General features: G+C 40.2%; 3 protein-coding genes and 4 long non-coding RNA genes across 11 annotated transcripts in view; 4 read left to right on the forward strand and 3 right to left on the reverse strand.

Moving 5' to 3' along the window:
- The first annotated feature begins 1,528 nt into the window (after positions 1 to 1,528).
- On the forward strand, positions 1,529 to 4,924 carry pla2g1b (phospholipase A2, group IB (pancreas)). The gene is made up of 4 exons (XM_039803999.1): positions 1,529 to 2,375; positions 2,480 to 2,621; positions 3,339 to 3,472; positions 4,628 to 4,924. The coding sequence occupies exons 1-4, from the start codon at positions 2,327 to 2,329 to the stop codon at positions 4,744 to 4,746; spliced, it is 444 nt and encodes a 147-aa protein (XP_039659933.1). The 5' UTR covers positions 1,529 to 2,326; the 3' UTR covers positions 4,747 to 4,924.
- On the reverse strand, positions 4,766 to 6,990 carry asgrl1 (asialoglycoprotein receptor-like 1). Of its 2 annotated transcripts, none has more exons than XM_039803998.1 (7): positions 6,924 to 6,990; positions 6,334 to 6,414; positions 6,164 to 6,247; positions 5,920 to 6,075; positions 5,689 to 5,828; positions 5,405 to 5,520; positions 4,766 to 5,179 (listed from the first exon to the last, which is right to left on the reverse strand). In XM_039803998.1, exons 1-7 carry the CDS (start codon positions 6,973 to 6,975, stop codon positions 5,026 to 5,028), a joined length of 783 nt encoding a protein of 260 aa, XP_039659932.1. In that variant the 5' UTR covers positions 6,976 to 6,990; the 3' UTR covers positions 4,766 to 5,025. The 2 variants fall into 2 exon arrangements, with proteins under 2 accessions (XP_039659932.1, XP_039659931.1); XM_039803997.1 differs by having other exon boundaries at positions 6,164 to 6,256.
- A 4,613-nt stretch (positions 6,991 to 11,603) lies between these two features.
- On the reverse strand, positions 11,604 to 17,032 carry LOC120561033. Its single transcript, XR_005639560.1, has 3 exons — positions 16,888 to 17,032; positions 14,488 to 14,693; positions 11,604 to 12,415 (listed from the first exon to the last, which is right to left on the reverse strand). It is a non-coding gene; the product is annotated as an uncharacterized LOC120561033 (long non-coding RNA).
- On the forward strand, positions 15,681 to 16,403 carry LOC120561034. The gene is made up of 2 exons (XR_005639561.1): positions 15,681 to 15,996; positions 16,195 to 16,403. It is a non-coding gene; the product is annotated as an uncharacterized LOC120561034 (long non-coding RNA).
- Positions 17,033 to 19,874: 2,842 nt separating the features above from the next.
- LOC120561032 lies at positions 19,875 to 22,867 on the forward strand. The gene is made up of 3 exons (XR_005639559.1): positions 19,875 to 20,003; positions 20,224 to 20,429; positions 22,056 to 22,867. It is a non-coding gene; the product is annotated as an uncharacterized LOC120561032 (long non-coding RNA).
- Positions 22,868 to 48,458: 25,591 nt separating this feature from the next.
- LOC120560938 lies at positions 48,459 to 49,735 on the forward strand. Of its 3 annotated transcripts, none has more exons than XR_005639539.1 (3): positions 48,459 to 48,505; positions 48,597 to 48,684; positions 48,835 to 49,735. It is a non-coding gene; the product is annotated as an uncharacterized LOC120560938 (long non-coding RNA). The 3 variants fall into 3 exon arrangements; XR_005639538.1 differs by having other exon boundaries at positions 48,476 to 48,505; positions 48,580 to 48,684; XR_005639540.1 differs by lacking the exon at positions 48,459 to 48,505 and having other exon boundaries at positions 48,516 to 48,684; positions 48,835 to 48,937; positions 49,249 to 49,735.
- A 16,741-nt stretch (positions 49,736 to 66,476) lies between these two features.
- The window catches only part of LOC120559985 (nucleus accumbens-associated protein 2-like), a 16,961-nt gene continuing 11,348 nt past the window's right edge, over positions 66,477 to 72,089 (reverse strand). For both annotated transcript variants that reach the window (XM_039802064.1, XM_039802065.1), the window contains exons 6-8: positions 69,772 to 69,877; positions 67,731 to 67,828; positions 66,477 to 67,610 (exon numbers count right to left, since the gene is read on the reverse strand). In XM_039802064.1, coding sequence (XP_039657998.1) covers positions 66,982 to 67,610; positions 67,731 to 67,828; positions 69,772 to 69,877 — 833 coding nt within the window. In that variant the 3' untranslated portion in view covers positions 66,477 to 66,981. The remainder of the gene's footprint in view (positions 67,611 to 67,730; positions 67,829 to 69,771; positions 69,878 to 72,089) is intronic.

Genomic DNA, 72,089 nt, shown 5'->3' on the forward strand with positions numbered 1-72,089 from the left:
TTCATTGGCTATTTCAAACTTTTTTAACAAATAAAAAACTGAAAAAGTGGGCGTGCAAAATTATTCAGCCCCTTTACTTTCAGTGCAGCAAACTCTCTCCAGAAGTTCAGTGAGGATCTCTGAATGATCCAATGTTGACCTAAATGACTAATGATGATAAATAGAATCCAGCTGTGTGTAATCAAGTCTCCGTATAAATGCACCTGCTCTTGATAGTCTCAGAGGTCCGTTTAAAGCGGCAGAGAGCATCATGAAGAACAAGGAACACACCAGGCAGGTCCGAGATACTGGTGTGGAGAAGTTTAAAGCCGGATTTGGATACAAAAAGATTTCCCAAGCTTTAAACATCCCAAAGGAGCACTGTGCAACGATAATATTGAAATGGAAGGAGTATCAGACCACTACAAATCTACGAAGACCCGGCCGTCCCTCTAAACCTTCAGCTCATACAATAAGAAGACTGATCAGAGATGCAGCCAAGAGGCCCGCAATCACTCTGGATGAACTGCAGAGATCTACAGCTGAGGTGGGAGACTCTGTCCATAGGACAACAATCAGTCGTATACTGCACAAATCTGGCCTTTATGGAAGAGTGGCAAGAAGAAAGCCATTTCTTAAAGATATCCATAAAAAGTGTCGTTTTAAAGTTTGCCAAAAGCCACCTGGGAGACACACCAAACATGTGGAAGAAGGTGCTGTGGTCAGATGAAACCAAAATCGAACTTTTGGCAACAATGCAAAATGTTATGTTTGGCGTAAAAGCAACACAGCTCATCACCCTGAACACACCATCCCCACTGTCAAACATGGTGGTGGCAGCATCATGGTTTGGGCCTGCTTTTCTTCAGCAGGGACAGGGAAGATGGTTAAAATTGATGGGAAGATGGATGGAGCCAAATACAGGACCATTCTGGAAGAAAACCTGATGGAGTCTGCAAAAGACCTGAGACTGGGGCCGGAGATTTGTCTTCCAACAAGACAATGATCCAAAACATAAAGCAAAATCTACAATGGAATGGTTCACAAATAAACATATCCAGGTGTTAGAATGGCCAAGTCAAAGTCCAGACCTGAATCCAATCGAGAATCTGTGGAAAGAACTGAAAACTGCTGTTCACAAACGCTCTCCATCCAACCTCACTGAGCTCGAGCTGTTTTGCAAGGAGGAATGGGCAAAAATGTCAGTCTCTCGATGTGCAAAACTGATAGAGACATACCCCAAGCGACTTACAGCTGTAATCGCAGCAAAAGGTGGCGCTACAAAGTATTAACTTAAAGGGGCTGAATAATTTTGCCGCCCAATATTTCAGTTTTTTATTTGTTTAAAAGGTTTGAAATATCCAATAAATTTCGTTCCACTTCATGATTGTGTCCCACTTGTTGTTGATTCTTCACAAAAAATTACAGTTTTATATCTTTATGTTTGAGGCCTGAAATGTGGCAAAAGGTCGAAAAGTTCAAGGGGGCCGAATACTTTCGCAAGGCACTGTATATATGTATGTATGTATGTATATATGTATGTATATATGTATGTATATATATATATATATATGTGTGTCTGTGTATATATATACTCTTTGTATACTGTAGAACACAATCATACACGTTACAATGTGCAGTGAAAGTTGTTCTCTGCATTTTACCCATCCTAACTAATTAGGACCAACTCCAGTTGTAATGCCAGTACCTAAAGCAAGGGCAACGGCAGGAGTTACCTAGCACGCATGTCTTTATGGTGGGAGGAAACCCACGCAAACACGGGGAGAACAGCCTGGCTCCCAGACTGCAGAAAGAACAAATATAAACACTCATTTGTTCCTCTGTCAATATCTCCGCTGAATCAACCAAGGAGGGCAAAGAAGTGATACTTCCCCCACCCCCCCACACTTTCATCTATATATTTATGGCTATTTAAGACCACTCTTGCAGGACAGGGCCCCCCTCATATTAATTCATTATTTATTTATGTTATTACTGATGCCTATATGTTTTTAGCTTTTTGTCTTTAGGTTGTTGTGTTGTAATTGTTGGCGCTTGTATGGCAAGACAAACTTCCGTGTCTACCGACAATAAAGTGCTATCTATCTAACTATCTAACATGCAGACTCCACACAGAAAGTCCTGCCCGGACTGGGAATCGAACCAATCCTTACCGTGCTGCCACGTGTGTATCTACTACACGGGTGTAAACATGTTGCGTAATGTGTAGAGTAAGAGATCAGGTGGCTCTTGGCAATTGGCCAAAAGAAGAACCACCTCTCAATGCCAGGAGTCCATAAAAAGTCTGTAGCTTTCCTCTCCACATCATCACCTGTGAACCTGCAAGATGCGTCTGACTCAGTCCCTGTTCATCCTGGTCGTCAGCCTCCCGGCCCGTGAGTACTTTGAGAGTTATGCACGTCTGATGGATCAGCATCAGAGACATTTTGATTTCATGGTGGTTTTGCTTTGACTGAGATGTCTCCATTGTGTCTCGTAGTGCTGTGTTACAGAGCTGTGTGGCAGTTCAGGGCGATGATCCTCTGCACTGTACCTGACAGCTGGCCCGTGCTGGACTACGCTGACTATGGCTGCTACTGCGGCCTGGGAGGCTCCGGCACACCTGTTGATGAGCTTGACAGGTAACAGTGCGTGATGGTGTATGTGCTGTTCTGAAAGTCCCCAAACCCAATCCGACTTAAAAGGTCAAATCACAAATAAAAACAAACACATTGTCTGACTTATACCTCTAGTGATGTTGTGGCAATGCGAAGGTTTTCAGTTTTGTGTGCAAAATATGTTCCTCTGAGACTCCTGATGTCCCTCACTAGGACAATGGAGGTGTGTGGAATTTAGTTTGTGCTGCTCAAATCACTAAAACACATTGGGTTGTTTTCATAGGGAGAAAATAGCTCTGGTACCGCTGTGTTTGGATTAATTGACCCTTAGAGGGGTAAAAAAAGAAGAGTCGATTAATCAATAAACCTAGTCAACCAACACAAGTGTATTCACTGGATCCAGCTTCTTTAATGTGAATATTTGCTTTTTTATAGTATTTGTATATAGTATAGTAAATGGAATATCTTTGGGTTCTGGGAATGTTGTTCGGACCAAACAAGACATTTGAACATGTCACCTTGGACTCTAGAAAATTGCATTGGGCACGTTCAGTATTCTTTGACATTTTATAGACTGAACAATTAATCGATTAATTGAGTAATGAATCAGCAAAGTAACCTAAAAAATCTCCTCAAACTCAAGAAGTGATGAAGTTGAAGCGCAACAGTAGGAGATTTCCTTCATCTTGATAGATGGAAAGGAGGTGGACTGACGTCCTTCGTGCTTTGTGTGTGATGCAGGTGCTGTCAGATCCACGACCAGTGCTACAGTGATGCCATGCAGCTGGACGAATGCTGGCCCATCTTTGACAACCCCTACACCGAACTGTACAGCCACAGGTGTGACAAGGCCAGCAAGAGCGTCACCTGCCTGGGTGAGTGATCAGCAACGCTTCCAAACACCCTCAACTCTTTTTTTTTTGAGTTTTCAGTAATGACATAAAATTATAGGACAAATCCGGCGCAAAATGAACCAAGGGGTTAATAACACGTGTATAGAGTCAGCCGTTCTCTGGGATATGTTTTCACGAACGGCGTGCTTGATCTATGTTACTGGTTACTGGTTGCACTGCGTTCGTCGTTCGACTGGTCGTGACCGTTTTCCCAAGATGGCGCCTGCCTGTATACGTGATCGGTACTGTCTTTATAAACTCTCTTTTTAATAAACTGTCCCTGAAGGGACCCTCATGATGCTCCCGTGGAAGTGTGGTGCTATTTTGAGCCTTGTTGGTGGTATAGAAATAGCGATTTCTTTTTACTTTACCAGTGCCCCGCTATAAGCTAATTAGCGGTTTGCGCTAAAACTGGTCACATTCGATTAGCATGAAAACAAATCTCAGAGAACGGTCGACTCGGTACACGTGTTATTAACCCCTAGGTTCATTTTGCGCCGGATTTGTCCTTTATGCAGTCCCTCCAGAAAAACGTGATTATGCGATTGCATAATTGAATGCATAATCAGTCAAAGTCCGCATTTTTTCAATTACGCCACACTTTCGCCGCATAAATTGCTGAATATGCGGGGCTTGCATGATTTCATAATCCGCGCATTTTCGACGATTTCAAAAAAGTCACATATATCTTAACAGAAAGTGAAACATTTTGCGTTTACTTCAGACAATAGCAGCCATTTTCCCCTGTTGCCATGGGAACGTTATGAAGTGACGTAATTACACGACGTGAACGTCATCGAAAAGCAGGGTGTTGGGGGAATCACTTTTTTTTGTCTTTTTCATCAAAACGCAGTTTTTGCAAGTTCCCGCAATTTCATCGCATAAAATTGCATAAATATCCTGCATATTCCATCGCATTTTTTAAGAAAACGTGCCGCATAATCAAGGATTTTTGCCCGCAACAATCACTAAAAAACTATAAAACTGGAAGGACTGTTTATCTTACACGTTCTCTAACTGAAATTTTTGAAAACGATGATGGTGGATAATGGATAAAAAATGGTGCGTTATCTCTTCTCTGTCTCTTTCTCCTGTTCCCTCACTCTGCTGCTGCTCTCCTCCGCCTTTCTCATTTAGATGACAACAACCCCTGCGAGAGGTTCATCTGTGAGTGTGACAGGAAAGCAGCCATGTGTTTCGCCAAGGCAGATTATAATGAAAGAAACGCCAACCTTCCCAGCGAACGCTGCAAGTAGGCCGAGGGACTCGGAGAGAAACACGCAGAAGAGTGTGTCTTTATTCAAAATCAACAAGTGTCATTGTATTCATAGTTAGTGTTTTGTTGTCTCCAACAAATGCCACGCACACGTACTGTATATGCAACTTTTATCCCTTTTTGTGACTCTCAAAATTAATACATTGATATCAAAAACATCATTTCCTTCTGTCTTAATTTGAGCCATTATTTTCCAACATATCAGGCCTGTCATGTTGGTGAGGGTTCAGTGGCTCGGACAGGTTCACTGTCTCTCACATCACGCCTTGGTTTCACAGATGTATGGATACGCCAGGTTGCAGTCTGCATCATTCCACAGCTTGCGTTTGCGTATCGCAGAACTGTGAATCTGCCCACAGTCCTCTCCGTTCTCTCTGTAGTCCCAGTTGTCAGGCTGACCCTTATCCCAGAAACTGAATGCAAACAGAGGAAGGAAGAGATATACATACACACGTATCTTACATCTAGTGCAGATTCCAAAATCTCAAAAGATTATTATTGGGGGGTTTTCTTCTGGTAAGTAAAGCCAATCTAGCAGCCACTTGTATATTTTAACAGCAACCCTGATATAATGTAACATATCAAAACAAGCATTTTCCTTGTGCTTTGTCATTTTTATAACTCTTGTTTCCTCTTACGTTGGGGTGGAATTGAAGTCCGTTCCATCCACCCAGCTCCAGTGTCCCTCGTGTTCTCGCTCCACAAGTCCAATCCAATAGTTATATCTGATTTCAACTACTTTTGAAATGTAGTCCTAGAAAAGAAAATAGCAACAGCTTATTTAAGGCCTATATTGATTCTGAGAAACATTATGCTGTGTGTGTGCTGCTTATCAGAGCTCTGTATTTGCACATTCATTCAGTGGAACCTCACAGTAGCACAAAGACAGCTCCGCTTCAGATACATGGAAACCAAAGCTCACCAGTTCCTCCGCGTTGTTCAGAACCACCAGGTGTGCTCCGTGTGTTTGGCACCGCTCCTCTGCTTTGCTCCAGGTCACGGCGGTCCTGGATAGCAGGTAGCAGCTCCTCTGGAAAGACACCCATCCTTCCCTGCATGTTCCTGGTTTGATGAAGAGAGATGGTTTTTGGAGAACCCCCCCCCCCCACACTGAATTCTGATTGTATTGATATGTAAAGGATTCAGCGTTTACCTTGAACTGGGACAAGTTTCTGTAAGACGACCTCCTGCATAGTTGTTGCACCTGAAACCATTTCCTGACCTGAACTGGACGATGAAGTTGTCCTTCCATTGCTGATCCTCTCAAGGCTCAGTTTGACGTCAGTGATTCCCTTGTTTAACTGGGAGACTTTGAGATACAACAATTGTTATATGATAAGACAAAGACTGAAAGCTGTATTCATGAATCAGCTTCACTGGGGAGTTTAAAGTCGTACATCTTATCCCAGTGACCATCAGCAGAATTAACAGCAGCAGCAGCAGCACTCCATACAGGACATACACCACTATCCTCCTCAGACCTGCAGACACTGACAGACAGGTTTTGAAGTGTAAAGTGACATCTGAAATGGTTGAATCAAAATGACATGAAGTGTACATGTTTTACCCGTTTGGGCAGTCGTTTTGTGCTCTTCCTGGACAGAGCTGTTATCAGACGATGCAAACCGGTGATACTGAGCCTCCATTACTGAAAGAGAGCCACACATTCTTTTTTTTACTTTTTAATGCAGTTAATATAAACTAATATTTCTAACTAGTCTATATTGCTGTAATTGGTATAAAAGCTTATGGTTGATGTTAAAAGTATTCAGTCCATTGAGTCATTTTGAGAATCTCGGCAACTAAGAGGCCAGCTAAATCTCCCTTGTTTGTTTTCAAGCCCAATATGTTAACGATTAACGGCTCAATAAATACAGAATTGGAGAATTCTGCCATTAGATACTGTATAATACACAAACGTTCAAATATATATATATATATATATATATATATATATATATACATACATACAGATAATTTGACCCAATGCTTTGCTAAAATTCAAATCGTGATATAAAAACAAACGACTATTCAGTGTATAATTCATAATGTTGTTTGTACTTGCATGACACAGTGAATGATGCACATTTCTAAACAGTTGTGGATTTCTATAAATGTTGTAATGCAAAGTCATTACAAAAACTATTTATCACTTACCGTCATCAAGAATCAGAAGCTCTCTGAATCTCTCTGGTTGGACTCTGACCATGAGATCACACAAAGTCCTCCCCTTTAAAGAGAAACACTTTCAATGTTCAATTTCAATGATAGAAAACTTTTTATTTGTGTGAATAATGAATAATGTGTGAATAATGTGACTACAATTATTCAGTTATTATTTATCATTATCTGCTGTCCAATTATCAAACACTGGAAGTCATTGGCTGTTTTCCCTGTGATGTGTTAGATGTTTACCTGACATGTAGGAAATGATGGGGGGGAGGGGGGAGAGACTAGGAGAATTTAGGCAGTGGTGTAGTCTACGTGATACGCAGGTATACGCAGTATACCCACTAAGAAAGCTCCAGGATTTCCATATACCCACTTAAAAATGTGCAATGGCACGTAACAACATACTTTCCATTATAATTTTGATATATTTTGTATTCATTTATGTTATATTTTGTTATATATGTCATCTGTTGTTTTTTTCTCCACATAGGCTAAATAAAGGTATTTCCACCGTAAATTGGTGCATACAAGTAAGTCAGAATGCAGGAGATGAAGTCTTTGATGCTCAAAACTTCCCTGGGTGGCGGACACCCAGACCCCCCACTATGATATGGCCCCCCCAAAAGGCCCATTCTGGCCCATATATATAGGCCCATACATATGCAGTGCAGTATACCCACTACAGTACATTGGACTACACATAGCTGAATTTAGGTGATATTATATATATTAAATAACTGTGAACAGACACATTACAAAAATGAATGTCATTCTCGTTATCATTGTATATTTGAATTACCACTACGTATGTCTGTGAGTGAAAACCGGCTGCGCCACACCAGTGGTTTACATTCCTGCTTTGCTTGTGACTTAGACATAGAGTGCATTTCATTAAAGAGTGATTTTCTCTTCACAGACTTTGGATTGGTTTTAGAGGCCTGAAGGACCTATATTTAGAGGCCTATTTAGTGGCCTATTTTACAAGAAAAAATGAATAATCAACATCATTTTGTTTGGCAAATAATGTTTTTGTGACCACTACGCCCTTGTGTGGGACCTGACCCCCATGTTGGGAACTATTGCATTAGGATATGCAGTGGGAACTTCACATTTTGTTAGATACAGATGATTCAAACTGTATATTACAACTCCAGGACACATCCTATTCCCTGCATTTAAATATATATGAATACTGGGATTGCTATGGTAAAACAAGTGAAATCATTTTGCATCAGTGTATTTCGCTATTACTATCAGACAGTTCAATTACCACTGATGTGAGAGGACCAAAACAACTAGACTAAGTCAAACACATTGCCAACAGAAACAGGTTTGCACTGCTCTGCCTTGTATTAAAGCACACACTTCAGACACTATACTGCTGTCTGAGGACACTAGACACTTTGACCAAAACCATATCTCATTCCCTCGAGTGCCATTTTTGCATTCATATTTATTGCAACTACCTTGTCTCCTCTCTCTTTATTTGTGACTATTTTTCTTCTTTTCTTTTTAAATTATTTAGGCCTTTATTTTTATAGGACAGCTGAAGACATGAAAGAGGAGAGAGAGGGGGAATGACATGCAGTAAAGGGCCGCAGGTCGGAGTCAAATCCGCGGCCGCCACGTCGAGGAGTACACCTCCATATTTGGGCGTGCACGCTCTACCAGGTGAGCTACCAAGGCGCCCATTTGTGACTATTTTCTAAATACTTTTACTATTTATGTTTGTGTATCTAATATAGGCTACCTTTTATTAAAATTGTCCATGCTTCATTTGGTATAAAGTAGATGTTCATAATGCACGTTTTTTATGTTTTCAAAAGTGATCTTTTGTTGTACTTCTGCTGCTGCGACGCTGAAACCCCCTACGGTGGTTGAGACGGTTCAACACAAATACAAAAGCCACAACACAAACACACGAGCCACAACACAAACGCAAAAGCCACAACACAAATACAAAAGCCACAACACAAACACAAAAGCTACAACACAGCTGTTCTATATCTATGAAGTTACCTCTCTTTCTGAAACGCTCATCGCTTATGTATTTGTGTTGTGTCCTTTGTGTTTGTGTTGTGTCCTTTGCGTTTGTGTTGTAGCTTTTGCGTTTGTGTTGTGTCCTTTGCGTTTGTGTTGTAGCTTTTGCGTTTGTGTTGTAGCTTTTGCGTTTGTGTTGTGGCTTTTGCGTTTGTGTTGTGTCGTTTCGTTTGTGTTGTAGCTTTTGCGTTTGTGTTGTGTATTTTGCGTTGTGTTGTAGCTTTTGCGTTTGTGTTGTGGCTTTTGCGTTTGTGTTGTAGCTTTTGCATTTGTGTTGTGGCTTTTGTGTTTGTGTTGAACCGTCTTGGCCACCATATGAAACTCAACAGTGGCTGCAATTTAATCTTGACTTACATTTAAATTACATTAAAGTACACTACATTAACTTGTGGGGATGATTTTTCCTGATGAACCTATAGTAGGCTACTATAGGCAGAATGACAGCAAACTTGAATGTTTCTCACAGGTGTTCCTACCATACCATAGACAGTATATAGAGTATAGAAGGTTCCTAGCCTACTGAGTGTCTGTAGTTCACAGTCTCGCCCATTGACATATATAAAATCCTACCATACCATAGACCATCACTTCTCAAACTTTTTTCAATAATGTACCCCCTGTGAAATATTCTCTGTGCCAAGTACCCCCTGACCAGCGCAAAGCATTGTTTTGGGCAAAAAAAAGCCTGTATAAAGAGGTAGGCCTACATTACAGCGCTGCACCACCCTTGTCTGATTGACTTAACAACTTTGCAACTGAAAAACATTTAAATGCTACTTCAAATGTTTAAAATAATTACTAAATTAATTTACTATTATAGTATAATTTTTCAGGGAATTATGCATGACACACACAAACACAGACACACACACACACACACACACACACACACACACACACACACACACACACACACACACACACACACACACACACACACACAGGTATCACCTGCTGTTGGTGACAGATCAGACTAAAGAGACTTCACACACACACAGAGACACACACACACACACACACACACACACACACACACAGAGACACACACACACACACACACACACACACACACACACACACACACACACACACACACACACACACACACACTATTATAGTATAATTTTTCAGGGAATTATGCATGACTGATATTTTTAAATTAACATATTAAAAAAAATCTCACGTACCCCCTGCAGTGCTCCAAAGTACCCCTAGGGGTACGTGTACCCCCATTTGAGAAACACCGCCATAGACAGTATATACAGCATAGAAGGTTCCTAGCCTACTGAGTGACTGAGTGTCTGGTAGTTCACATAGACAGTATATAAGGTAGTTCACAGTCTCGCCGCTTGATGGACCAGTAGTATGGAATATGGAAAGCCAAAAGGGTCACAATTCGCACGGCGTTTTGAACGGCGTTTGTGGCGCCACCTGGCGGTTAATAAATGCCACTACACGTCTAATAAACGCCACTACACGTCTAATAAACGCCACCTGGCGGTTAATAAACGCCACCAGATGCTTATTAGACACCTGGTGGCGTTTTGATAATCAACTCCGCCCTGTGGCTTTCACAGCCAATAGATTTGAACTCTAATCACCCAATCAGTAAAGAAGGAGGTCAGGCAACACTAATCAAGCACGCATCTCCTTTGCAGCTTGTTTAAGTAGCCCAAAGAAAATGCACAACTTTGTAGTATGTCACTTTATATTGCCAGACATCAGTAGGCACTGGGTGCTCATACTTTATTTAATTAATCAATCCAAATCATCCTCCCAAAAATGTAATAAAAAGTAGTGAGGAGCTATTTTCATTATTACCTGCTTAAATTTAATAAGCGCTGTCACACTAAAAACTGACTAAACGCTGTCACACTAACAACCTAATGGCATCACGTCTGCCTTTTATTGTACATTTTGTCTGGGTCTATTGTTAAAAGGGTTTCAGATATGGTGATATTTAACCAAGAGAGGGGTTAACATGAAGAGTAAGCAGATTTTCAAAAATAACGGTACTCTTAATTCAACTACTAGGAACCAAAGAGTAGCTTACCAGAAAATCTGACAACTCTGAAAATCTTGACAAAAAGGATTAATAGTTTCTGTAAAGGGCATGCAGCAATCAAACCTAAATATTATAAATCTTATTTAATTACTAGAAAAAAGCTAGTTTGGGACAATTTGAGAATGTCTTGCATACAGTCAGTTAAATAAGAATTAGTTATATCTCAATAAAAACTAAATTAAAATTATAATGGCAGCATAGGGCACTATCACCATTTATTTTAATTCCAGTAACCGCAATTGACCTGAAGATGGCTAGATATATTAATTCTTTCCTCTACTTTCATATCTTTATGCAAAAAACACCCACCAGCACTCTATATAAAGCAACTAAATTAAACATACGTGTCATACTTCATTTGACCTTTCAGGAGACTTACCTTGACACAGGAACAGCAGGTGTCAGATCCCTCAACACATTCAAATACTATGGTTTATGATCTTGAGTCAATTGGACATTAAGTTGTAATGATAAATCATTATAAGCATTTTAATTTATTTTTATTCCATGCATTACTAAAAATGTAAAGCTGAAAAAATGTACTGACAAACACAAAAGCATGACAGATATAAAACATGACATTTATTAAATAACATCAAAAATTCAGCAGCACTAGGGTGCAAGTAGTCCTTTGTGCATAGTTTCTGGTATATATTTATAAGGACCACGTTACATCACATTGCTTTGCTGTCACCATTTTTGTGTCTGGTCAAAGCTAGGGGACCTATGTCATATCAACCACAACAGCTAGAGGAGACGGATACGTGATACACACAAGAGAATACGAGGAACAAATAGGTTTTGTCCGTAATGTTAACCAGCCATCAGCCCTTAACGAACAACTTGCTAGTTAACCTTACTTGTGTGATCAATCTATACTTAACCACCACAAAAATAACACTGTTGATAATTGATGACTTGCATGTCCTGTTATCACATACTCTACATTTGTTTTTATTCAACTGCCATATCTTGGTGTCATTTACCTCTCCTGCAACAGCGTATTGATGGGCATCTGTACTCATGAGATACTCCAGTGTATGAAGATGTATTACGTACAAGTTAAATGTGCCAGGAAAAGTAAGTAAGCAATTTCTATATACATTTTAGAGTATCGTTCAATATGTTTGATGTAGAGATGGAAACAAATGTGCAAGGTCCAGTGGAGGTGAGTTAAGCAGGAATGGTTCAGGAGGTTCTTTTATTGACTGCCATGCAGGGCTGCGATGGAGAGCTGACAGTCAAGTGACACCTTTCAAAACAATGGATGACCCCGCAGCCTCCCCGGGAAAAGTTGAACTGGATCAGCACTGTTTCGGAGAATGTGATCTCCCTTACAGGAAGTTGTAGATGGAGCGGATGAGGGGAGTCACTAGGGTACAGAGAGAAGATGACATTAGTGGAAGTGACAGACATTCAAAGTTCACTTCCGTACAAGCAACACAAAATATTGGTTATTCCATCCACTCAAACTTAGAAAATAGAGAAATCCCTGTTCTTTTGTTTCTGTTTCTGTCTGTATGGAGTATATAGTGGAGGACAGATCCCTGTGCCCCAGAGTACCTGTGACTGGCTGACTTTGAAACAAAGATAAATGATCATACGTGAAGAAAAATTATCTGTGCGTTTGTTTTCTTTGATCCTGTCACTGCCGTGCAGTCAATACACTGTCTAACATTTGGCGCTGTGTGGGCAACTTTCCATTATATCTTTCATAATTAAAACAATGCTCGGCTGGAAGTTTTCATTCTTTGATTTTCTTTTACTACCTATTTTGTGTAAACAGCTGGTAGCGCATTTGCTGCTCGTGTTACAACCCAACGTGGAGACTGCAATGCACACCTTTTTCTTAACTTAAGTCACACATTGTTTTGCAGTTATGTAATTGCACAGAGTGACGTCGCAATTAGATTAATCGTGCAGCCCTAATATATACAGTACACTATTTTGTGTCCACCTGTTTTATGCAGAGGACACTTATCTCTCCCCTGGTGATTGCATGCCAGACCAGAACTGCAAACTGGACTTTTGTTTTGAATCTCATTTCCGACACACCTGCTCATGATAATGCAAGTTAACAACATCCCACTGCAGGGTCATTAAAAAAACGTCCCTGGCTGCATTTGCTGTATATTTAGGATCATCCTCCTCCTGCATTGTCCTAACATTGGTAAGACTCCTTGGAAAAAAAGGCTCTACATTAGCTTCACTGTTCACCCAGTATGTATTTCAACACACTAACACTATTGAAACCGAGTCAGAACTTGGTTTTAGTCAGTTTGAGTTTATGTTTCATTCCAAATCATATATGCCATTCATAACAACCTAAATGTGTCACTGTCTGAGTGATGGACTCTACTCTCTAATGTTACTTACCAGCTGTTAGTTCCCCCTGGCTGTCCACAGGTTATTAGTAGAGATGGTCCGATACCACTTTTTTGCTTCCCGATACCGATTCAGATACCTGAACTTGCGTATCGGCCGATACCGAGTACCGATCCGATACCAGTGAGTCATATATTTCATTATGTTTTAACATCTGTATACTACTATCTCTGTATGGATGTGATATGATTTCTTTCTTTGTTGTCGGTCTGGCTCAGGTTAAACTCTTTGTGAAACATGAACAAACGCAAACAAGGAATGCCCCAGAACTTTCTTTTATAGTTATAATGAAAAAGAACATAAATAAACTACTTTAACGTAGATTTTCTTTAGGGCTTCATTACGTGGTATCGGATCGGTGCATAAACTCCAGTACTTCCCGATACCGATACCAGCGTTTTAGGCAGTATCGGAGCCGATACCGATACTGGTATCGGTATCGGAACATCTCTAGTTATTAGTGCAGTAATAGGGTGAGTTTATACATGGTGGACCCACCAGTCAAATAGGGACACACTACATTTATTATATTTGTAACACCTGTCTCATGTAGCTATATGTGTTTTTTGTCTTTACTGGTACTAACTAATGCTTGTTAGCAATCTATGTTTCTCAATATTATTAAAATAACTGGCGGTGCCTCCAATATGAATTAGGTAAGTTTTGTGTTAACCTTGATTACTCTTTTAAATTGTAACTCAGAACAAAACCTCATGTACAAAATCTAAGACCCAAAAATGATACTTTAAATACTATAAACCCAGATATTGGAATCTATTTAGTTAAAGAACAAAAATAATAAACATGTATGGTGTATTAGAAACATTAACACAAGTGACGCCAGTATAAATTACTCCCTATTTTTTATGACACCCAAAATAATATGTTACGTCAATACAGCTATCAGAGTATACTATAAATTGTTACCTCTGCTTAGGTTTCAATAAAATAAATGCAGAAATCCTTTTGACATGTAAACCTGAATAGTTATCTGTGGGCCCACACTCACACATTCATACTCAGCAATCAAAATACAAACAAAATATACTCAGTACTCACGAATCCCAGCCAAGGGGATATATGAAAAAGGCCAACTTGGCGATGGCAGCAGGCAGAGCACCGGGTAAACCACAGCAGGAAGATCAGCAGAACAGAAACCAGCAGCGACAGTCTACATCACACCAGCAGGATGGAAGATCGCTCTCTGTGTGGTCCAAAGGAGTTTCCCCGATCCTCTCTCTTTTACACTCACAGATGTCCGTCTCCTGAATCAAATAAATTAACTGAGCAAGCAGGTCCATCAACTATTTCACGGCGAATTATCGGTAGCTTGTCTCAATTATTTCACATGCAAAGCTAACAGTAGGCTACGAAAGCAATGCTAATGGCAATTGTGATATCGCTAACTGCTATTCACAGTTAGTGACACAATAGATACCCCAGACAGCAACCCAACATTGAATAAATATTGATTTTCCATCGGAATCATCATTATGGTTGATATTGAAATTTCAATGCAAAATAAATGTTGAATCACCATTACAATATCGATGAAACCTGACGTTATTAATGTTGATGGCAACAACATTGGAACAACATTGATCTGTAGTTATCTTTATGATTGATTAAGCATTGATATTTGGTTTACCAGGCGATATTGCCAATGTGTTGAAAAGTCATTGATTTAGAGTTGACCGGGAAACGACCTGTTGTTGAAAAGCCATCGAAATATAGTTGACCGGGAAATATGATTGAAAATGCATTGATATATAGTTGACCGGGAAATATGATTGAAAATGCATTGATATATAGTTGACCGGGAAATATGATTGAAAATGCATTGATATATAGTTGACCGGTATATATGATTGAAAATGCATTGATATATAGTTGACCGGGAAATATGATTGAAAATGCATTGATATATAGTTGACCGGAAATATGATTGAAAATGCATTGATAAAAAAAAAAAAAAAAAAAAAAATTAATTAATTTTTATAAAAAAAAAAAAAAAAAAAAAAAAATTTTTTTTTTTTGAGAAAAAAAAAATAATAAAAAAAAAAAAAAAAAAAAAAAAAATTGGAAAAAAAATTTTAAAATTTAATAAATAATTGTAAAAAAAAAAAATTGTACTAAATCAAATACTGTTACTCGTTAACATGATGGTTAGTGTCCATCATGCTTTTGGATTCTGCATCAGACAACTTTTAAAAACAGCTGTTAGCTAGCGTTAGCTAGCAGTAACAGTCTTAGAACATGGTACAGATGAAGTTGGAAATGTTTTGGCAAGGAAATTATTGGATATGACTGAATTTCCATTTGTAGTTGCATTATAGCTTTTGGGTTTTGCTGAGGACAACTTTTAGAATTCGGTCATGTTAACTAATGCTAGCTAACGTTAGCTAGCGCTAGCCTTAGCCTAAATATCCATTTTGAACTGATGTTTGGCAAGGATGTGACAGTATTTGTTGCTCTAATTGTGTTGTAATGTGTTTGTAGAGAGGAAAATGCCAGGCGGAGAGGGAAGAAAAGAGATCACCTGCCAGAGGGACTGAAGCAAGTAAAAAGGTAACCTTCAATTTTGAAAAGTGATTTGAATGTAGGGAAAACATGATAGGCTAGCCTACAACACTGGACAAATTGCCTTATATCCGATCATTGAAAAATAGTAGGACTAGTGAATTTGTTTCCAAGTGTGTATATGTGGGTGTTCTGTTTAACTTAAAGGCTAATTTTTTTGCATTGTGCTTGTATTTTCTGTTTTAGATGCTCTTACACAGCAGATGGGGACAGCCAGCGTCACCCAATTTACTTTTGCCCAGGCCGTGCAACAGTTCCTGCGCTATGTATCAGACCGGGCAGGATGGACTGGACGACAATCAGTCAGACGTCAGAGGACCATGAACTGTAACTATGCTAAAGAGGACAAATAATGAAATAAGAGGCTAATAAAATGAATTTGTTTTTACCTTAAACAGTGTGGTGTGGTCAGTGTTTTTAGGCTAGGCTATAGGTATACAAGCTTTCAAATGTTCCATCACTTTTTAACATCCTGGCTGTAGATAAAGCAGGATATTCATTATAGGCTATTTAATTTAGGGCATTACATTTTCGTATGCCTAGCAATACTTTTCTATGGCTTAATAATGATTGAAATTTCATTGAAATCACGTTGATCCTTAGTTCAGTTGAAATTTCAACATTGTTTCAATATTCCTGATCATTGAAATACCATTGAAATTCCGTTGATCTATGGACAGGATTTCAACGTTGTTTCAATATTAAAACAGGGTGCAAAATGATGTTGAATCAACATCAGAATTTGATGTTGTTTCAATGACTTAATGTTGACAACGCAATGTTGATTTAACATAGTTTCAATGACTGTTTGCTATCTGGGACTAGCTACACCACTTAATTACAGCATATATAATCACACACATGCACATGTATATTTACCTCTTGTCGATTCCAATACGCCAAAACACAGCAGAACTGGTTGTCAGCCTCAGTAATGGATAACAATGTCCTTCTACAACCTACTAAACCTCACAAAGTCCGTCTCTCTCTCTGACTGTATCTCTCAAAACGGGAATCTCTGCATGTTACCACTAAGCCCCGCCCCTCTACCTGGGATTGTAATTACATTGGCTGATAGGTCATGACCTTCCAACAGAAGTATAGAAAGACGATGATTGACATATTAGGCTGCTATCAAGATAAGCTGTGTGTCAGATTACCCTTACACGTGCTGAATCATGTACACTTCACTCAAACTACAATCAACTGCATCAACTTCAAACTGATCTTTTAAAAACTGTAAATGTAACTCTTACCTTTAAAACGTTTTATTCATGTTAACCATTTTAACATATGGCATTAACTTATATTTTCTTCCCCATATTTGTATATTTGTATTGCATTAAAATAATTTCAATAAATATCTAAATGAAATGTAGCCAGGGCTACATATTATTTAGAACACTTCTTTACTTTGCAGTCTGTATGCACAAACACTTTGATGGTAATATACATATTGTGAACACAAAAACCACACTAAAGCAAGTCAAAATGCCTCTACTCCTTACATATATGACTGATCAGGGAACAGTTAACTAACTTTGTAGAAAGTTCACACAGACTAGGAGCAAAATATCCAGAAGAGCTGCAAAACTAGTAGCCTAATAAAAAATAAATAAACAAGTTAGTGTAGCACTGTAGTTCCTCACTGCCAGCAGCTGCTAGTCCCAGAGTAGGTTTGAAGGAGATCTAGAACTAGGACTCAGGAATAACAGACCAAGGGGTGAATTTGAACTTATTTAAGAAGACAATAACTAGTATTAGACAATGTAAACACATCAATTTGGTACCAAACCAAACATTAATTTAAAATACACACACACACACACACACACACACACACACACACACATACACACATACACACACACACACATGCAGGAGGTGCACTGCAGACGGAGCAAAAGATACCTCGCCTTTGCAGTTTAACACTGCAATGCCAGTAAAGCACACACAAGTGTGGCTACAGTTTTCAAAAACGCAGACAGCGTTTGCTGCAATATAACTTAATGGCTAGATGACATGGCAGTCAATGTCACTTCCTAGACAGACAGGGACCACAGTGTTCTCTATGATCTAGGCACAAGACAAAAGCGTTCTGGTGACAGGCTGGAGGTGGAAGGTTAAGGCACCTTTATTTCTAGAGCACCTTTCAGGAACAAGGCAATATAAGTGCTTCAGATAAAACATTATAGAGCAAATGGTCATGAAAATAAAACGGCCTAAAAAGAATAAGATGCAAATTAATTTTACAGTGCCATGTAAGAAAATATTTTTTTGATTAATAGGTGGTAGGGACAGGTTTGGTAGGAGAGAGGGATGCAGCAGTTATTAGGATCTTTAGAGGTTAGTTATAGACATAAGAGAAGACATTTGAGTGTGTGGTAAAACTTTTCACAGTGCACATTTTTCATTTGGTGACTTTCCATTGAATAAAAGATTTTTTTGCAGTCATATTTCATCATTCAAGTTTTCTTGAACCCCAATCTTGTGTCTCATCTTGTGAGCTGAGTATCTTGTCACACTCCTCATATCCCTTTGAAAGGTTAGGGCATCACCGCTTGTAGGTTAAGTGGGACAAACCACACTCTGCATGACTTTTTGGGCTTGTTTTGGGAGCTGTTTCCGTTGCAGAAAGTGATGTTCAGGATACTCCATGATGCAGGAGTAATCAATGTTTACCATAACCTCTTCAGTTTTCTTGAGAGAGAGGGTATAGTGAACCCTGATAATGAAATGCATCCTTGGGCACTGCACTATGTATATTTACCAAGGATCAACAGGGACTTGAATGCCTTCACGAAACAGTGGAGCCACCATGGACTACTTATTGTCTTCTTAAATAAGTTCAAATTCACCCCTTGGTCTGTTATTCCTGAGTGCTAGTTCTAGATCTCCTTCAAACCTAGACTCTGGGCCCTTTCTGTCAGTGAGTGACTACAGTGCTACACTATCGTTTTTTTTTATTATTATTATTATTAGGGTACTTGTTTTGCAGCTCTTCTGGATATTTTGCTCCAAGTCTGTGTGAACTTTCTACAAAGTTAGTTAACTGGTGCCTCTTCAGTCATAAAGGAGTAGAGGCGTTTTGACTTGCTTTAGTGTGGTTTTTGTGTTCACAATATGTATATTACCATCAAAGTGTTTGTGCATACAGACGCAAAGTAAAGAAGTGTTCTAAATAATATGTAGCCCTGGATAAATTTCATTTAGATATTTATTGAAATTATTTTAATGCAATACAAATATATAAATATAGTGAAGAAAATATAAGTTAATGCCATATGTTAAAATGGTTAACATTAATAACACGTTTAAAAGGTAAGAGTTACATTTACAGTTTTTAAAAGATCAGAGTTTGAAGTTGATGCAGTTGACTGTAGTTTGAGTGAAGTGTACATGATTCAGCACGTGTAAGGGTAATCTGACACACAGTTTAACTTGATAGCAGCCTAATATGTCAATCATCGTCTTTCTGTACTTTTGTTGGAAGGTCATGACCTATCCCCACTAACACAGAACGTTTAGGGAACGTTGGGGAACGTTAGTTTTTGGTTCTCTAAAGGTTAGTTCGAACCAAACCAAAAACTAACGTTTAGGGAACGTTCCCTCATGGTTATAACGTTCCCTAAACGTTAGGGGAACCAACCAACGGGAACGTTCTTCTGTGGTTGCACTGTTACCTCCACACAACGTTCCCGTTTGGTAGTTTTTGGTTGTTCTGAGTGCGGTTTTGAAAATGTTTATTTTTACCAGCTCCATTTAAGTTTTTGAAGTAGCCTAGCAGTCACTTGATTTAGATTCAGCCAATGTAATTACAATCCCAGGTAGAGGGGCGGGGCTTAGCTGTAACCTGCAGAGATCTAGTCAGAGAGACAGAGACGCTAAGTGAACGGACTTTGTGAGGTTTAGTAGGTTGTAGAAGGACATTGTTATCCATTACTGAGGCTGACAACCAGTTCTGCTGTGTTTTGGCGTATTGGAATCGACAAGAGGTAAATATACATGTGCATGATTATATATGCTGTAATTAAGTGTTGTAGTATCTATTGTGTCACTAACTGTGAATAGCAGTTAGCGATATCACAATTGCCATTAGCATTGTTTTCGTAGCCTACTGTTAACTTTGCATGTGAAATAATTGAGACAAGCTACCGATAATTCGCCGTGAAATAGTTGATGGACCTGCTTGCTCAGTTAATTTATTTGATTCAGGAGACGGACATCTGTGAGTGTAAAAGAGAGAGGATCGGGGAAACTCCTTTGGACCACACAGAGAGCGATCTTCCATCCTGCTGGTGTGATGTAGACTGTCGCTGCTGGTTTCTGTTCTGCTGATCTTCCTGCTGTGGTTTACCCGGTGCTCTGCCTGCTGCCATCGCCAAGTTGGCCTTTTTCATATATCCCCTTGGCTGGGATTCGTGAGTACTGAGTATATTTTGATTGCTGAGTATGAATGTGTGAGTGTGGGCCCACAGATAACTATTCAGGTTTACATGTCAAAATGATTTCTGCATTTATTTTATTGAAACCTAAGCAGAGGTAACAATTTATAGTATACTCTGATAGCTGTATTGACGTAACATATTATTTTGGGTGTCATAAAAAATAGGGAGTAATTTATACTGGCGTCACTTGTGTTAATGTTTCTAATACACCATACATGTTTATTATTTTTGTTCTTTAACTAAATAGATTCCAATATCTGGGTTTATAGTATTTAAAGTATCATTTTTGGGTCTTAGATTTTGTACATGAGGTTTTGTTCTGAGTTACAATTTAAAAGAGTAATCAAGGTTAACACAAAACTTACCTAATTCATATTGGAGGCACCGCCAGTTATTTTAATAATATTGAGAAACATAGATTGCTAACAAGCATTAGTTAGTACCAGTAAAGACAAAAAACACATATAGCTACATGAGACAGGTGTTACAAATATAATAAATGTAGTGTGTCCCTATTTGACTGGTGGGTCCACCATGTATAAACTCACCCTATTACTGCACTAATAACCTGTGGACAGCCAGGGGGAACTAACAGCTGGTAAGTAACATTAGAGAGTAGAGTCCATCACTCAGACAGTGACACATTTAGGTTGTTATGAATGGCATATATGATTTGGAATGAAACATAAACTCAAACTGACTAAAACCAAGTTCTGACTCGGTTTCAATAGTGTTAGTGTGTTGAAATACATACTGGGTGAACAGTGAAGCCAATGTAGAGCCTTTTTTTCCAAGGAGTCTTACCAATGTTAGGACAATGCAGGAGGAGGATGATCCTAAATATACAGCAAATGCAGCCAGGGACGTTTTTTTAATGACCCTGCAGTGGGATGTTGTTAACTTGCATTATCATGAGCAGGTGTGTCGGAAATGAGATTCAAAACAAAAGTCCAGTTTGCAGTTCTGGTCTGGCATGCAATCACCAGGGGAGAGATAAGTGTCCTCTGCATAAAACAGGTGGACACAAAATAGTATACTGTATATAATAGGGCTGCACGATATTCCACTATGACGTCACTCTGTGCAATTACATAACTGCAAAACAATGTGTGACTTAAGTTAAGAAAAAGGTGTGCACTGCAGTCTCCACGTTGGGTTGTAACACGAGCAGCAAATGCGCTACCAGCTGTTTACACAAAATAGGTAGTAAAGAAAATCAAAGAATGAAAACTTCCAGCCGAGCATTGTTTTAATTATGAAAGATATAATGGAAAGTTGCCCACACAGCGCCAAATGTTAGACAGTGTATTGACTGCACGGCAGTGACAGGATCAAAGAAAACAAACGCACAGATAATTTTTCTTCACGTATGCTCATTTATCTTTGTTTCAAAGTCAGCCAGTCACAGGTACTCTGGGGCACAGGGATCTGTCCTCCACTATATACTCCATACAGACAGAAACAGAAACAAAAGAACAGGGATTTCTCTATTTTCTAAGTTTGAGTGGATGGAATAACCAATATTTTGTGTTGCTTGTACGGAAGTGAACTTTGAATGTCTGTCACTTCCACTAATGTCATCTTCTCTCTGTACCCTAGTGACTCCCCTCATCCGCTCCATCTACAACTTCCTGTAAGGGAGATCACATTCTCCGAAACAGTGCTGATCCAGTTCAACTTTTCCCAGGGAGGCTGCGGGGTCATCCATTGTTTTGAAAGGTGTCACTTGACTGTCAGCTCTCCATCGCAGCCCTGCATGGCAGTCAATAAAAGAACCTCCTGAACCATTCCTGCTTAACTCACCTCCACTGGACCTTGCACATTTGTTTCCATCTCTACATCAAACATATTGAACGATACTCTAAAATGTATATAGAAATTGCTTACTTACTTTTCCTGGCACATTTAACTTGTACGTAATACATCTTCATACACTGGAGTATCTCATGAGTACAGATGCCCATCAGTACGCTGTTGCAGGAGAGGTAAATGACACCAAGATATGGCAGTTGAAGAAAAACAAATGTAGAGTATGTGATAACAGGACATGCAAGTCATCAATTATCAACAGTGTTATTTTTGTGGTGGTTAAGTATAGATTGATCACGCAAGTAAGGTTAACTAGCAAGTTGTTTGTTAAGGGCTGATGGCTGGTTAACATTACGGACAAAAACTATTTGTTCCGCGTATTCTCTTGTGTGTATCACGTATCCGTCTCCTCTAGCTGTTGTGGTTGATATGACGTAGGTCCCCTAGCTTTGACCAGACACAAAAATGGTGACAGCAAAGCAATGTGATGTCACGTGGTCCTTATAAATATATACCAGAAACTATGCACAAAGGACTACTTGCACCCTAGTGCTGCTGAATTTTTGATGTTATTTAATAAATGTCATGTTTTATATCTGTCATGCTTTTGTGTTTGTCAGTACATTTTTCAGCTTTACATTTTTAGTAATGCATGGAATAAAAATAAATTAAAATGCTTATAATGATTTATCATTACAACTTAATGTCCAATTGACTCAAGATCATAAACCATAGTATTTGAATGTGTTGAGGGATCTGACACCTGCTGTTCCTGTGTCAAGGTAAGTCTCCTGAAAGGTCAAATGAAGTATAACATGTATGTTTAATTTAGTTGCTTTATATAGAGTGCTGGTGGGTGTTTTTTGCATAAAGATATGAAAGTAGAGGAAAGAATTAATATATCTAGCCATCTTCAGGTCAATTGCGGTTACTGGAATTAAAATAAATGGTGATAGTGCCCTATGCTGCCATTATAATTTTAATTTAGTTTTTATTGAGATATAACTAATTCTTATTTAACTGACTGTATGCAAGACATTCTCAAATTGTCCCAAACTAGCTTTTTTTCTAGTAATTAAATAAGATTTATAATATTTAGGTTTGATTGCTGCATGCCCTTTACAGAAACTATTAATCCTTTTTGTCAAGATTTTCAGAGTTGTCAGATTTTCTGGTAAGCTACTCTTTGGTTCCTAGTAGTTGAATTAAGAGTACCGTTATTTTTGAAAATCTGCTTACTCTTCATGTTAACCCCTCTCTTGGTTAAATATCACCATATCTGAAACCCTTTTAACAATAGACCCAGACAAAATGTACAATAAAAGGCAGACGTGATGCCATTAGGTTGTTAGTGTGACAGCGTTTAGTCAGTTTTTAGTGTGACAGCGCTTATTAAATTTAAGCAGGTAATAATGAAAATAGCTCCTCACTACTTTTTATTACATTTTTGGGAGGATGATTTGGATTGATTAATTAAATAAAGTATGAGCACCCAGTGCCTACTGATGTCTGGCAATATAAAGTGACATACTACAAAGTTGTGCATTTTCTTTGGGCTACTTAAACAAGCTGCAAAGGAGATGCGTGCTTGATTAGTGTTGCCTGACCTTCTTTACTGATTGGGTGATTAGAGTTCAAATCTATTGGCTGTGAAAGCCACAGGGCGGAGTTGATTATCAAAACGCCACCAGGTGTCTAATAAGCATCTGGTGGCGTTTATTAAACGCCTGGTGACGTCACACGCGTGGTGGCGTTTATTAACCGCCAGGTGGCGTTTATTAGACGTGTAGTGGCGTTTATTAACCGCCAGGTGGCGCCACAAACGCCGTTCAAAACGCCGTGCGAATTGTGACCCTTTTGGCTTTTCACTGTTCCGGTCACGGTTTCTGCCACTGATCTGGCAAAATATGGAAAAAAGGGGGAGTTCTCTGCGCTTCTGCAGACCACAACAATCCGGTGCAACCAAGGCAGGACACAACAGAATAAATAGCAAAAAATTCTTCTACTTGATGATTTTATTTCTTAAGGTGCATAACAATGACTAACGTTTCGATGCATAGTTACATCTTCGTCATTGTTATGCACCTTAAGAAATAAAATCATCAAGTAGAAGACATCCGTGTTGCACCGGCAATTTTTTGCTATTTATTCTGGCAAAATATGGCTTTTGGTCTAGACCGAGTCAATGTGTTTTTAGTATGTGTATAATAATATTGGGGTGAGGGAGTGAAAGGCAGCTTGGACGGGGATGCTGTTCGGCTTTTCACAAGTTTAAACAGCTAGCTAACGCTACGCCGACGTTTGCTAACGCAACAGCGTTAGCTTAGACTAGTAAGTAGCTAGTAGCTAGCTAGTTAAATACAGGTGTTACACCGTAAGCTGTGACCCATCAGGAAGTGTGACCGCAGAGGGCGCTGTTGCACATCGTCTGCTCGTGTGTGCTAGACAATGGAGGGCGAAGAAGAGCGCGTACGCAAACGGAGTAAACATTAATACATTACGTCCACGGATGCGAGCTGTATGATTGTATTGTAGTGTATGACCCCACTGTAACTGCTTAATAAAGGAGTTAAACTTAAAAATATTGTTTGGGGTAGTTATATCATGTCTTCACACTAATCTGGACCCATATTTTCTTATTTGGAGTCATCACAGAGCCAGTATCTCAGAGGTCACCATATATGACAAGTAGCAGCCGTCAGAATGTGTGACCCCACTGTAACTGCTGAATTAATGAGTCAAACTTCAAAATATTGTTTGGGGTTGTTATATCATGTCTTCACATTACTCTGGACACATATTTTCTTATTTGGAGTCATCACAGAGCCAGTATCTCAGAGGTCACCATATATGACAAGTAGCAGCCGTCAGAATGTGTGACCCCACTGTAACTGCTGAATTAATGAGTCAAACTTCAAAATATTGTTTGGGGTTGTTATCTCATGTCTTCACACTACTCTGGACACATATTTTCTTATTTGGAGTCATCACAGAGCCAGTATCTCAGAGGTCATAGACGGCTGCTACTTGTCATATATGGTGACCTCTGAGATATTGGCTCTGTGATGACTCCAAATAAGAAAACATGGGTCCAGATTAGTGTGAAGACATGACATAACAATACCAGAAAATATTATGAAGTTTGACTCCTTAATTAAGCAGTTACAGTGAGGTCACACATTCTGACAGCTGCTACTTGTCAATATGGTATAGGGACCTGCGATGCTGGCGCCTGTGTTGACTCCAAATATGAAAACTGGTCCAGATTAGTGTGAAGACATGACATAACAATACCAGAAAATATTATGAAGTTTGACTCCTTTATTAAGCAGTTACAGTAGGGTCACACATTATGACAACTTAGCCAATGTGCTTATTACAAATGTAATTGTGCATGCATGTGCATGCAGTCACAAAGAAATACGTTTAGATAAATTTCAGAGAAAATGTACCTTATATTTTATTTACTTTCAGATAAACAGCGGTTTACTTTTTCTCCTTAGGAAGCAATAACAAATCGCGAATAATCATACAGCTCGCATCCGTGGACGTAATGTATTAATGTTTACTCCGTTTGCGTATGCGCTCTTCTTCGCCCTCCATTGTCTAGCACACACGAGCAGACGATGTGCAACAGCGCCCTCTGCGGTCACACTTCCTGATGGGTCACAGCTTACGGTGTAACAGCGCCCTCTGCGCTCACACTTCCTGATGGGTCACAGCTTACGGTGTAACACCTGTATTACAATTGCCTTCGGAGCTGCGTCCACGTTGTCAACACAAGACATGTGGCGTTAGTGCTCCTTTTGTGTCATACTTTTATTGAACGAAATATTAAGCTTCGCTCCTAGCTAACGTTGCGTAGCCAGCCAGCAATCGGCAGTAGTTTCGGCGAGCTAACCGCGACAGTATGTTGCCCACAATCAACCTCTGCTCTTAAAAGCAGTCAATCTGCATTGATGTTTTGAAATGGAGACACATTGATGTGTTAGCTGTCGAGGTTAGCTCGCCGAAGCTGCTTGCTGGCTATGCAACGTTAGCTAATGTCCGCTAGCATACGTACAGGCTAACTATAGTTAGATTTGTGTGTAACTAACAATCTCGTAAGACCGAAGTTTAACGCTTCATTCAATAAAGTTATGGTAGAAAAGGAGCACTAACGCCACAGGTCTTAGGTTGACAACGTGGACGCAGATATAGGAAACTCCGAAGGCAGTTTTAATTATTTACCTAGCCGGCTCGGCTAACGCTGTTGCGCTAACGTTAGCGAAACGTCGGCGTAGCGTTAGCTAGCTGTCTAAACTTGTGAAAAGCTGAACGGCATCCCCGTCCAAGTAATAAACACCAGGCAAATATGTTGATACTGGCGCTAGTAGGCTACCATCAAAACATGAGATATCTAATCATGATATCAATCATATCTGTGTTTACAACCATCGGGGGATTTCACAGGTGGGACTGGCAAGTTAGCACATATCTAGCATGATGCCTTGTATTTTCTAGATCTAGATAAGTTTATCTGAACTAACGACATGATCACTGTCACTAGATATAAATAAAACATTGACTTTCACTTGGTGCTATTCACGGACAGTAAAAAAAACCCCCCTCTTCCTCGTCCCAGTTAGTCACCATAGTCTTCTTCTTCTTCAGTTGATTGTTTAACGGCGGATGCGGACTAACTTAGCGCACTACCGCCACCCTCCAGATAAATTGTGCATGATCATCACTGTGGCTTACATCCTTGAAAATACTGTAGCCTGCAAGCTACAAAACAAAACAAAAAACATTTATAGAAATAACCCTATATTCTGTCAATGAGTCCAGTGTTCTTTAAAAATGCAAGCATATACTTTATTACTCTATGATCAGAGCCCTTAGACAAAAGCTCTCTAAGAATAAAACTTTCCCCACTGCCCTCTATTTACTTTTCATAAAAACCCTTTCTCTATTAAATTTCGCCCCCTACTTTACTTTTCATAAAAACCCTTTCTCTATTAAATTTCCTACACATCATAAAGACGTGTTCCACTGTCTCTGGCACATTACATATCTTGCAATTTCCTGTATTATGTTTTCCTATTAACTGTAATGTTTTGTTTAGTCTGGTATGCCCTATTCTCATTCTTGTATAAATTCCCTCTTCTTTTCGACACCTTAATACTAAACGACCCATACCCACCTCAGGATTTACAATGTAAATCCCTCCCTTTATCTTCCCTGTCCCATTTATCTTGCCACAACTTTTTAACATGTTTTTTAATCATTGACTTAGCCTCTGATTTTGATATTTTACATTGAATAGATATATTTGTCGCTTTCAAACTTGTCTGCCAACTCATTACCAACCATACCTACATGAGCCGGAACCCAAACAAACTTTACATGCGTCCCCCCATTTTGAATACTATGCAACAACATCAATATCTCACACACAATATCAGACCTTTCACATGAGTTACCTGATTTAAAATTTTCTAAGGCTGACAACGAGTCTGAGCATATGGCTACTCTTATCGGTTTACTTTGCTCTACCCACTGCAATGCCATCACAATAGCTATCAACTCTGCTTAAAACACTGATAAATGATCCGAAACTCTTGCAGAAAACTTAATATCAAACTCTGGTATCACATATGCAATTGCCACTTTCCCTGTATCTGGTTGCTTTGACCCATCAGTAAAAATTTGCACATACCCATAATAGTTATCCACATACCTCATAGCCATTTGTCCACTATCCCCCTTATAATTTTTTATCTTTTCATGCAAAGTTATATCAGCATCTGGAACCGGTAACAGCCACGGCGGGTGCGGTGGATAGACTACTGATGGACCAAATTCGAAATGTTCTACAGCCGCTTGCTTTACCTTTTCATGTATACTTGCACTAAACGTCTCTCTTTTACTTTTTGCCTGCTCCCATGTTGAAATGAGGACACTTTTAGTTGGATGGTCTTCCATATGTCCTTTTAGATGAACAAAATATGACAGTGACATTTGCAGTCGTCTCAACCCAAATGGCATTTCCCCTACTTCAACCTGAAGCGCTGATATAGGGGAGGTTTTCATTGCTCCTGAACATATCCGAAGGGCTGAACCCTGAATAACATCAAGCTTCTTTAATTCAGACTTTGCAGCAGACCCATAAGCCACACACCCGAAATCAACAATAGATCTAATTAATCCCACATATAATCTTTTCATTGAAGTCATATCTGCTCCCCACTCCTTATTGCACAAGCACCTAATTATATTAATGACTTTTTTACACTTGTTAACTACCTTTTCAATATGATTATGCCAGGTAAGCTTAGAATCATAAAGCATACCTAAAAATCTCACACATTTTACTCTTTCTAAATCTCTACCATACAATTGCAACGTAAACCTTTCTTCAATTTTTTTAAACGAGAAAAACACTACCTTGGTTTTCTCAACAGAGAACCTGAATCCCCATTTCCCAGCCCATTCTTCTACACAGTCGATAGCTTTTTGCAAATTTTTAACAATGAATTGAACATTTTTACCCCTTTTCCAGAGAACGCCGTCATCTGCAAACAATGATTTGCCTATACCATAATCAAGCGTATCATATATATCATTTATCATAATAGAGAACAAAATTGGTGAGATAACACTTCCTTGGGGTACACCGTTTTCCACAAAAACACAATCAGAGAAGCTACTGTTTATCCTCACCTGAATTTGCCTATTGCTTAAAAAATCCTTAATCCAGCAATACATTTTCCTCGCTATTCCAAGCCTTCGGATTTTAATTAACACACCATCCTTCCAAAGCATATCATATGCTTTTTCCATATCAAAAAATATAGCAGCTACTACTTCTTTACACACTTGGGCCTTTCTTATATCACTCTCCAATTTAATAACTGGATCCATAATTGGCCTTCCTTTCCTGAAGCCGCTTTGGAACGACGTTATCAGATTTCGAGACTCAACAGAAAAAGTCAGTCTCTCCACAATCATTCTCTCCATTATCTTACCTAGGTGGGATGACAAAGCAATTGGTATATAGCTAGAAGCCACAGTAGGATCTTTCCCTGGCTTTCTAATTGGAATAATAACAGCCATCTTCCAGCTCTTTGGAATTTTCCCTTGTTCCCATACCTTATTGAATAACTCCAATACAGTATGAAGAGCTTCGCCGTAGATGCTTCAACATTGCATAACTTATTCGATCTTTTCCCGTAGCTGTTACCTTCGCCTTACTCACAGCCTTCTTTAGTTCACCTAGTGAAAAACTTGCATTCAAGCTATCATCTCGATCCTCTACATTTTCTAAAAGATATTGGTACTGTCTTTTTGTTGCCTCTCTTTTATGTCTTTCATCTTCAGTTAAGTTAAAACTACTATGAACATTAGCTATATCTTTGACCATTAACGCTGCTTTATCTCCATCCTTCACTGCCATAGTCTCACCGTTCTTAAGGACTGGATAACTCCAAGATTGCCGCACCCCACTCATTTTTTTAACAACTCTCCACACATCATTTACGGAGGTTTGTCGTCCTATAGTGTTACAATATTTTATCCAGTAATTCTTTTTTACTTTCCTAATTACTTTTCTCACCTTAGCCTGCTCTCTTTTATATTCCATATACTTTTGAAAGCTTAAACTATTTTTAAACTCTTTAAATACTTTATTTCTAGTGTTTATTGCTTGCGTGCAGTCACTTGTCCACCATGGTACCAACTCCTCGTTGCATTCCCGGCCTCGACTCGGCAATAGAAGCTCTTGCAGCTTCCACCATAGCTACACTAACATTTTCTGCAAATTCATCCACATCATCCATCACCTCAACCTGACCCATATTCCTATCACTTAAAACTGTAAACATTATCCAATCAGCTTTATTAAAATTCCATCTTTCAGAGAAACTCTGGTTCACATTGCAGCTCCTATTACCCATCCTACATAAAATTGGATAATGGTCACTTCCAATCGTTGTCTCACTATAAACTTCCCATATTATTTGATCTGCAAGGGACTGAGAAACTAAAGTCAGATCCAATACAGACTGTACTCTCACTCCAATACGAGTAGGTGACCCATCATTTAAACAAACCAACCCTTTCCTATCCATAAGTTCTTCTAAAACCAAACCATTATGATCCATTCTATCCCCTCCCCACAAAGAACTATGTGCATTAAAATCTCCTAACCAAATTACGTTGCCACTTTCTTGCCCTTCAACCAGCTCCAGTGCATCAATATCAAGTCTTTTACAGGGATTATAAAAATTTACAATATTTAAACTACCATTGTCACACCAAACCTCAGTAACTAAATACTCTAAGGGGCCATCCACACGGAAACGTTTTTTTGTGCAAACGCACGTTTTGCATCGTTTGGGCCGACCGTCCAGACGAATCCTGCAAACGCACTGCCTGAAAACGCACTTTTTTGAAACCTGGTCTCAGGGTGAAAAAATCCGAAAACGGCTCTCGTTTGGCTTCGTATGGATGGTGAATACGGATCCGTATCGATGATGTCATCGCCACACCCCTCTTTTACACCCTCTCCCACGGCCGCTGACGCACACAACTGCGTTAAAGCTAAGCCAGCACATCCCATCTCCATGGTCAAACCAGCTCACTTCATCTAAATACTGTGTCTCTGCTCCCTGACCCTTCCCTCTGGATTCTACACAAGATATATTGCTAACGTTATGTAGCCAACGTCATTCATGGATCATTGATGTTTGTTTGACTGCCGATGTTAGAGCTAGCTAACGTTAGTGATGGGACATTTGACACCAAGGCACCGAAGCTTGTATCACTTCCGCAAAGCACACTGGTTCGAAACAGTGTGTTGGAGCTTGTATCAAATTGAAATAAGCACGTGACTGATGACGTTCGAAGCTTCGAACGTCACTGAAACTCTGGATGGGTTTGCTGGATTCATGTCGATACGTGCTTACCAATGGCCCGTTAGACTTCACTGGAACATCGCGGGATTTATGAGTGTGGCTTGCAATTTATTTGATTAGCCTATTAATGGAAATTAGCCTACTTACATACACCTGTACATAATTTTACGTATAGAAGGTGGCATTGTTGCTGCAGTATATTGAATCCATATTTAGCCTAATTAAACATACTTACATTCAAATCCTAGTAGTTTATATTATTATATTATGTTATATTCAAACATAGGCTTTATATTTTTAATTCCGTCATGTTCATGTCATTTAATTCAAGTTCAGTCATGTCATGCCATATGCATGTGTCCATTCTGTCTCTCCTATGTTCATATTATAAGCTTTGTTTGGCTGTGTCGAGTTCATAGCCGCTGTCATTTCTGCTGACCACCGGATGTCACCGTGTTGTCTTCGATGCTTTGATGCTTCGGATCATTTTGCAATACAATCAGGAAGAAGCTTCAGAAGCTTCACACGGCTTCGTTCGCCCATCACTAGCTAACGTTAGCGCGCTAAAGTTAGCTCGCTACTAGCGCGCTGCAATCATGCAAAATAAAAGGCAATCCAACAGCACATTATACAATGTAAACAAAGACACGTTTTCTTGCGGCAGCCTTTATAAAATGAGCAGTGGTGAAAGTGATTATAGTCCACGGATGTATTAAGAGAACGTTATAATCTAGTCATGTTATGATAGGAAGTGGAAATGACTATGCTCTTCTTCTCCGTTTTTGGTGAATTTCTGTAGCAGAAACAGCGCCGCCTATAGGCCTGGAATATGAAGTAGCGTGTTGAGTCATTTACAAGTGGATTCGTTTGGACGCAACTTTTCTTGAAACGAATCCAGGGAAGACGGGTAAAAAAAAGATCGTTTTGGTACGTGTGGACGGGGCCTAAGCCTACACCCTTACCTAAAACTCTGTAGGGAACCCCCACCTTAATAAAAGTAGCACATCCACCCCCACTACTATCACTCCTATCACTTCTTTCACACACATATCCATTTAAAACAAAATTTAGATGAGGTTTCAGCCATGTCTCAACAATGCAAATAATCTCAGGTTTAATCTCTAGTTCGGAGATAAACCTCTTGAGCTCTTGCCCATTTGCCACCAAACTTCTAGCATTCCACTGTAGAAAATAAATGTTTTTTTTTTTTCTCCTTTTCTTTTTCTTGTCTTTTCCCTCCTTCCCTTCCTTTTCTTCCTTTAAAGTCTTAGCTTGTAAAATCAACGTAGGCAACTGTGAGACAGGCTGTGATAAGGATGTTGGTTTCTCAGATTTATCTCTGTTCTGGAGTTCTTCATAAATGCTCTCCCACGTAATGTCTTTGATACCCAGATACCTATTGGCACTTTTAACCACAATAGCGGTCTTCTCAGACCTGTGTCTTGCTTGCGACGTACAATTAATAACTTCCGCAATAAAGCACAGAAATTCTTTCTTCGTAACAATCAGGAATTCCTCATCAACAACTGAGGTTTTAGCAGCTCTTGCTGTCTGTCTCACTAAATTTGGCTCAGCTGGAACTCTCTTAGCTGCCTCAGCATAAGACAACCTTCCTTCAGCCCTAATATGCTGGATTTCAACTGCTCTCTACGGTGGCCCTGAGAGGCCACAGCACGCAACAATAAGACAACACGTGCAAATAAACCACAGCACGCACTAATAAGACAACACGTGCAAATAAGACAACACGTGCAAATAAGACAACACGCACTAATAAGACAACACGTGCAAATAAGACAACACGCAAATAATAAGACAACAACACGCACTAATAAGACAACACGCACTAATAAGACAACACCCCTAATAAGACAACAACACGCGTAAATAAGACAACACGCAAATAAGACAACACGCACTAATAAGACAACACGCACTAATAAGACAACTACGCACTAATAAGACAACACGCACTAATAAGACAACACGCACTTCATAAGACAACACGCACTAATCACAAGACAACACGCTAAATAAGACAACACGCACTAATAAGACAACACGCACTAATAAGACAACACATGCAAATAGCCCACACCACAACGGAAGTGTTTCCAGGGGACACTTTTAAGTGATGCACATGTGCCTCAACCATTGGCTTTGCAGGTACATAGACAGACCAACAACAGGACAATTTTAACAATTTTCGCCATTTTATTCATCACTAAATTCACTTCTGAATACGTTTTAGGCGAGAAATGAACTCTTTAGATTTCGAATATAGGCAGTCTTGCGAAAATCGTTGCCGAATTGACAATTTGTTTCAAAGTTTTCGGAATTGAGGAGCTCCATAAAGTGACGCGACAGCCAGCTAGCGCCTGCCGGGGCGCTAGCTCGTCGCTCAGAGTCCCCGCTCTAAGATGGAGGTCTCTCAGACCGCTCTCGTAAATAAGAGGCTTTTATTTCGCCGTTGATGGATTATTTGTTTAAGTATCACAACACATGTCCATTTTAAGAGTAACCTGTGGTTAGCTGCATTTTCGGAGTTAAACTCCACAAGCGCTTGCAGGCTTAACAACCTCGCTGGCCGGCCGTCACACACACACACACACACACACACACACACACACACACACACACACACACACACACACACACACACACACAAAAAACACACACACACACAGATACATAATAATAAAATACTGAGCACCCTACTTGTGCCAGACTGCCAGTAGGCTACATTCATTTAAAGTTAAACATTGCAGTTGGCGCTGAGTGGAGCGTTGGTGGCATTGATTCTTAATTTCCCACGAAGCTGATCGGTTGTCAGTTAAACTTCTCATCTCCAATCCTATCTGTATTTGTGAGAAGTGGCGTTGTCCTGAGTTGAAAGCCTATTTAAATTCTGAAATGCAAACCTTTTTTTTTTTTGAAGGGCGTGCGCACGTGAGCACCCACGGGGGAAAACATAAATCGGCGCCTACACACACACACACACACACACACACACACACACACACACACACACACACACACACACACACACACACACAGCGCGCGCGCGGAGAGACTCCGTTTCTCTTCAGGAGAATTGTTTAAATTATTTATTATTAATTAATATATAATTAGCTTTAATTTTATTGTTTATGGTTTAGCTCTAACACCCAACTTACTTATTCAAAAGAGTGGAACACGATCCGACTAGTGTATTAGTTTATGTCAGTTTAAATTATAAAAAGAAGTAGGCCTATGCACTGGCGTGTCCTAGGTGTCCCTATTAGTGTTATGTGGAATTATCATTTATATATTATTGTAGTGCACTGTAAATGCCTAGGGACAACAGATGGAAATTAGCAATTCAAATTATAAAGGTTGGTGTCTCCCCTTTAGTCTACATAACATGTCATAGCATGTTACCACTTTATGTACAACTGTTCATTTATCATACAGACTGAAACTCAACTTCTAATAAATCAGAAAACAAATACACCAACAAAAAAGTATGAGCTAAATACCAAATCTAATGTATATAGCCTATGTCATAATTTAAACAAGTCTCCCGCATCTGCCTGCTGCGCTCTGGCCGTGTATGTGTGTGTGTGTGTGTGTGTGTGTGTGTGTCTGCATAGGCGCGGATTTATGTTTTCCAAAGTGGGTGCTCACCGGCACGCCCCCTCAAAAAAAAAAAAGGAGTCAAAAATTGTTTGCATTTCAGAACGTTAGGAAACCGGACGCGCGTACACAAACACCCCCTATTAACTCGATAATAAAGCGCGAAAATACGCTTTCAACTCAGGACAGCGCCACTTCTCACAAATACAGATAGGATTGGAGATGAGTAGTTAAACTGGCACGTAACGCGATCAGCTTCATGGGAAATTAAGAATCAATTCCACCAACATAACCAATCACACCATCACAGACACTCCACTCAGCACCAACTGCTATGTTTAATTTTAAATGAATGTAGCCTACTGGTAGTCTGGCACATGTAGGGTGCTCAGTATTTTATTATTATGTATCCGAAAGTGTGTGTGTGTGTGTGTGTGTGTGTGTGTGTGTGTGTGTGTGTGTGTGTGTGTGACGGCCGGGCCCACGCAGAGTTGTTAAGCCTGCAAGCGCTTGTAGAGTTTAACTCCGAAAATGCAGCTAACCACAGGTTACTCTTAAAATGGACATGTGTTGTGATACTTAAACAAATAATCCATCAACGGCGAAATAAAAGCCTCTTATTTACGAAGCGGTCTGAGAGACCTCCATCTTAGAGCCGGGTCTCGAGCAGGACTGTCTGAGCGAACGAGCTGCGCGCCGGCAAGCGCTAGCTGGCTGTCGCGTCACTTTATGGAGCTCCTCAATTGGAAAACTTTGAAACAAATTGTCAATTCGGCAACGATTTTCGCAAGACTGCCTATATTCGAAATCTAAAGAGTTCATTTCTCGCTAAAACGTATTCAAGAAGTGAATTTAGTGATGAATAAAATGGCGAAAATTGTTAAAATTGTCCTGTTGTTGGTCTGTCTATGCGGCATAGCAGCAACAATGGTTGAGGCACATGTGCATCACTTAAAAGTGTCCCCTGGAAACACTTCCGTTGTGGTGTGGGCTATTTGCATGTGTTGTCTTATTAGTGTGTGCTGTGGTTTATTTGCAGGTGTTGTCTTATTAGTGCGTGTTGTCTTATTAGTGCGTGTTGTCTTATTTGCACGTGTTGTCTTATTTGCACGTGTTGTCTTATTTGCACGTGTTGTCTTATTAGCGCGTGTTGTCTTATTTGCACGTGTTGTCTTATTAGTGCGTGTTGTCTTATTTGCACGTGTTGTCTTATTAGTGCGTGTTGTCTTATTTGCACGTGTTGTCTTATTTGCACGTGTTCTCTTATTAGTGCGTGTTGTCTTATTTGCACATGTTGTCTTATTAGTGCGTGTTGTCTTATTTGCACGTGTTGTCTTATTAGTGCGTGTTGTCTTATTTGCACGTGTTGTCTTATTAGTGCATGTTGTCTTATTTGCACGTGTTGTCTTATTAGTGCGTGTTGTCTTATTTGCACGTGTTGTCTTATTTGCACTTGTTGTCTTATTAGTACGTGTTGTCTTATTTGCACGTGTTGTCTTATTTGCACGTGTTGTCTTATTTTTGCCTGCTGTGGCCTCTCAGGGCTATGGAACGCCAAAAAGCTCACATTACGTCACTTTCCTACCTGTTTTGAACGGTCAGGACGTCGTTTTTTACGTCGTCCAATGACAAAACACCGTAAAAAGCGCCGTGGAATGCTCATCTAACGCCGCTTTTTACGTGGCTCAATACGCGTACCATGCAAAACGCCGTAAAAAGCGCTGTGGAATGCTCATCTAACGCCCGCTTACGTGGCTCAGTACACGTAACATACGTCAGAAGACATGTAGTATATATGATAATGAGTTCCACCCTGTCTTTTCCAAAGCCAATACATTTGTACTGTTATCAACCAATCAGTAAAGAACAACAACAGACCACATTAATCCAACCCAGCACAAGTATGAACAAAGCTTGGTGGATTTGGGAGAGATTTTCTTTTTTGTACAGTTTATTTTTCTATTAGTTTGGCAATCGGTAAACAAAAATTGTAGGCAGATAAACTGTACTGTATTGATAAACTGTATTGTTATCTTCGAATAGGTTATCATTTGTGGAAGGTTTGCTGCAGATATAATTATATAAAGGGGACTGATATTGTCCTAACTCGCTCTTGGTAAAATAAGTGCACCAACCTCCAATAATTAAAACCACGGACTTTCACCTAGCAAAATGAATGAGCTAGTTTTGATTGATATCCCTGTATTGTAGCTACATATTAAGTAAATAACGTCTGTGTTTCCCCCTACTTTTATTAATAGAACCAATACAACCATCCAGTTGATTTGAAGAGCCACAATCCAAATAATGCAAGATATCCACTAGGGGGCACTCACACTATAGAAATTCGTTTTTAACAGGCTTTAAAGACTTGAAGTGTATACATCCATACCAACTATTGATGTAACAAGTCCACCAACATTTTTTTTAAGCCTTTATTTGGATACAAGTCTACCAACATGCTTAGGCCTACTTCCTACATTATTAGGTAAAAGGAGATGTAGGTAACAGTACAAGTAAGTGGCCTAATGATAACGTAAATAGTGAAATTGTAGGCTTTCAACTGGGAGTAGCCTATATTGGTGTGTGCAACTGACTGTTCAGCAAATGCACAACTTGTGTGTAAGCTTTCATTCAGCAGGTCTTGGTTTGGATGCAGCAGCACAAAAGTACGATTGGACCTATTGGGAACAGCAAGTCTGTTCGATGATCCTTTGAAATCGTTGGATTTCCATCGACTTTCATTCATTGTATAAGAATATTTTAACATAAAAATTTTTTTTTTTTCTTTCTAAAAAAAATTATTTTTTTTCTCCTAATCAAGTTGTGAACAGCTCTTTAGCCACCTAAAATGTCAAGGACTCTGGTGCATCTCATAAAATTATAATATAGTGGAAAAGTTTATTTATCTTTTATTTTTTTTCAAAAAGTGAAACTTTCATATAGGCCTATTCTAAATTCATTACACAAAAGGAAATATTTCAGGCCTTTTTTTGTTTTAGTCTTGATGATTAGCTCATGGAAATGAAAAATCCGTATCTCAAAATATTATAATATCACTACCGGTCAAAAGTTTTAGAACACTCCAATTTTTTTAGTTTTTTATTGAAATTTTAGCAGTTCAAGTCCAATGAATAGCTTGAAATGCTACAAAGGTAAGTGGGGAACTGCCTGAGGTGAAAAAAAGTAGGTTACCCAAAACTGAAAAATAATGTAGGCTACATTTCAGTATTTTACAAAAAGGCCTTTTTCAGGGAACAAGAAATGGTTAAATAATGTAAAGCTGTTCTACAGCAATGGAGGTTGATCAAGCTTTGAAAGTTGGTGCTACCAATTCCCACATGTGTTCCAACTTGTCTGGATTACTTACAACCCCCTCTGTTTGTATAAAAGTATTGTTGGAACACACTGTGGTACCGTACCCTCGTGAGCATTATTTGAACAGTATTGTACTGCAGAAAGTAGTGTGTTGCCATAAAAATGGCGGGGAAAAGGCAATTAACAATGGAAGAGAGACAGACCATCATAACACTTAAGAATGTTGGTCTTTCCTACCGAGAAATTGCGAAGAAAGTTGAGGTGTCAGAGAGTACAGTATTCTTCACCATCAAAAGGCACTTAGAAACTGGAGGAAACTCTGACAGGAAGAGGTCTGGCAGACCCAAAGCCACAACAGAATCAGAAGAGAAGTTTCTGAGAGTCAACAGCTTGCGTGATAGGCGGCTCACAGGACAACAGCTTCAAGCACAGCTTAATAGTGGTCGTAATAAGCAAGTCTCAGTTTTAACTGTAAAGAGAAGACTTCGAGCTGCAGGTTTGATAGGTCGAGTTGCAGCAAGAAAGCCATTGCTAAGACGTCAGAATAAGAAAAAGAGGCTTGCCTGGGCCAAGAAACACTGCCAATGGACTACTGAAGACTGGAAGAAGGTGCTATGGACTGATGAATCAAAATTTGAAATCTTCGGTTCATCACGCAGGATTTTTGTACGCCGTCGAGTAAGCGAAAGGATGGTTCCTCAGTGTGTGACATGGAGTTTAATTCCGGAACCTGAACCGCTAAATAAGGGGGCGGTCACTTCTGAGCTCTATTTAAGGATAGGCCTACAATCTGTTTTTAATCAAAAGAGGAGAGAAGAACGACGGCGGCGGCGACTACTAGCTACTAGCTACTACTATCCTGCTTTTTTTTAAAAGATGGCTAGGATAAACTTTATTTCACAGTGCAAGTGGACATTGGATGACTGCACTCGTCTTCTGAAGACCGATGATGTCGGGCCTTCTCTGTTGGAATCCACATTAACAAGGTGAGAGTTTGAGCTGAGAAATGCAGTTTTGTTTACAATATTGCTAGTGAATGTCAAGTTGAACCAGTGGGTTCGTGTTTTGCTAACGTTAGCCATGTCAAAGCACCTGGATGTAATTTAGTAAGAGAATGACTTCTGTAGCTATTAGGATTAACTTCAATGTAACGTAACGTCCAACTGGGCTCATTCATTCATTCTTTTCATTCAAACCTTTATTTAACCAGGAATAAACTCCTTGAGATTACAAATCTCTTTTACAAAAGAGTCCTGGCAAGTGGCAGCAGCTTGGTTTCAATAAATGCAAAGACAATATCATCATATTCAAACACCAATGTCATCATAAAGAAAATCTGGGTCCTAAATCAATTTAAAAACAATGACAGACAGACTGTCTTTCTGCAAGGTCTTTTAGAAAGCCTTTAAAAGAATAAAGTGAGACCAACTCCTTCAACTGTAGCTCATTCTGAAGCTGATTCCATGCAGGTGCTGCAAAATTATCGTAGCTAGATTTTGTGTATCCATCTTATTCTCTGTAAGTTAACTGGGAAAGTAACGTTAACAGTTCGAGAATTCATTTCAAACTAAGATCTAAAAGATTAACGTTAGCTTGGTTAGTTTTAGCAGTGTGAACAAAACATGTTGGGCTAAAGTTATATGGCTGTTGTGGCGAGCAGTTATTGTAAAACTAACGTTTAGCCAGCTAACGTTCTATTCCTAATGCATTGCAGATAAATTTGTCGGAAGGTTAATTTATGAGTGCTTGCTTGTATAGGCTAATTGAATCTGAAAATCAATGCACTCGAGCCGCAGGTGAATCAACTGGATCTCAAGGAAAACTATAAACAACTTGCTGTTGTCTTTCGAAGTTTTTATTTTTGCTCTCTGGGACACATTGTTGCATCGTTCTTGTCGTTAAAGGAGTTAATGATCAGGATTAAAAATCGAACGACGAACTCTCAGGTGTAGTGACTATAAAGTCATAAGGTATTTCAATTGTCCGATCATCTGTCCCATACATTTAATTGTTGACACCCCTTTTTCCTGTCTAGGATACTTAGAGTGCATGTGTAATGAGAGATGCTAGTGAATCTTAATGGGAAACGAAATGTTCTCTCCCTTGGTGTACAGCATTGTATAGCCTAAATCTTGTTCCTGATTGAATCCCGTTTTAAATTGTCTGTTTCTGCAGTCCTAAGAATTCCTATCCCAATGCAATTCCCCTTCCCAGTTATGCAACAGATTGCTTACTTGGAGACCTAGCTCAATATATCAATGAAGTAACTACATGTAGATGGTATGAACAAGGTAAATTAAATGGTACGATGGTACGTTTGTAGCTAGATTGCTTCATGTCTTCCCACTCTTGCTTCAGTATTCTCAAATTAAAATGGTAATGGTTCATTACAATACCGCTGAACATCAATATCAGATCCTTCAGACATCCACACAAACTGCAATTCTAACAAATTCACTTGAATGACATTGTGTGTTATTCTGTTGCAGCCAGTTCATCTTACCAGGCTCCACTGGCTTGGACTGGTGCTAGAGGTCTGCCTCACTTTTCCATCTCTCCAGAGCAACTATCTTTCCTGAAATCATGTGGCTTTACAGTGTCACAGACTGCAGATATTCTGCATGTTTCTCCAGCTACAGTCAAACGACGTTTGAAGTAAGTTGCATTAGGACCTAATATTGCGGTGATATCTTGCTGACTTGACAAGCAGTTGATGAATTACAAATGTGTGGTTTATGTGACACTTTTTGTTTTCTTTATTTTATTAAAGGTCCTATGACATGGTGCTCTTTGGATGCTTTTATATAGACCTTAGTGGTCCCCTAATACTGTATCTGAAGTCTCTTTCCCGAAATTCAGCTTTGGTGCAGAAATACAGCCACTAGAGCCAGTCCTACAATGAGCTTTCCTTAGTATGTGCCATTTCTGTGTCTGAAGCTATTGAGGAGGAGAGTGGAAGGGCAAGGTGGAGGGTGGGGGTGTGGCCTTGACCAACTGCCACTTTTCTCGTTTGAAAAGCCATGATGTCTCTCTCGCGGGTGGGCCAAATTCTCTGGGCGAGCAGAAACGGAAGGGGAGGTAACTTTGCTTGTTATGACCTCATAACAAGCAGATTCCAAAACGGCTCATCTGAGCTTTCATTTTCTCAAAGGCAGAGCAGGATACCCAGGGGCCCGGTTTACACCTATCGCCATTTCTAGCCACTGGGGACCATAGACAGGCTGGGGAACTCATATTAATGTTAAAAAACTCATAAAGTGAAATTTTCATGCCATGGGACCTTTAACACACACACACACACACACACACACACACACACACACACACACACACACACACACACACACACACACACACACACACACACACCTTGGACAACCCTGAATACTAAATTTACATTCTGAAGTTCTTGCATACAACTACAAAATTAGTTCCTTTTTAACAGCCATTTGATTGTACTGTGTGTCTCAGCAGAAGAGGAGATGGATATTTCCTTGAGGAGTTGCTGGTGTTTGTGACAGGGGCCGATTCTATCCCCCTCTTGGGTTCCCGCAGAAATGCCAGCTTGACTTCTATAATCAGGAGGATGGGAGCTGCCGCATTCCTTATTCATCAACATGTAGCCTTTGCCTTTTCCTCCCGAGGGGTTACAGAAGAAGAGGAGTTCACAAGACTTATGTTCCTTGCCCTGAAAGGGTCTCTTGGTTTTGGGAAGGTGTGAGGTAGAACAAAAAGTGTTCATTTAATGGGAAGTAGGCATTGGATTGTTTACACCAATAAAATATCTGATTTGAAATCTTATTTATTTTAACTAGCATGATAAACAAATTGAAGTGTGTCGGTTGTATTGGGTGATTTATGTTCTGATGCTATTTATCTAACTTTTGTAGCTAAAATAAACTATGTATGCCTACTTATTTAAGTGAGTGTCTTAGTGCCACGTAGAGGTTTGATTAGGCTAATGAAAGGAGGAACAACACCTCAGATGTAGTTTATTACTTTAATATGCTTTAGGATTAAATCACAAAAGCATCCCCATTTGCATTAAAAGGTCTCATAAAATCACCTAATCTTTGGTTTCTAGCTAAATCTAAAAAGATAAGATCTGGACTTTTTTCTTATGTGTAGAAAGTAGCTGAAAACCTAGCTGTGGTAGGGCTGCGCCTTTCCACAGGCCAGGAAGTCCATCCACAATGTCATGAAGGTGGCTGAAAACCTAATCAGATTTGCTCTTTGTGGAGAAGTTCTACCAGACCAGGTTTCAAGGTGCATCGTGTAGGAACAGACTTGCTGTTCTGCCTCCAGTGGTCCAATCGTCTGTGCTGCTGCATCCAAACCAAGACCTGCTGAATGAAAGCTTACACACAAGTTGTGCATTTGCTGAACAGTCAGTTGCACACACCAATATAGGCTACTCCCAGTTGAAAGCCTACAATTTCACTATTTACGTTATCATTAGGCCACTTGTACTGTTACCTACATCTCCTTTTACCTAATAATGTAGGAAGTAGGCCTAAGCATGTTGGTAGACTTGTATCCAAATAAAGGCTTAAAAAAAAATGTTGGTGGACTTGTTACATCAATAGTTGGTATGGATGTATACACTTCAAGTCTTTAAAGCCTGTTAAACAAATTTCTATAGTGTGAGTGCCCCCTAGTGGATATCTTGCATTATTTGGATTGTGGCTCTTCAAATCAACTGGATGGTTGTATTGGTTCTATTAATAAAAGTAGGGGGAAACACAGACGTTATTTACTTAATATGTAGCTACAATACAGGGATATCAATCAAAACTAGCTCATTCATTTTGCTAGGTGAAAGTCCGTGGTTTTAATTATTGGAGGTTGGTGCACTTATTTTACCAAGAGCGAGTTAGGACAATATCAGTCCCCTTTATATAATTATATCTGCAGCAAACCTTCCACAAATGATAACCTATTCGAAGATAACAATACAGTTTATCAATACAGTACAGTTTATCTGCCTACAATTTTTGTTTACCGATTGCCAAACTAATAGAAAAATAAACTGTACAAAAAAGAAAATCTCTCCCAAATCCACCAAGCTTTGTTCATACTTGTGCTGGGTTGGATTAATGTGGTCTGTTGTTGTTCTTTACTGATTGGTTGATAACAGTACAAATGTATTGGCTTTGGAAAAGACAGGGTGGAACTCATTATCATATATACTACATGTCTTCTGACGCGTTATGTTACGCGTACTGAGCCACGTAAAAAGCGGCGTTAGATGAGCATTCCACGGCGCTTTTTACGGCGTTTTGCATGGTACGCGTATTGAGCCACGTAAAAAGCGGCGTTAGATGAGCATTCCACGGCGCTTTTTACGGTGTTTTGTCATTGGACGACGTAAAAAACGACGTCCTGACCGTTCAAAACAGGTAGGAAAGTGACGTAATGTGAGCTTTTTGGCGTTCCATAAGTATATTGCAATCTGGCACGAACAACGGTAACATTCGCTAGAAGTGTCATGGCATCTTGATTTTGCTTTAGTATGGCTAGTTGCACTCACTCATTTTTGCTGAGGCTCAGCACACAGAAATTGGACATAGTAGTGGGAGTGAATGTCTGCGGCTGGGTGTATGTAAGCTCTCACTGTGTGCAGGGTGAAGACTGTGTTTCTCCCTCCAGGTCAGAAGCAGAAGGTCTCTGTCGGTTTAAACCAGTCCAGAAGAAGACGCACAAACGGAGGCAAATTTATGTTTCCTAGGAGGGCGAAGCCATGTGCCGCCCTACCCTGCCTCTGATTGGCTTACTCTGGTATTCTCGCCCTAACATTAACCAATCTCCTTCCTCATGCTTAAACCTAACCAATCCAACAAACGAAGGCAGCGGGTACCAGCCAATCAGAGGTGGATAAGGGCGGGACATTCCTTCGCCATCCTGGAACGAAAATTCGCCAATATCAGAGCACTTTACGGTCCTCTTCTGCTCAAATGCGTCCAATGTTCAACATAAAGAAACACATTTCTACAAGGACAAGAAAACAATACATGAGATATAATTATGTTTTGCTTAAGGTCAAAACTATGACCTAGTATGTTGAAAATAGTAGATAGTTTTTGATATTTTGGCTTATTTAGCCTAGTCAAAAATATGAGATAATTAATAATAATTGGAAGTTGAACGAGCAGGATCTTGAACAACAAATGATAATCCATCATAATGAATTCCCTTTTTCTCCTTTACGCCCTGTGAAAAATGTTTCATCAGGCAACTTAAGACTGCTGCTCTAGTATAATTTCCTGTACTCAGGAACTATGTGGATGATTCGGGACAACTGCCTAGATTCAGACCCACCTCGACTTAATCCAGGCCCACCCATCTGTCACGTTCTGCATCCGCCACTGGCTCATGCACACGCATTCATTCTCCCTTGTGGGGGGAGGGACTTAAGAGCCCGTTTGGGGCTTTAGCGGAAAGGGGGGAGGGACTGAGAAGTTGTCGATGTTCAGCAGAGGCACACATATCTAGAGTGCTCTGGTTGGACTTTTTCAACAGAGTAGATGTTGTGGCTACCTTGTCTTCATTAACTGTCCGTGACATTGTAGCTGTCTCCTCTACATTAGTGGTCACTGCCTCTCCAATGCTGCTTAAATAAACATCAGTGTCAACCTGTTGGTCAATATACTCAATGTGTTTTGTGTTTAAATGTTTCCTAAAACCAGAAAACGTACCAAACACACAGCCACATTCAGTCTGAGCACATTTAAGCCTAAGATTTTTTCCAGGTAAGTAACCGTGAACTAATCGTAAATGCCTACCAAGCATATTTCAACTAGATAACCTGACAAACAAAACACTTCATGTTCGAGGAGAAACTTCAAGCACTAATGAAGCAACCTCGCCCTGACTTCAGCAACACGAGGACTCTCCTTGACCTTGCCAACACCGATGTTGTACACCGTGGTGTGGACGAAAGTGTACATGTTGCGGAGCATGGTGTTGTAGGATGTGCCAAACACAAAATATGCCTTAAATAGTTCGTCAAAAGCAACAAGAGAAGAGGTTGACCTGCAAGGTATGGCATTCTTATCGAGAATGATGAAGAACTGGTGGATTGCATTCTTCTTAACTCCAAGATAGCTAGGAGATAGGGCTGAGTTCTAGTAGTAATGGCATCGAGGTGCTCTTGAATGTTTGTTCCAGTCTGCGAAGATAATAGAGGGAAAACTCTAGTTAATGGCCAAGTAGTTGTAGAATATGCATAAAGAGCCAATACACTACCAGTATTGAATGAATATTGAATGAATATTTGTAGCCTAATATTAGGTGTTCATACCACAAATTTGAAAAAATACAAATCTTCTGGATTACTACGAGATGTTTCTCTGCTTGGGATGCGGAAACCTTTCCTGGTCTCTTCCGACCCTGAGCGGAGGGTGGAATCAGGTGTAGCAGCAGTAAAACCGATGGCAGATCACTGTTCCAACACAAGTTCAATGTTAACACACATCAGTTATGTTGTTTTCTTTACAAAAGACCCCCCAGACATACAGCAGTTCTATATCACAAGAAGTTCTCCAACTAAAACATCCACAGGGCTGAGTCAAACCTCAAAAGTTTTGTTCAATATACTGCTACAGAACTTTTCACAGATCCATCTTGTTAGTATTATGCTGATATGTAAATGTTTACACATAATGTTGATATATCTAGTGCAATACAACACGAAAAGTAGGTTTACAAGCAGCTTACCAAAGTCAACATCCAATTCAGTGCCATCCTCAGGAGGATCAGCTGCCAGCAAGAGTTCTTCAAGCTCACTTGTGGATGGAAACTTTCTGCATTATTTGTTCTTTTTCTTGAACGTGACCGGCCACCTTTCCAGAAGCTTGCTTGACGTATATATAACATTAGAACAAAATCCTGTTCAACCTGGAGTGGGGTGGTGTTGGTGACAATTTCAGTTATTTGACAGCCAATCAAAGGTAATGGGTGCTAGTTATTGGAGTATCACTACGATGTATACTGTCTTACAAAACAATTCACTTGTCATAACATTTTCAAAATAATAACATAATTAACAAGCTTTTGACGTCTTTAAAACGTGGAAAGTCAGACAGTATGTTGCTTGACTGCTGGGGGTCGAGGATCATGTTGCGGCGATACACAAACGTCAGTTTAATTTCCTTCTTGATTGTGTCATCATCAGCAGAATGTTTCATCAGTGAGATTTCTTCGTTGCACTCATCTTCAGTCAGGGCAGTCTCTGGAACAAACGTGGGCTTCTCGTCTGACAGTCGGTCTTCCAGACGTGTCTTCACCAGATGATCCTTTGGCTGATTCTACACAACACGGGAAAATGTCAATCACGTCACAAGTTTTAGTAGCCTGGCTAACTTTTAAAGGAGGGACGCCACTGTAAAACAAACTAAATTATATGACTGTGCTGTGATGAAACACATCAATGCTGGTGTTAATATTGACATTATTTCTTCACAACTTGTGAAAATAGATAGATAGATAGCTAGCTAGCTAGCCAGCTAGATAGCTAGATAGATAGATAGATAAATAGATAGATATTGATCCCAAAAATGTGAAATTTCAGTGTTACAGCAGCAAAATATCAGTCACACAGCACAGAATATACATGAAATACCAGGATACAATATACATGAAATAATAATAAGATAGAATACAAAATCTGCATTTTTGTTTGTTTGTACCAGTCAGTGTTGAGGCAACACCCCCTAAAGTCAGAGTCCTTTGTAGGTCTCTGATGCTTTTTTTTTATTTGCAAAGACGGAGGGAGCTAGCAGAATTGAAGGATGTAGTTACACAATATATTATTTGACAAAGAATTATTGATCTAGTGACTGCTCTGTTCCATTCATTTTCCAGTATTACCTCCAGTATTACTGATCCATATCACTAACTGTATATTGAATTCACTACTTCTCTATTTATATATATACTGCATTATAACTGATCCTCATCAATAACTAGACCACAATTTAATTTGCACTATCCGTATTCTGACTCTACATCTCAGCAGTGTTATAGATTGTCTATTCATGTATATTGTGTTATCACCGTACCACTTTCGTATATCCATCGACTTACTTACACTTCACTTTGCGCCGGCTTTGAAATGCCTACTTAAAAATGAGAACCTGTTCTCAACGGCCTACCTGGTTAAATAAAGGTTAAATAAAAAATGTATGATCGCCTGTCTTTAGCGGTGCCTCTCTGAATAGTTTTAATCCTCCAGGCCAAGTACCCAGTTCCACTCTCGCCATCATAATAATGCTCCTCGAAGGATGAAATGGTAACAAAAACAGATACTTCAATAAAATTACATTTAAAAGAGAAAACAACATGGTCTGGTAGGATTAAAAAAAGTTCAATAGCATTTAACATTACAACTATTCAGTGCTTAATTTGTAAAGTGGGAGGTCCCGGAGCGCAGGGGGGGGACACTGCCTAGTAGCTTCTCGGACAAAAAAAAAATAAACAACGTTGTGTGTACATCAGGACAATGTGTACTTTTTATTTCAGAACATGCACTGCATTGGTGCGAAATGTAAAATAAAAATAAAAAAAAATACACTGCAACAATCGTTTTCACAAGCAGCAATTATCCATCGGACTATTAACCAAAAAACCCACCGTGGTCTCCACATTCTTGATCGGCAGAAACGGTTTTTGCTTATTTGGGATCCGACTGGCCAGCGTATTTGAACAAGTTAAGCAAACTTTGTTGTCTTTTTGACATTTTTAAATGAGGCTATAACAGCAATCTCAACCAGCACGAGCGCTTGTGTCACTAAAAGTGCAGCGCCGCGCTGTTGAAGTGTCTCCCCTCCCTCCGTCCCTCTCCCCCCTCCGTCTTACCCTGAAAATTCACCTCAAAACGCATCGAAAATGCAAACACAAGATTTTTGTGGAACTTCAATGGGGAATAAAGACTAACAAAACAGATAACAACATTTAACACTACACAAACAGTAGTTTCATTTTTTCATTTAGGCGATTCATTTTTCCTGGTGACACAGGACGTGCCTTGATTAAGCCTTGCAACTATTACTGTGTGCAATTCACATAGCCATTCTTAGAGAATGGGTCACTGAGGAATGAGAATAAGGTCACTGTTCCTCTGGCATACATTTCTTTCACCTGTCTAGGTGGAGATGTGGGCCTACTGCAAAATTGAAGAAAAAAGAATTGTGCAGTCGTATTCACTTAGATTTGGATTTAGATTAACAGATTGAGAACACAAGGACTTTTAGCAAATTACTGACTCGTGACTCAAGTGACTCGCACAGCCCTGATCAGTTTAGTGAGTGAGGGCTAATCAGCAGCTTAACTGAAAACACCTGTTCACGGCGTTTAAATGCTGTGGCCTGTCACCGGCATCGAGCTACTACCAACAATGGCGTCAAAACAGAAGGGGTGAGTTCTTATATTCTTTAATTTCTCATAAATGTTGATAATGACATTTAGTATGCCGTTTATACCTGTTACAGCCAAGTTCCTGTGTCAGTTTACCTTGTAGATGGCTGACCGTCACCTGTCCGAAAGGCAATACACTTTTTGCAGGTGGTGACGCCTGAAAGCCAGAACGGCGACAGGTAATATGCACTTCTTGTATACAGTATGTAGCATGCTATTTTAAGCCTGCTGATATTTCGTTATGTGCAGCTGTTTAATAATGTAAAAAAAAAAAAAAAATGTTTTAGTTGATTTATTTACTGATCATTTGATTGTACTTCTTTGGATAGGTCAGCTGCACATTGTTGTGAGCAAGGGAACCGTTACTCAACCTTTAAAATGCCCCAAATAACCGCTTCCAGTATGACCGGAAGATATGAGAGCAGAGCGGCGGTATGTTAACTAATTTTGGTTTGGTTACAGCCACATATTACAAGCCCAATGTGCCTCTTAAGTGTAGCTTGGGATTTTTAAAACCGCTCAAATTGTGAAATTGACTTGACTTTATTTTCCCAACCAAGAGGTTCCCAATGTCCTAAATACATCCCTGAAAGTTGGCCTTTTAGCCTGCCTTTTTCCATGCTCCAACAAAGTACACAATGAAGACATATAACTTGAGGAAAGTTATAAAATCTTACATTAGAGGACTAGTGGGAAACTATTGTGATTGTAAACTCACATTATACTTTGTTTACCTTTTGCAGGAAACGTTCAGCGTTGGATAAAAATAGCCACCTTTAGGAGGTTTGTCTGGTAACTATGAGTGAAAGAGTGGTGGGTGTTGTAGAGCTCCTCTTAAACGTCTGCTAATGGATCTTGTTTTCTTTTTCATCTCCTAGAATCGGTGGGGAGCCAGATGGGCGGCCGGTGAGGAGGGCAGAGCTCGAGGCAAGGAACAGAGCCTGCCCTCCTCACCTCCGGAGCTGTTATCCTGCTGAGCTAGACGTTAGTAACGAGGAACACCGCAGCCCGGGTTCGAATCCGACCCCGTGGCCCTTTGCTGCATGTTGTCCCTCCTCTCTCTCTCTCTCCCTTTCCTATCTTCTAGCTATTCTGTTGAATTTTAAAGGCCATAAAAAGCCCAATAAATGAACTAGTTGACCACTTGAGTAGCAAATGCACTGTATTGATTTAGTGCTTTTATCCAAAGCACTTCACAATTTGGCTCTTATTCACCACTATTCCCCACACACACACACCCCCCCCCCCCTTTTTTTTTTTTTTTTTTTTTTTTTTTTTTTTTTTTTTTTTTTTTTTTTTTTTTTTTTTTCCCCCCTTTCTTTCCCCCCGGGGGGGGGGGTTTTTTCTTTCCTCCCTCTTGTTCTGCTTAATGTCTTCATGGCTTTTTCTTTTCCAACTTTAAGGTTTTCCTTTAGATTGCTGTTATTCATTTTTGGCATTTATAATGTATTGACTTGAAGTTTTTTTTAAATGTACTATTTTCATCCTGTCTGTTCTCCTAGGCTGGTGACGGGAGGCAAATGTTTTTCAAATTTTATTTTCAGTTTTAATAAATGTGTTTAATTTCAAAACTTCAGTCTATGGAATTTATTGAGGGTTGTTAAATTTGAAGGACTAGACTGCAGTCATAAATAAACTGGCAAGTGTGTGTACATCTGGACCTGAAAAGCTATTATCTGCCCTTATGGACAAAGTAATATCTGTAGAGACCTTCTAACCCATTCACAGATAATCTTGTTTTTTGTACGGTGTTTCGGCGAATACTGCAACGTACAATGTGAGCATAAACATGGGTGCTTGTAGCAAGGGTGTGCGCCTTCTACAGCAGAGTACCTTTGTGATTTATAAAAATCCATGTCAATTTCCAGCATTAATGGGGTTGCAGATCTAGACTTGTGTTCACCTGATTTATTCATATGTTGCTGCTTGTGTTTATAATTCTATTAAATGTTCAGTACCTTGTAAGCCTGGTTTTAAAAGGTGCTTTACAAATTAAGTTTACTTCTTTGGGTTTTAATGGCAGCTGGCAAACATAGTCTCCTCCAAAAGTAGGTGAACTCTGATGTTTTTTTTTTTTTTTTTTGTTCACTGAAGAGGGCTGAAGGGTTTAAAACTTAAAGATGAATATCAGACAAGAGTTCAGAATTTCAGCTTTTATTTCCTGATATTTACATCTAGATGTGTTCAACTCAGGACATATCACCCTTTGTTTGAACCCACCCATTTTTCAAGTAAGCAAAACTATTGGAACGTGTGACTGACAGATGTTCTGGAGCATAATCTTATGGACAGATGAGACCAAGATTAATCTCTACCAAAGTAATGGAAAGGCCAAAGTGTGGAGAAAGGAACTGCTTATGATCTGAAGCATACAAGCTCATCTGTGAAGCATGGTGGAGGTAATGTCATGGCTGCTTCTGGAACAGGCTCATTCATATTTATTGATGTAACGGATGATAGCAGCAGAATGAATTCAGGATTGTAGAGAAACATTTTGCGAATTTACAGAGAAATGCATTCAAACTAATAGGGAGAAAGTTTATCATGCAGCAGGACAATGGTAATGGGGACTCGGGACAATGCCAAAAAACACACAATGCCAACAAAACAAAGGACTTTATCAGGGGGAAAAGTTGAAGGTTTTAGACTGGCCAAGTCAATCACCTGACCTTAACCCAGTAGAGCATGCATTTCACCTCCTGAAGAGGAGACTGAAGGGAGAAACCCCCCAAAACAAACAAGAACCGAAAGAAGTTGCGGTAAAAGCCTGGAATAGCATCGCAAATGAATAATGTAACAGTTTGGTAATGCCGATGGGTCATAAGGCAGTTATTGCAAGCAAGGGTTATGCCACCAAATACTAAATGTTATTTACTTTAAGATTATTTGTTCCTTTTACTTCTGCTCACCTAAAAATGCTGTGGTCTAATACAAAGGGTGATATGTCCGAAGTTGTTTAACACATCTAAATGTAAATACCAGGAAATAAAAGCTGAAATTCTGAACTCTTGTCTCATATTCATCTTTTGATCTTAAACCCAAATGTCTTCAGTGAACAACAAAAACAAAGGAATTTGCCTTGCAGTTCCAATACTTGTGGAGGGGACTGTAACCTTATTCCTGTGACCAGATGAATGTGTGAAACTAGAAACTGTGCCACTGCACTGGCAGGCAGGTGATGCCCCAAACTCAGTATAGCCTGGCAACAGCATCTAAAGGATGTATTTATTATAAGGATCCCCATTAGCTGACGCCTAGACGACCAGCTAGTCTTCCTGGGGTCCAAGACAACATTTAATATTTAAACATCTCAGAAAAGAAATTAAACAAGAAAATATATACAACAATATCTGCTTACAAAACTAAATAAGAAGAAAAAAATTAAAATTAAAACAACTAAGCTAACATTAAGGTAGATCACATTAAAATAGATGAAAATCAGACATATTTTCACCACCAAATCAGAAACCTCATGATAAATAATTTAAATGAAGGTAAGATTGGACTTTATTTTTAAAATATACCTTTCCTGTAATAAAACGAATTTTACTTGGAATTTTATTCCAAGTAAAATTCATCTGCCCCCTACTGGCTCCTCTTGTTAAATAGCTCTGGATATCTGAACTATCAAAAATAAATGATGGTGTCTGAGTTTGAATAACAGTGCAACAAAGTAAGCACACTGGTCAATAGTCTTTTTACAATACTCAACCATTTAAGGCGTTCATGCATTTTTACACCATTGGACCTAGAATTGCACGTCAGAACAAGTCTGACAGCTTTGTTTTGTGCTACTTGAAGTTTTCTAAGTAGGTTTTTGAAGCAGATGACCAGATTACTGAGCAATAATCCAAGTGGCAGAGAACTAAAGAGCAAACAATTTGCCTTAGTAAAGAAGAGGGTAGAAATGGTGAGCATTTCCTTGTGGTGGCAACTTCTCTGCCCATCTTAGTAACTATATAGTCAATGTGATCTGACCATGACGATGCACTATCAAGCCGTAGTCCTAGAAGCTTAACTTTATTTACTTGTTTTAGAGATTGGCCTTCAACTACAAGCTTCAATTCAGGCCCATGTGCTAATTTATGTTTAGAGCCAAATATCATACAGACTGTTTTTAATGCATTAAGCACAGGGTTGTTTGATATTATTCAATTAATGATGTGATGCGGTGGGTGGGGATTGGCCTTCTGACGTCATTACTTGAAAGCACTCCATGTCTGCCCTCGCTGCTTCCAGGACTTCCGTCTTTGGAGACCTAAAGCCATTCACATGAGCAACACAAAATCAGAGTTTAGAAATGGCCCAAGAATCAAATTACAATACTATTGTAAACCTTGCTACCAATACTGCAATCTTCCCTGAAATACAATGCGTCGGTGAAATATGTCTTGAACATCTGTGCACTTTCTACAGTTTTTTTTTTTAGGCATGGTGCTACATGCAAAATGTAATCTTTTTTGAATGCATGAGTCACGCATGTCCTGAAACAACAACAGCAGTCTAATCATCATACCCCAATGGCGGCTGTGTGTCATGTCAAAGATGTCTTGCGCCTCTTTGGCTCTGCAGGTTTCCTTCACCAGTTCGGCCGGTGCACACCCCTTTATACAAACCTTTTTGATGTGTGTTCCGATTGAATCATAACCTGACTCCGCCAGACGGATTGCTTCACTTTTGCTCGGCATATCCATCTGGGAACTTTCCGTTGGAGAACTTTTGGGAAGGGGCAAAAATACTGGTTAGCCGATTCGATAAATCTGTCTATCCACCTATGTTGGTGATAGACGGGCCAAATCAACCAATCAGATCAAACTCTTGCCAAAACCAGTCTGTAGAAGAGCAAAAACATCTTTTCCTCTGAGAAAAGCCTCCAGTGCCGTTTTTTTGCTCCTCTTTCAATGAAGAAATACTTTCTAATTCGGATAAAATTTGTGCGATAGCTACGCTCATCTCATCTGTGGAAGCTGCCATGTTGTTTAGACTAAGACCCTGTTTACACGTACATGGTTATTTTTACAAATGGAGAAATTCCCCTTCGTTTGTGCCCTTCGTTTACACGCAAACGGAAAATTCGCTTCTGAAACCGAGTCTTTCTAAAAACTCCAGCCAGAGTTGAGATTTTGGAAATCTTTGTTTTCACGTTTGCATGTAAACTGAGACAAAGGGAGGTTTAGGCAGCCTAGAGAGAGAAAGAGGACGTGATTGGTTGCTGTTGTTGCTATTGCTGGGATTTTGATTGTCTAACGTGGGCTTGAGCTTCTCGTTACACTGCCACCTACAGGTCTTGCATGCTTTTGACTGCATTGACGGCATATATACACGGGAACATATAAACGAACAGTTTTCTGAAAACGGAGAGGTTGAAATGTCCGTTTATGAAAATAGCCAGCCATGTGTAAACGTAGCATAACAGTCGCTTCTGTGGAGATGTGGAATAAACAATATTTGGTGCTAACGGAGACGGAGCTGAGCTCCGGCAGGGTGTGTTATGGACCTGAGGAGGCGGAGCTGTGCTCCGGTGCGTTGCGGCCCAATTTAACCTCTGGACACACACACACACACACACGTTAAAATCATACGCTGGACACTTTATAAGTCTTTCTGCATGGGTTTAGTTAATGCTCGGGCTATAAATTAAGACCATGTCGGCTATGTAATCGCTGACAACCGTGACAATTTCATAGTGGTTGGTGTAAACCGGGATATTTTAGTGTCCCGAAAGGCTTTGGTCGGGACTTGGGACAGGCAGCTCAAAATCGGGACTGTCCAGGGACATCTGGTCACCCTATCTTAAAGGTCCTATGACATGCTGCTTTTTGGATACTTTTATATAGACCTTGGTCCCCTAGTACTGTATCTGAAGTCTTGTTCCCGACTAGAGCCAGTCCCACAATGAGCTTTCCTTAGGATGTGCCATTTCTGTGTCAGTAGCTATTGAGGAGGAGAGAGGGGGGGGCAGGGTGGGGGTGTGGCCTTGACCAACTGCCATTCTCTGCTTGTTTGCAAGCCATGATGTCTCTCTCTCATGGGTTGGCCAAATTCTCTGGGCGGGCAAAGCAGAGAAAGGGGAGGTAACCCTGCTCCTTATGACCTCATAAGGAGAAGATTCCAGATCGGCCCATCTGAGCTTTCATTTTCTCAAAGGATACCCAGGGCTCGGTTTACATTTATCACCATTTCTAGCCACTGGGGACCATAGGCATATTAATGTTAAAAAAAACTCATAAAGTCATAGGCGCGGGAAGTAGGGGTGCTGGGGGTGCGGCAGCACCCCTTGTTGGCAAACTGCGATCAAGCCCGTATTACCCAATGGGCATTAATCATTATGGTAATAATTATCCAATCAGAATAAAATAAAAGTTGTTTAATGTAATGATTGGGAGAAGGCCGCATGCACTGTGTAGATTGGCTAAAGATAAAGGTGGGTGGGCATAGAGCAGGTTGTTTACATCGCACTGATCCAAGATCAGTTTTCTAAGAACGAGTTGAGATTGAAAGAGTGGAATTAATTTGTAACTGATCCCCGGTCAGATTGGGTTGTATCAGCGAGTGAAAGTGTGGAAAAGGGAGAGAAAGAAGTGGCTGGTATAAAAAATGTACCGCGAATAAATAGCTTTTTAAAAAGAGCTGGGAATGATGAAGAGGAGGATGTCGAGGAGCTAGCCAACGTTAGCTTGGAAGAATCGCTGCCTTCTACCAGCTACAATCTGCCACAGCTAACGGTAGCTAACGTTAATTTTAGCAAAGTTGTTGTGGAAAAAGACAGAGATGAGGCCGGACGGTCATCAGCATTACAGAACAAGGTAATGGCCCCTCAGGTACCATCATCTCTGAAGGCCCTGCACTACGGGGACCGATTACAGAGACCGTCCGGGAGGAAGTTATACCCAGAGGGATATCAGCCTTTCAGAATCGGGCGGCTAAATGTCCAGCATCTCGAAAAGAGAGGAACGAACTGGCGCGTAGAAAGACCCGCTCTCTCACTAACGAGGCACTGACCCGACACCTTCACAACGGTGAAACGGTACAATGGGAGTGGATTCTATATCACTGTCCAGCGGAGACATTTGTTGCGTTGCCTGTAAAGTTCTACCAACACACAGCAGCGCATCTGTAGTAGGGTTTAGCGAGCTGCTAGAGCTGGACTTTGAGGATTTGATCTGCCACTTTGCAAAGAAAAAGACAAGAAATTAGAACTTCTAAAGGTAAGAGCTATTATGCTATCTGTAAATTGAGTAGGTTAATATAATCTGTTGTGACCGTGTGACCAGATAATGTACATATTTAGTTTAGTTTATTGAAAAGCCATGCATATCAGACGTATTGCATCATAATTTTGTGATGCTGCTATAGGCCTGTGTGAGACTTAGTTGTCAGTGCAGTATATGTTGGCTTTTGCAGTTTGTGAAGTAGCAGCTGACTAAGTGACTGTTATTTAACAACCTGCACTCAGCTGTGTTGTGTGATGGCATTGTTGTATCTTCAGTCAATCACGTTTCAGAATTACTATTGTGCTTTCTGCTTGGGTGATTTATAGTGAATACTATATCGCCATAGTCTTGAGCCATACAATGCTTTGGTATGATTTAATTAATTGTAACACTGTCTTGTGATGTGTGAGTCAGATGGCAGTACTTGGTTTATTGAACTGGAAAGGCATACTTGACGCCTGCTCAGCTGGACTAGTCATTCATCTTTTTATTATTTTTTTATTCGATAGTGACAGTGGATAGACAGGAACGGGGGAGAGAGAGAGGGAATGACACGCAGGAAAGGGCCGCAGGTCGGATTTAAACCTGGCCGCTGCAAAGGAATCTTTTGACCAGTAGTGATTGGCATGTGATTTAGTGCCTATATATTTCGCTGTGCAGTATATAGCAGTATGTAGCCTACTTCATGGAGGGGGGTGGTGGGGTGGGGAGGCAGAGGTAGAGTTGTTCTGCGCACCCCCCCCCCACCCCCTGCCAGCACCCCGCACCCCCTGCTGGAAATGACTTCCCGCGCCTCTGCATAAAGTGAAATGTTCATGCCATGGGACCTTTAAGCAAGTTTAACTGATCGTATGGGTCCCAAGAGTCCAGAAATGAGATGTGTCCGGTGAAGTACGTTGGTCTACCACCCGATGATCTCCCGGTCAACCAAAAAATCAATGGCTTTTCAATACTATTTCCCGGTCAACTAGCTATATATCAATGCATTTTCAATCATATTTCCCGGTCATGTCGATGGCTTTTCAACAACAGGTCGTTTCCTGGTCAACACATTGGCAATATCGCCCGTTAAACCAAATATCAATGATTAATCAATCATAAAGATAACTATAGATCAATCTTGTTCCAATGTTGTTGCCATCAACATTAATAACGTCAGGTTTCATTGATGTGGTAATGGTGATTCAACATTTATTTTGCATTGAAATTTCAATATCGACCATAATGATGATTCAGATGGAAAATCAATATTTATTCAATGTTGGCTTGGTGTCTCTCTCTCTCTCTCTCTCTCTCTCTCTCTCTCCGATCTCTCTCTCTATCTGTCTCTCTCTCTCTCTCTCCGCGCACCGAGCTCCACCAGATCCTCTAAGGACGGTGACGCCATTATCAATTGAGTATTGATTGGTCAGTAGGCGGTGCTTTTACACTGGTTGATCCTCTAATCTCCAACATAACCATAATGCTCCCGACCAGGTTAGGTGTTCAGCATTAGTTACCACGGCGATTTAACCCGGTAACAAGTGATCCACCGTTGTGATACACAAAACTCTGGGTTGAACCTGAAGTTACCTCATTAACACCAAATCTTGCTTCGTAGTACAGGCCTCTGGTTTAGTGAAAACTCTGAGTTTGTTAACCCTGAGATGAGGGAAACTCTGGGTTTTCTGTTTCAGAAAGAGAGGTAACTTCACCTCAGGGTCAGTTACTATGGTAACTGACCTATGAACCTAACCTGGTCGGGAGCAGGTTTTCTTCAAGGAACCTCGAGTTTCTCTCAGTCTCCTCCCTCTGACACAGTGCTCTTTCATTTCCTCATTCATTCATTCAGTCTTTAGCAGGCGCATTTTAGCGCAGTTTGTTATCGGCATGAATAAAATAAACAGTGTTGGTTTATTACCCGTGTTAGGCAAACTATAGGCCTACGTGTTTTTTCTCAAAACATGGAATTTCCTTTTGTCGACGATCCTGATGATGAAGAAAGCTGTATTAGCTACTTCCCAGGGAGATAAACATACGTCAGAGATGATATTGAGACCTCGACTAGGCTATAGATGCATTTTCATTTCCAGATATTATAGCAATAGCCTACCTATTTGAGATGTATCGTTTTTCTTCCCAGTCTAGATAACCTTATTATTAGCCCACCTTTTTTTTTTTGCAAACAGCAATTTTCTTTATAACATTGGTGCATATTAGTAAAGCTGTATCGCAAAGCACTGTCTGAAGAGTGTGACTCGCTCTGAAATGTTTTTTAAACGTTTTTGCAGTGTTCCCTGGACACAAACCAGTAAGAGACATTAAAAAGGAGTTCCACAGTATTGCAGGTGAATGATGTAAACCCTTTGAAATAAAAGATTATGAATTATAATTCTGTTAATGATGGTGCTGCAGCCTCAGAATGGGATTGGTAGGCCTAGGACTTTTATAAATTATAGCTTCAATACCATTTCACAAGTAATATTATACTTATGATATTAATACACTATATTGGAACTTACGCATTTACTCTTGCAGCAATTTTCTCCCACACCAATTCTCTCTCTTTAGCAGCAGCCGCTGTGTTGCTTTTTTGACTAAATACATGTTCAAATGTGTGCATGAGTATTTCCACCGACCAGTTTGTTTGTGGTTGTTGCCACGGTGAATCGTAGTATCATGGCTTCATTCATGCTGCTTTTTTATTGTGGTGGTGCACGCGCTTAACTCTGAGTGAACCTACTCTGAGTTGATTGAACCAACTCAAATCAGCTGTTCTGGAACCGAAAACTCAGAGTTTTCCATCTCAGGGTAAATCAACTCAGAGATCAGGGTTAGACTCAGAGTTTGTTAAACCTCCTTCCTGAAACGGGCCCCAGCTGAAATGATTAGACCATTAAACACACAACGGTTTGGATCCTGAAAGGTTTTAATACTTTAACTACATTTTTCTGATGATACTACAGACTTTTACTGAAGTAAAATCTTACTGTAACAGAGTATATTTACAGTGTGGCATTAGTACTTTTACTGAAGAAATCTGAATACTTCTTCAGGCGCTGTTGACAACAATAAAAGCAGACATAGTGTTGACCATGGTAGATGATAGGGGCTGGCTGCCGTTCAGTTTACTTTGAGTTGAAGATTATAGAATATGGGATTCATTCCTGGGTAACATATCTACATGAATAAAATGTTCTGCCATATTATGAGTCAGAAAGAAAAGTCTGGAGAATGTCACAGAGACACAAAGTCATCTTTGTGTTGACGGTAGTTAACAAACTTTTAGCTAAAAGATACAGAAACATGCCCTCAACTGGATGCAAAAGTAACATGTTCATCCTTACGCTGTCCATTTATGGGATATTAATAATAGTAATCATTAGACATGTTCATACAGCTGGGAGAGCCAACTTTGTTCATGTGCATATATAGCTTTGAAAAGGTCAGTAATCTGAACTGGATTTGATGGAACTGGCAGTGTTTCCCTCTCCACTCGCCTGCATGATAATATTACAGTTCATCTACAAAACTCTGTCCAAAAGTTTGGACACACCTTCTCATTCAATGCCTTTATTTTCATGACTATTTACATTGTAGATTCTCACTGAAGGAATCAAAACTATGAATGAACACATATGGAATTATGTACTTAACAAAAAAGTGTGAAATAACTGAAAACATGTCTTATATTTTAGATTCCTCAAAGTAGCCACCCTTTGCTTTTTTGATAGCGCTGCAAAGCCTTGGTGTTCTCTCAATGAGCTTCATGAGGTAGTAACCTGAAATGGTTTTCACTTCACAGATGTGCCTTGTCAGGGTTAATTAGTGGAATTTTTTCCCTTATTAATGGGGTTGGGACCATCAGTTATGTTGTGCAGAAGTCAGGTTGATACACAGCCGACAGTCCTATTGGACAACTGTTAGAATTCACATTATGGCAAGAACCAATCAGCTAAGTAAAGAGAAACGAGTGGCCGTCGTTACTTTAACAAATGAAGGTCAAGCAGTCCAGAAAATTGCGAAAACTTTGAATGTGTCCCCAAGTGCAGTGGCAAAAACCATCAAGCGCTACAACGAAACTGGCTCACATGAGGACCGCCCCAGGAAAGGAAGACCAAGAGTCACCTCTGCTGCTGAGGATAAATTAATTCGAGTCACCAGCCTCAGAAATCCCAAGTTAACAGCAGCTCAGATTAGAGACCAGATGAATGCCACACAGAGTTCTAGCAGCAGACACATCTCTAGAACAACTGTTAAGAGGAGACTGCGCGAATCAGGCCTTCATGGTCAAGTAGCTGCTAGGAAACCACTGCTAAGGAGAGACAACAAGCAGAAGAGTTTTGTTTGGGCCATGAAACACAAGGAATGGACATTAGACCAGTGGAAATCTGTGCTTTGGTCTGAGAAGTCCAAATTTGAGATCTTTGGTTCCAACCGCCGTGTCTTTGTGCAACAAAGAAAAGGTGAACAGATGGATTCTACATGCCTGGTTCCCACCGTGAAGCACGGAGGAGGAGGTGTGATGGTGTGGGGGTGCTTTGCTTGTGACACTGTTGGGGATTTATTCAAAATTGAAGGCATACTGAACCAGCATGGCTACCACAGCATCCTGCAGCGACATGCCATCCCATCCGGTTTGCGTTTAGTTGGACCATCATTTATGTTTCAATGACCCCAAACACACCTCCATGTTGTGTTAAGGCTATTTGACCAAGAAGGAGAGTGATGGAGTGCCGCGCCAGATGACCTGGCCTCCACAGACACCGGACCTGAACCCAATCGAGATGGTTTGGGGTGAGCTGGACCGCAGAGTGAAGGCAAAAGGGCCAACAAGTGCTAAGCATCTCTGGGAACTCCTTCAAGACTGTTGGAAAACCACTTCAGGTGACGATCTCTTGAAGCTCATCAAGAGAATGCCAAGAGTGTGCAAAGCAGTAATCAGAGCAAAGGGTGGATACTTTGAGGAATCTAAAATATAAGACATGTTTTCAGTTATTTCACACTTTTTTGCTAAGTACATAATTCCATATGTGTTAATTCATAGTTTTGATGCCTTAAGTGAGAATCTACAATGTAAATAGTCATGAAAATAAAGGAAACGCATTGAATGAGAAGGTGTGTCCAAACTTTTGGCCTGTACTGTATATGCTTAAAATACACAACACATGTCAAAGTGTCTCGTTTTGTTTCATTGAATATTTCTGGCCTCTTTTTTCTTTTAATGTCGGGGGTTTTGTACAATTTTGTCATTTTTTTCGACATTTTTGTCTCCTTTTTGGGTGTTTTTGTGGCTTTGTTTAAGAACATGCTGTGACAGACCCTAACCCACTCTGACCCTAAACCAACATCTGGATGTCCAAGTGAACTCCAGTTTGCTCCAAACTCTGTCAAGAGTACTTTTAAAATAAACAACACATGTGACTCATTGTCAAGTGTCTCATTTAGTTTCACAGAAGATTTTGATCCCAGGATTCTTGTCAACTTGTGATTCCATTGAAACTCTTTGGAGTTTGCATATGAGGAGACCTGAAGAGAGAACCTTCCTGCAGTCAGTTATTTTGAACATGACGTTGGGTTATCCTTGGTAAACAGCGACATCTAGTGGTGGCATCGCAGGAAAGCAGGTTCACTTTCTACAGCCTTCAAAAATAATACTATTTTACAAGATAACGGACCGATTTTAATGATTCAGCATCCCATTTTGATTCTCATTTGTAAAGCAGTTGTGCATTTCGATCTCCAGAAGGCCTGTGCTTCTTAAAGGGGATGGTTTTGTTCTTCAACAGCCCCACAGTCCTCAGGTTTGGGATATAGAGGCTCCTGGTTTGGTTTCAGGTGTCTCCTTTATGAAGTGTTAGTACTGGAAACATAGCAAACAGTTAGTTATTCTCATCGTGAAAAACTTCTGCGTTGTGTTGGAGGTTCTTCAAACGAGACACTGTGACAGAGAGATCTCTCTTTCTGTCTGTTTATTCTGGTGACATATGCACAACCAGCTCCTCCTCATCAGCTGAAGCAGCCGGTCATCAAGCTTTTAGGAAGTTTTCCCTCTTCCACTTTAACAGCAGAAAAATTGATTTGCAAACTTCAGATGTGATTAATGACAAACCAGGGAGGAGTTAACATTCAGTAATCACTGGGACAAAGACACAGAGGTGGAGATGGAGGTCGACACAACCCACCAAACGAACCACCGGCACACAGAAATGTGTATAAACTTAACATAGGCTAAGAACCTTCTGCATTAACACAGTTTGTATGCAAGCAATTTTTTCATTGAAAGCAGTGAAACCTGTGTGATGTCAGCTTGTTAAATGTGAATATTTTCTGGTTTCTTCTCTCCTCTGGGACAGGAAACTGAATATCTTTGAGTTGTGGACAAAACAAGACATTTGAGGACTTCATCTTGTGATTTGGGAAACACTGATCCACATTTTAGAGACCAAAAAACTCATCCACTCATCCAGACAATAATCCACACATTAAAGTGCCCATATTATGCTCATTTTCAGGTTCATAACTGTATTTTAAGATTGTACCAGAATAGGTTTACATGGTTTAATTTTCAAAAAACACCATATTTTTGTTGTACTGCACAGCTCTCTCTCTCACTGCTGCAGATCCTCTTTTCACCTGGTTTCTGTTTTAGCTACAGAGTGAGACCTCTTTTCATCTTCTTCTTCTGTACTATCTTTGATTGCACTTGCACATGCTCAGTAGCTCAGATGTAGAGCATGTCAGCTAGCTAACTCTAGAGACAGTAAAAGAAAGCCTGTTTCTCCAACTTCAGTCAGTTACAATGCAGGATTAGCTGGGAGACTTCTAAATGAGGGCGCACAAGTAGTTCTTTTGGAGATTATGGTGAACTTGTGTGTGTTGTAGCAGTGCTTTACTATTGAGAACGACGTAGCATGCTAGCGTTAGCATTAGCGTTAGCATGCTAATGCTAACGGTTAGCATGCTAACGAGCTAACGGTTGTGGTTAGCCAGCTCATTTCGGACTGTGACGTCACAGACCGAGCCGATTTTGAACAGCTCACTAGGAGACTGAAGGCAGGACACATTCAGAAACCGTATCTCTCTCAAAACAGCATGGATGGATTTTTTTCAAAGTTTGTATGTGTGTGGAAGCACCAGAGACTCAAAAGAACACCCCAAATCCCAGAAAAAAGTGATTTTTTCATAATATGGGCACTTTAATACATGATGAAAATAAATGTTGTAGTTGCAGCTCTTTGAGAAGATTAAGTGGAAGATCCTTAAGCCCTGGTACAATGGTTCCTGCACACAAGAAGTTAACATGATAGAACTTCTAAAAAGCTACTTGAGTGCAGGAGAGGAAGGAAGCCTGAAAGCTTCTTCAGAGTCCTCCCCTAATGTTGGAGCCGACATTATGATTTGGATATTAACTTTTATTTAGATGAATGGTGCATAAATATATTGATATTGAGAGGAAAGCTAGAGTCATTATAAACATGTAATATACATATAGTATAGTGGAGTTTTGTTAATTGGTCTTGGTATGTGGCATATCGTCACACCCTTTTGACAATCAGCTGATTGATCAATAATAGCATCAGTTGGTATATGAGAGCTGAGTCATTCCATTTTTGTTCTTTGGTTTGGAGTTGCTGAGTAATTGTGAATTTAAGTTGGATTTTGAGTCATATTTAGGCGTGTCGTCCAGGCGCCTTCCAAAGAAACAAATACTGTTCGATAGATGCTCCTTACGTAATACAAAAAAGAGAAAAACACATAACATAACACATACAAATATATACATATTATATACAGCAAAACGATAAAAAAAAAAAAATGTCTGTATGTAGACTGAAAGTTGTATGTCCAAACCTGGTGAGCAGCATTGAATTCTAAGGTCTAAAACCCAAAACGAAGAAGTCAAATATGATATGAAAGGTAGCCGTGTTGGGTTCAAACTTTCTTGCTACCAGAGAGCAGTGGTGGGGGAAGTACTGAATCTCAGTACTTAAGTAAAAGTACAAATAACCAGAGACATATTTACTTTAGTAAAAGTAGATGTACCACAATGACAACCCTAATAAGTAAACAGTACCTGCTTTTAAATGTACTTAGATTAAAGGTCCCATGGCATGAAAATTTCACTGGAGTTCCCCCAGCCTGCCTATGGTGCCCCAGTGGCTAGAAATGGCGATAGGTGTAAACCGAGCCCTGGGTATCCTGCTCTGCCTTTGAGAAAATGAAAGCTCAGATGGGCCGATCTGGAATCTTGCCTCTAGCAGGGTTACCTCCCCTTTCTGCGGGTGGCTGTGGCTCAGTGGTAGAGCGGTTGCCTGCCAATCGGAAGGTTGGTGGTTTGATCCTTGGTCCTGCAGTCCCATGTCGTAGTGGCCTTGGGCAAGACACTGAACCCCGAGTTGCCCCTGATGCTGTGCATCGGAGTGTAAATGTGTGTGAGTGTTTATCTGATGAGCAGGTGGCAGCGAATGTGTGTGAATGGTGTATTATGTACTATATTAAAGTGCTTTGAGTAGTCGTTAAGACTAGAAAAGCACTATATAAAAACAGTCCATTTACATTCTCTGCTTTGCACGGCCAGAGAATTTGGCCCGCCCATGAGAGAGACATCATCATCAGTTGGTCAAGGCCCCCTCTCCTCCTCAATAGCTACAGACACAGAAATGGCACATACTAAAGAAAGCTCATTGGCTTTGGGTGGTAATTCTGGTATTTCGGGAAAGAGACTTCAGATACAGTATTAAGGGACCACTAAGGTCAATATAAAAGCATCCAAGGAGCACCATATCATGGGATCTTTAAAAGTACTTGCATAACGATTTATTCTCTTAATCTTATTTGCAAATATCTACGGCAAGCAAACTTCACTGGTGAGACAAACGTGTGACGGTCAAGAAGATGTTTTGGCAGGGGGAAAACTGATCAGAAAATGTAACGGAATGTTGTAGAAATGTAGTGGAAAGTATAGCTAGCCTAATTGCTACAAAATGTAACGAAGTAAAAGTCAAAAGTAGCCCAGTGTTCGTTATACAAAAGACGTGTTCGTTCTGATTTCTGGAGGAAGGAGAGACTGGGTCGAATTGAAAGATTAAGCAAAAGGTTTAATAAAACAACACGGTGAAAACAGTCAAAACACAATCAAACATTTAACATAAAACACTGCCAGTAGCAGACTGCAAAACATGCTTCCCCTTGTTGGGACACAGATTGCAGCCATGCGACATGACAAAACAAATGTTACACTGCAGCTGACAGCGGACTGAATCCATGATTCTCCTTGTGGAGTCACATAAAAACAGTCCCGAATCTTTCTCCTGATCCCACATTTATTCCTGTCCCTCAGGATAAGGACACACCTCTGAATTTCAAGTCACAGACTAAAGTTGTTTATCATGGAAGTGTTGATTCTACAGTAATATGCATTTCCTTTGTTCTAATCACATCTAGCTCAACAGGGGATGGCTCCCCCAAAAAGAGACAACAGTTACCTTTCCTGTGGGGACAATGAGTCTTCTACAGCATCTTCTTTCATGCTAAATAACCTAATCAATTCTTTAGAAGCTTGAGTTTGGGTGAGGCAGTCAAATGCTGATTAGTGTATTTGATTAGATCTACCTGCAAACTGCATATAACCAAAAGTACATTGTTTTCAAAACGTAAGCATAGTTTTAACTTTTTATAACCTAACACTAGGCTATGCACTATTGAGTCTACTTAAAGTGATGGTTCGGAGTAATTCACCCTAGGGTCCTTTGCACCATGACCTCGAGCCAAACACCCCCCCAGAAGCTTTTTTCACCTGGGTCTAACATTGGGAGAGTTAGCTAGAGTAGCGTTATCAGCTGAATAGCTTAGCGCAGGGGCTAATGGTCCTACGTTTGTATCTTGTAAGTTACCCCACTAATAATGCCCGAAATGATACCAAAGTAGTACAAATAGGTTATGCTCTCATAAAACGATGGATTGGAAAGTTTGTAAGTATACCAGAAGTTTATGAACACTTGCCTGCTCTCTTCTGCTGCTGCTGCTACCTGCAGTTAGACGAGTGCTTAGGGCCGTCTACAAATTACTACACTGAAAAGAGTTACAACAAAAATATTTATTAATTCAATGATTAAATAAGGTAATGTCTCCAAACTTACCTCAATTATTACTTGTCTCCTGCTAGTTATACTACAGCACTTACTTTAAAACATTTATTTTTTTATTTTTGTTATATCTCTTTTCGGTGTTGTACTTTGTAGACGGCCCTAAGCACTCATCTTACAGCAGCAACAACAACAGCAGAGAGCAGAAGCCAGCAGGCAAGTGTTATTTACATAAACTTCTGGTGTACTTACAAACTTTCCAATCCATCGTTTTATGAGAGCATAACCTATTTGTAGTAATTTGTAGACGTTGGTATCATTTTGGGCATTATTAGTGGGGTAATTTACACATACAAACGTGGGTCTGTTAGCCCCTGCGCTAAGCTATTCAGCTGATAACGCTCTCTACGCTAACTCTCCCAATGTTAGACCCAGGTGAAAAAAGCTTCTGGGGGGGTGTTTGGCTCGAGGTCATGGTGCAAAGGACCCTAGGGTGAATTACTCCGAACCATCACTTTAAGTAAAGATTACAGATACGTGAAAAATGCAGGCCAACTTAAATACAGTAACAAATTATTTGTTCTTCGTTACATTCCACCACTGCCAGAGGGTGGCGCTATAGGAAACCTCAGGAGGACCACACATTTAAAAGTTTCAGTTCCGATCATACAGAAAACACAAAGACAGTAATCTGATTATTAAGAAGCTTTATTGTCGTTATCAGATTGAATATTATCATCATCATCAGTCCTTTTGCTATAAGCCTGTGTGCTGGACTGCAGGAGGCTGTTAACATGCAGTTGAGCCGAGCAGACAGACAGACAGGAGGACAGACAGGTAAAGGAGCAGACATACAGACAGACAGAGGTAGGTCAAACAGAAAGGTAGACAAACTGGGGGCAGAGAGGTAGACAGGTGGATAGGTAGTGAGGTAGGGGAAGAGACAGACAGGGACAAATGAGGACTGTCTGTCCCAGGTAGAAGCAAACAGACAGGTAGAGACAGACAGGAAGAAAGGAGGACTGTCTTTCCCAGGTAGAAGCAGACAGGATAACTGTCATTCCTAGGTAGAGGCAGACAGACAGAAAGGTAGACAGGAGAGCTTTCTGTCCCAGGTAGGGCAGACAGACAGATGGGGGGGGGACAGGTAGCTATTGTGTTATTTACATACAGGTAGGCAGATGCAATAGAATGCTTATTGGCTGTCTTCCAGAGCCTCCGCCCCCCTCTCTTCTGTGTCGGCCAATCCCCTGTGAGGAGGAGTGGGCTCTGCAGGCTGAGGGGAGGGGTGTGAGGAGGAGGAGGAAGAAGAGGAGGAGGACAGGGAGACTGGGAGGTCTGGGGTTTGATCAGTCTGTAGCCTCCCTCCCCCGTCTGCCTCGCCGCCCATCAGCTCTTCCTCTGCCTGACCCCCACCTGCTCCTGCTCCTGCCCCACGGGACACGGCGAACTGCAGGTGCGGCAGGAGGGCGGCTGGGGCCTCTTTCTCTCTTTCTTTCTCCCCCGCGGCCTCCCTCTCGCGTCGCTCGGCGAACAGCGGAGCCTCCAGTCCGAGGTAGGACGCGCCGAGCTGCCGCAGGTCCAGCTCGAAGGGGCTGCAGCTGCGCTGCACCGCCGCTTCCCCTCCCTGACCTCCTCCACCCTGACCTCCTCCTCCTCTCTTAGCCTTGCGGGGGTGGGAGGAGGTAGGGAGGCTGTCAGGAAGGAGAGACTGGATCTTGGGGAGCCAACGTTTACGGACTCTTCGGGCGTTGGTACACATGTCGGCCGCAATGACATTCATCTCACTCTCCTTAAAATTAGGAGCAAAGTTCTGACAGTAGACTGAGGAGGAGGAGGAGGGAAATGTCTTAATATTTACAAAATACAGTAAAAAGACATACATCCATGTGTGTGTGTGTGCGTGTGTGTGTGTGTTTGTGTGTGTGTGTGTGTGTGTCCTACGTTTGACGGTGTTTAACACTCGGTTGTCCAGAGGCTTTCGGCTCGGATCATTGGTAGAGGAGCGGATCCCTGTCCCACAGCTATTGGCCAGAGTGTTTCTATGGATACCATAACAACCCAATCAGCACCTATACTGAGCTTTAGATTACCCCCCCTCCCTTTCACGCAGACAATGATGTGACAGAGCAGTTATGTAAAACAGCAGCTGGCTGAGAGTCAGAATGTTCTGGAATATATAACACAGCCTGATGTCACATGACGTCTGATGATGTCACATGACGTCTGATGATGTCAGCCCCTCTATGTGTGACATATGGTTGATAATGTATAGCCTCTTTTTTATGTTAGACATGTTTACAGGTAGATAATATTTTAGCTTTGTTGACTATTTGGTGGAGGTTAAACTATTCATCCAGTCAGATATGTATAACATATACATATCTAGAATACGCAGATCTATCACAACCATAGACTGTATATAAAGATGGACAACAATACAGCTCCCAAAAGTGATGGTAAAACATCTGGACCACCCCTGGTGGCTGACTGTGGAATAGGACATAAATCCCGCCCCCTCCATGTTCAAAAATCAAAGTAGGCCTCTTCTGATAAATTTGGTTTTACTTACTTAGTATTATATTACTTTATAAGCAATTATATGCATCAGTCATTTCTGATGGCCCACTTCAGGATGCCATCAGAGAACATGAACAAGTCATTTTAGAGGGGTGATAGAATGCAAAACCAATTTTACCTTGTCATAATTGAATAACGACAAATTAAATAGGACATACATAGAACCTCAAAATCCCATTGACACCTCTTTCCTCTGCAAATCTCACAATTTGAAACTCCCTCTGAAAACAGGCAAATCTCAACGAATCACAGAGTTGACGTCAACTCGGTGGCTCCTCCTTAGTATCTACCTCTGTCACGCCCCAACATTTACATAGGCTACACCACTGATCTGAGATCAGGTAGTCTTCTGAATAGGTCACGCAGATCTCAGAATTTGTATATATTGTTCGGATGCTATTTCATCACTTGTTCATCACAGTTAATCTTATAATGGATATGTGTGTTGAGATATTTAAACAAATGCTTCCGCGAGCTCATTGATAGAGCCCGCGGCTGGATGAAGCTGTATCAATGAGAGCTAGCTAGCCTCCTCCTAGACCTCTGAAATTCACAAAAATGCATTAAATTCAAATCGGACAAAAGTGTCAGCTAAGCTTTGTAAGACCTTAGGGTACTAAGGATACTCTAGTTATGCCGAAAGTGTAGCTAGCTAGCCGCGGTCTTTACCCATAGGATTGAATGGACACTAGCAGCTAACGAAACCCCTCATATTCACAAAAATGCATTAAATTGAAATCGGACACAAGTCTTAGCTTTCTAAGACCTTGGGGTAGCTGTAATATAAATGGCGTGACGAAATTCAAACTGTAAATATACTATAGTTATGCCAAATTTGCAATTAGCTATCAATTTTCGTAAAATGGCCCATATTTGAGCTTTATATAGTTGATTTCTCGCATAAGTGTCTCAGATAATAATAATAATAAGATAATAAGTCTCAGAAGTGAATTTAATAACGAAATAGCAGACAAACAATGTATAACTACTGCAGTGTCTGAAATATGAGACCTGCTGTCTTGTCTCCAATGTATGTGTATGTGGGTCGCTCAACCAATCAGTGCGCAGCTCATCTAAATATTCATGAGCCTACCATATTTGGAAGAAAAACTCTTGTTCAAAGTAGGGCCATATTCGCAGGGTAGTTAATGGCCCACAGAAAAGCACTTGGGTTATTTTCAGCTCAACCAATGTTAAATACCCTATTAGGAGACCTTAAGGAACAGTGTGAAATACCCTATATAATCATTCTATCACCCTTTAAACCTTGAGCATGTAAGTGAGCTTTAGAGGTGTATTTTTGAACGTTTAACTGATTCAGGCTAATAGTTTCCCTCTGCTCCCAGTCTATATGCTAAGCTAGGCTAACCACGTCCAGGATCTCTGAAAACAGTGTCCAGCTCACCTGTCAAAGAACGTAGCCAGCAGTCTCCTGAGCAGCACCTTGTGTTTGACTCCGGCACACAGGTGACAGTTCATCAGCTGACCTCGTGTCATGAAAACACCTGAACCTAAACACACACACACACACACACACACACACACACACACAAATATCAGTATGTCTGATTTATGTCTGACAGTTTTGTGTTTAATGACCTTCCTACCAATCGTGTTACCATGAGGACAAACTTAAAGAACAGGAAAGGGCTTTTCACACAGTTTATGCTAGAATGGATGGTCCGGAAGGACGGGGAAAGGCGTGACGCGTCCCTTAGGTCTCGCAATAGCAAACCTATCTCCACAGTGCTGTGGAGTTAGGTATGGCTACGCCACAGATACATTCTAGAAAAGGAGGAAAAAAATGCTCTGAGATTTCTTTTAAACCAATCACAATTGTCTTGGGCGGTACTAGGCTCTAGTCTAAAATATACCTGAAATTACTGAATTGTGTTATATTGTTTTTTTTAACCTTTATTTATTCAAGGAAGGTTTACTGAGAGGAAGCCTCTCGTTTGCAGGAACGCCCTGATCCCATTCACACAGTTACACATTCATACCTGGACCTGAACACGTTCCTTCCTGAGACTATATTGCAGAGCCAACATCGCTGTGTCTGGAGTTTAGCGCCGCCCATGACGAGTGTGACTGGTTTAAAGAAATGCAAACAACCCAGAGCGTTATTAATTCCTATCCCAGAATGTATGTGTGGTTTAGACAGACCTTACTCCACAGCGCTGTGGAGATAGGTCTGGCAATGCAAGACTGTAACGAGAGGTCTTTTGAATGGTTAGCTGATAGCGCAAGTGCTGACATTACATGTGGGGGTGTGTTTGTGTGACGCTGATAACTCAGGCCATAGCAGGTGCGTGAGAGAGATTCATTCAGGAGATTGTCATGGAAAGAGCACACTGATGGCTGCAAACCCCATGGAGAACACTATTGAAGACAAAGACACTAAAAGACTTTTCTTGTTTTCCCACAACATAACTTTTGTAAATACACCTTTTAAAACTTGCACTACAACAACAAGGAAATTATATTAATAATAATAATTATCGATTTTCAAATATTGCACCTGTCAATACAGAACTAAATATTCTGTAGCCTATTTTGCCGTCAATACTGCCAACGTTCTCTTTGCTGTAATCGCACAAAAATATTGACAAAATAAAGTTGAAGAACATGGTATTATTTCATTTTATCAATGGGAAACATATATGTGTACAGACAAGGCTAGCAGCAGCGCTGCGTCAGACACGTTTCTGGTTTGCAAAGACATAGAAAACGCAGCCGCCACGCAACTGACACGCAACAGGAACGCCACGCTCACACCACGCAGGTAGTGTGCAGGAGGCCTTATACTTCCAACTGTTTTACGACAAACTGAGACTTTCTTGACTTGGAAAATGATCTTTGAAAGTGACGACATTATACGTGTAATTCATGGCTCAATTCAAACGCGATCAAAAAATAATTAGTCTCTCCCGATTACCTACAGTACATATTTTTTCTGTAATAAGGTCCCATGGTGGTCCATCAGAAGGGGAGGGACATTGCCTCTCTATGTGCTCTTACCAGTGTTTTGCCGTGTGTACTTCGTCAACAGCATTCCCCACCAATCGTTCCCAAAACGTCCCAGTTAGATAATATACAGTACAGGCCAAAAGTTTGGACACACCTTCTCATTCAATGCCTTTCCTTTTTATTTTCATGACTATTTACATTGTAGATTTTCACTGAAGACATCAAAACTATGAATGAACACATATGGAATTATGTACTTAACAAAAAAGTGTGAAATAACTGAAAACATGTCCTATATTTTAGATTCTTCAAAGTAGCCACCCTTTGCTTTTTTTATTAATAAGGGAAAAAATTCCACTAATTAACCCTGACAAAGCACACCTGTGAAGTGAAAACCATTTCAGGTGACTACCTCATGAAGCTCATTGAGAGAACACCAAGGGTTTGCAGAGTTATCAAAAAAAGCAAAGGGTGGCTACTTTGAGGAATCTAAAATATAAGACTAAAACTTTTGGCCTGTACTGTATTCCGTAAACATATTCTTTGAAAATCTTTACAATCATTCACCAATAGAACCAAGCAGACCTGCCTTATTGCACAATCCACATTTTCTTCAAAACCTGCCATTTTTAGAGTGTGGCTTGCTAGCTCACAGTTTGTTGTTGTTTCCCATAGGGATTTTGAGAACAGACACACAGGGAGCAGAAGGTGAGGGACATCTCACGACGGAAGTAAGGCTTTATCCTGGAAATGTAC

The sequence above is a fragment of the Perca fluviatilis genome, chromosome 6, assembly GCF_010015445.1.
Source record: "Perca fluviatilis chromosome 6, GENO_Pfluv_1.0, whole genome shotgun sequence".
NCBI lineage: Eukaryota > Metazoa > Chordata > Actinopteri > Perciformes > Percidae > Perca > Perca fluviatilis.

Excerpts from the sequence above, each read along its gene's own strand:
- pla2g1b (XM_039803999.1), top strand. The coding sequence starts at position 2,327 with ATGCGTCTGACTCAGTCCCTGTTCATCCTGGTCGTCAGCCTCCCGGCC. Across the intron at positions 2,376-2,479 it reads GGTCGTCAGCCTCCCGGCCC|TGCTGTGTTACAGAGCTGTG; the intron begins GTGAGTACTTTG and ends TGTGTCTCGTAG. Across the intron at positions 2,622-3,338 it reads CCTGTTGATGAGCTTGACAG|GTGCTGTCAGATCCACGACC; the intron begins GTAACAGTGCGT and ends TGTGTGATGCAG.
- asgrl1 (XM_039803997.1), bottom strand. The coding sequence starts at position 6,975 with ATGGTCAGAGTCCAACCAGAGAGATTCAGAGAGCTTCTGATTCTTGAT. Across the intron at positions 5,521-5,688 it reads TGAACAACGCGGAGGAACTG|GACTACATTTCAAAAGTAGT; the intron begins GTGAGCTTTGGT and ends TTTCTTTTCTAG. Across the intron at positions 5,180-5,404 it reads GACTTCAATTCCACCCCAAC|TTTCTGGGATAAGGGTCAGC; the intron begins GTAAGAGGAAAC and ends GTTTGCATTCAG.